The following is a 71,080-nucleotide window of genomic DNA, read 5'->3' as shown; positions in this document are numbered from 1 at the left end:
TCCCCAGCAATCTTACCCTTAGATTCATCAAACATGTTTGACAACTTTGCCTTAAACGAAATGGAAATGTCATTCCCGTCCCCTGCGTTAACCTCGTCGACACTCACAACCGAGGCAATAGTCCAAACCTGCCGTTCTGCTCCCAAGTCCAATGCTTCGTCGGGTACGGCATCGGTTAGGACAAAGATATCGCCGGGGGACAATGCGTGGGACGTCTTTCCGGCGATTGATCTCCAATAGTCAACGTTGACTTTGTATGTCTGAACTTCGTTGTAGGACAATCTCTGAAGAGAAGTGACACGGGCAAAAGGAGCTCTTGCCATGTCACGGAGATTCGCCGAAAGCAAGGCTCTTGTCTCTTCCAATAAAGGCCCCTTAAACGACTCAAAGTAGTGATCTTCGGAATGGAAGGATAATGGAATTCGTACCACCTATATTAAGAACCCTAATATATCAGTTCAAACGTTCCGGATGAAATAATCACATAATAAAAATTGTAATTTAGCAACATTCTCGTAATATCATTCTTAACGTATGCTCATCACTGAGATTATCAATCAAAAACTAAAATACGTTAGAAGACCTGCATGCATGGTTTGACTTGTTCTTCTGGAGAAGAAGAAAAAAAAAGTCCAACAGTCAAAGGTGAACTATTATATAGTCACTTGTTAGTCTGTAAAACGGCCATAGAAAGCAAGAATTAAAGTGGAAACAATATAAACAAAAACAATGAGAGAGAGAGAGAGAGAGAGACCTGGTGTTTGTATAGCTCTTCGTTGAGAATATCCTTCAGACTCCAAGAGAAGACAACAATATCTATCAGGCTGTTATTGAGTTTCAAAATTTCTCTAGACTTTCTTGAACATTCCCCAGCTTCCATTGTCATAACTCACAACCTTTGGCCAGCAATTCGGACATGCAGAAAACAAATTTTTTTTTCTCCTGATATATGTAATTTGATATGCTGCACACATCAAATGATGACACTGATGTGAATTCCAAGATATTTTATTTTGTATTTTTTCAAGGTTATCAGGGCTAGCCTATAGCTAGTACTACACACTAGTAGTACAAAAAGAAGTTGAAGAGACGGGTAAATCTTGGCAAACGAGCCTCGGGGAAACGGCCCCGTTTGGTTAAGTTTTCCATTCCTGTTTTCTGTTTTCTGATTCTAAATTCTAGAAAACAGTTTTAGAAAAACTGTTTGGTTATAAATTCAGAAAACAGATTTAGAATCATGTTTCTGTTTTCTTTGAAATTTGTTTAGAAAACAGAAAACAATGAAAAGTTGTTTTCTATTTTATCTCTATACAATTGAATGGAAAACATAACCAAACAACATTTGAAATATTCCGAAACGTAATTCTAAATCTGTTTTTTAAATTTAAAAATTAGAATCAGAAAACAGAATTTAAAAACAGAAAATGAGTTTAGAAAACTAAACCAAACGGCCCCTAGAGGTACAAATTTTTTATTTTATTTTATAAACCTAATATTGAGTGTTTTTTTTATTTTTTTTTTTTATCCTCTCTTATAAGTTATAACAGGTTAATTTTTTAATAAATAAAAGTGGATTACAAACCTAGAGCTATAGAACTAACAAAAAAAGTAAATTTGTTTTCAAACAATTTTGAATAGAAACATAGAAGAGTAAATATTAACAAAAATAACTTCAGATAAAAATTCACATCTAACCTAAAAGTTTGTGTAAAAAATTATTGAATAAATTATATAATTGCCCCCTGATTTATGTTCTCACTGCAAAATGCCCCCTATCTTTTTAAAACTATTTGTTAATCCCCTGCTATATAAAAAAGTAGCAGTTGGGTCTTTCCGTAAAAAAAGTGGCCCAATCGTCAGTTAAATAATCACGTGGAACGCACATGTTCTGGTAAATAAGGGTAATTTTGGTAGTCGGATGAGGGAGTGTATTTAATTTTTTGTTTATTCATTTAAATTAAGAATTCTTAAATTAAATAAGTTGATGTGTAAAAGTAAATTAAATAAAGAAAAAAACAGTAAGTAAATTAAAAAAAAAACAGTCGGATGTAAAAATCTCAAATTGCATCGAGTCTTAACAGTAAAACCCTAGAACTAAAAAACCAGTAATGGTGAAAGGTAAATCTCCCGGGAAGTCGTCACCGGCGTGAAGGTCTGTGGCATCTTCTCGCTCGAAGTCGAAATGGAAGGCAAGTGCGAATAAGAAATCGACCGCACCGCCCAAGAAATTGTCGGCTCGAAAACCAAAACAAAAGCAAAAATCGCATGTTCCGAAAACCAAACGAATGTACGGGTATGAACATTTTTGTGTCTTTTAAGTGTTTTTTAAAGTCGATAATATAGTTAGGGACCACAATGCTTTTGTCAAATGGGTCTAGGGTATGAAAAGAAGTATTTTATTTGTTTTTTTATGGTTTTAGTGTGTGCGATGGTTTTTGTCCCCTTTGAATATACAGTGGGTCCTTAGTGTCGGTAGATCAAATTTATGCTTAGTCTTGGTTGGTTGGTTGACTATATTTAATTGGAAGCCGGGTTTGTGTTGTTGTTCTTTTATGTGGTTTTGTTTTTCTATTCATGTACGAGATTTGTTAGTTCTTTGAAGCAGTGATATCCCTTTGCATTAATAACGGCTCTTTGTTCGACTTTCGTTATTTTTTTTTTTTTGCAGTTGAAACATTGAACTGCTTTGTATTGAACGTTCACCATGGAGGTACGCTCTTGTTTGCAACGGCTGATCGTGATTGGAGCTATGAAGGTAGAGCTGTAGAGTGCATCGAGAGTGTAGACATAGATAGGATTTCGATGGTTTGTTTGGACAAGCTATTGACGGTGTCGCTTCGATACACTACAGGGCCGCTATACTTCATGAAATCTACCTTGTGTGACAAACTGGAGTGCATATGCTCTGATGAGTTGCTCTTAGAACTATTGTTAAAGACTCTCAAAACGAAATGGGAAGTGCACATCTATTGTGATCACCCCGATGGTTCTCACCCAACTGGACCGGCAGCGGTGGAGCAGGACGATCAGCAAGTACAATCCGACCAGCTTGATGTTCAAGTTGATGCAGTGGACGTGATTCACATGGAGGAGCTGATCCAACTAGAGCAATATCACAATTACGATGTTGAAGTGAATCAAGTCAGTGAACCAGATCAAGATGGTGAGCCACATGAAGCTGCTGAGCCATATAAACTTGAAGAATTTGAAGGCTCTGACGACTTTGAAGATGCTGAGGGTGACGTTGAAGATGCCGAGGGTGACGTTGAAGATGCTGGTTTTGAAGCAAGCGAAGACGACGTAGAAGTTGATGGTGATGTTGTTGACCTTGGCCTGGCATACATAGGTATATGAATGAACGTTGTTGGTGATGAAGATGATGACTCGGAGGACAGTGACTTCTACATGGATGCGTACATCGGAATTGAAGATTCATCGTCTGAAGAGGAGGTCAGACCACTCGGTGAAAGCTCTAGTGCCCCGAGGAATTTCAAAAAGAAACTCCCCAACTTCGTGGATTTTAAAGAATCTGAATTAAAAAAACCCAGTCTTCAAGCTGGGTATGATATTCCAAACCGGTAAGCTCTTCAAGGAAGCCATAAGGAGTACTAAATATGCAATGGTAAAGCCATTTATTTTAAGAAGAACAACTACAACAGAGTCCGTGCAGAGTGTGAGCATCCGAGCTGTAATTGGACGTGTTTTGCTTCATTGTCGAGGCGAACAAGTATGTTCATAGTATGCTTGATAACAGGCCCGGAGGAAGTGGGGAAATTGCCCAAGGCCCCCCTCCAGACAAGGCCCATTATCCTGTTAATTCCTTTAATGCTTTAGCTATTTTCAAGGCCTGCTAATATAAAGACTCGATGCTTTCTTATGTTATTTTGAAAGAAACGGGCCAATTTCAATAATAAATAATCCAGATATACAAATGTCCTTGTATTTAAAATGCCCAAAAACTATATAATAATTAAAAATCTAGAATTATAAGCACTTCTACTTATTGCTTGCTCTCAGCAATAGCATTCGTACATTGGGCCCCATTGCTAAACAATACAGTCATACAGAATTACTATGTCTTACATGCTAAAATGAATTACCATGAGAATTTATTTTAAGAAAAGAAAAACAACAGCTTTTATGTCACAAATAAAACAGTAGTAATTAAATTTAGTTGTATTATAATAAGCTGCTATATTAATTTTTTATTTATCAAAACTATAGTAGTATACTATTTATAGTATAGTATTTGGATTTGGATTTGAAGAATGTTATTTAGTTAGTCGCTGACCTGCTGTTGGTTAAAACAGGTTTTTTTCCAAATCAAGACGTACAGGAGTGAACATACATGCCCACGGGACTACGGGGCAGAGTTAGTGGCTACAAATCCCGGTTCAACTGTCAAGTTTCAGACTGAAAATGGTGAGAACGATAAACCGGTATTTAAAAGGATGTACGTTGTTGTCAATGGTGCCCACAAGAAGAGTTGTAGTCTTTACTTTTGTACATTTGATGTTATAAATCTCATGAAGACTCTTGCTTGTAATTGCTTATTCATTAATAAAAAGTTGAAACGTTCATTCATTATTCCTTGTCTGAAGCTTTATGATAAAACTTTAGTCTTTAGTCCATAAACAAACCTAACAACACATGAAGAGACAAATGTAGATTTTCATGAACAAACTCTTCATGGTTTGCTTAAAACGATATATTCGCAATCTAAGGGTCAAAGGACTATTGACCTCAGTACGATTGTTAAGAGAATCTATGATGTCTGGTTATGGGACATTGAGAGTTGGAGACTCTATAGTTCTTCTAGGTATCTTCCGAAAGTACTGAATTGACCAGTGCACTTCTAGAGAAAAGATAAGAACAAACCATTTAACCTCTTATGTCTCGAAGTCACTACGTATGAATTGCATCATGCTTACCTTAATCCTGAAATGAGACATGCCATTTCACAGCTTACGTATTCTCATTTGAGAAAGTCAGAGTTCGGACTCACTATGTGATTCTAAACAGGACCTATTGGTGAAGTACTAAGTTGTGAAGATGTCATGAGTAACTTTGTGAAGTTCTCATAGATATGGAATTCATGTACAAGATTGCTGAAATGCAATATATATCACCTCATGCTTTGTTCCTTGGAATGTGATTAAATGAACTGGCCAGTGTCCAAATTGAGTCTTGACTCTTTTGGATGAAACAATGTGACTTGTTAGCTCCTCGTCAATACATTGTTTCTAACTTATTCACAAGCGACAAAGGAGTTGAGGAAATAACAACTAGAAGGGTAAAATGGTAATTTTGTAAATCCCGACTAGCTGATGATATTCATGAAGGGTAAACATAGATAATATTCAATGGATCCACTCATTACAATTAGGTTGAATTCTTGAGTAGAAAATAAATTCATTTGAACCGAGAGATTTTCAGTGTCAACTCTTTAGTGGAGTCAGTTGACATTAAGCTAAAATTGGAAAAAGGTTTGTGAACTTTTAAGTCCAAGTATTTAGCTCAAGTTTTGTTCATTTGGATCCATGAGGTCACTGTCACTAATCATATCGAGTAGGAATAGTTAAACTAGAAGCTAAGTCAAAACAAGAACGAGACAAGTTTTACGAAAATTGTCTAAAGGGTAATTTTATCTTTTTGGACATAGCATGAAATGAATGTCAATAAATTTTTTGACATGGTCATATGATGACCTAAATCACTCGACCATGATGTGTTCATTGGGCCTTGTGGATTAATTTCATTTCATAAGAGTTTTATTGAAAATTCTTAATGGGCTTTTCTCATGTTGTCATGAACAAATGAAGAAGCTTCTAGAAGCTCCTTCTAGAGAGCCTTGGCCGTCCAACACAAAGAAAAAAGAGAGATTGTTTTGTGCATTGATGTATCAAGATACTTGCCAAAAGAAAAAGAGGAAACAAATTTCCTTAAACAAGGAAGGGAGAATTCGGCCAAGTAGAGTCAAGGGAGAAGCTAAACAAAAGAGGAAACAAATCCAAGGCTTCTAGAAGCCCCTTCTTGGCCAAGTGGAATAAAGGGAAATAGAGAAAATTTTGTTCATGAATATGTGATATTCTATAGAAGAGGAAACTACCTCATAGAAGGTAAAACCTCTCCTATAAATAGAGCCCTCATTTCTTCACATTTGATTCATCCCAAGTTTTAGAGATTGAGAGCTTCTCTCTCTAGCTTGGTTGCCCCTTCCCTCTCTCTCTCTAAGTTTTCTTTCGTTTTTGTTTTGGCACCTAGGTCCTCATTTGACCTAGTAATTTTAGCTCCTCGACTTTGAGACTTGTTCTCGAGTCGTCGTGTTTAAAAGTGCCCACTCACTAATTCCTTTTCTCTCGAGTAATTATAGTGATAGAAACTTTCGTGATTGCTCGAGTTGCCGAGGAAAGAAGAGAGACGTGCTACGGAGGGAGACGAACGTTTTCAACCTTCCGAAGGCTCATCAACGTTCAAGCTTCTGAAAAGGTTTGTAAATTTTTTATGCTCATAATAGTTTTTGTTTACACGTACTTGCGCTTTGTCTAGGTTAGTAAAATCGTTTTACTCATTTAAAATAAAAATTTTAAATTACGCCGCTTGCTCGAAGCGTTAAACTTTTTCTTAACCCTAGATCAATTCCAACATACGTGTGTTTCAAAGGCTGCAAAGAGGATTTAAATATTGTAGGCCTGTTATTGAGTTTGATGGCTGCCACATAAAGGGTCATCATACCGGTCAACTGTTGACGGCCATCGGAATTGATGCAAACAACGGCATATTTCCGATCGCGTATGCTGTTGTCGAGTCTGAATGCAAATCTTCTTGGGACTGGTTCTTGGACTTTCTCAAAGATGACTTGCATATTGTGAATGACCACCAATGGACATTCATATCCGATAAGCAAAAAGGGTTACAAGAAGCTTTATCAGGGATGTGGGAAGAAGGCTCTGTTCAAGCGGAGCACAGACATTGTGCACGGCATTTGCAGAAAAACTTCACAAAGGTAATTTTCTTCTCTTTCTCGTACACATTTAAGTTCTAAGGCTGATATTATTAATAAACAATTAATGATTATTGAGTATATTTTGTTCACGAATTGAGTATCTTTGTTTAGTGGAAAACTTCTTGCATTTGTTGGTGTCATTTAAAGCAGCTGAAATCTAAGTATGAACAGTATGTGATTGAAATCAATGATTCAGATGCACGATAATTCAATGGTAATATCTGAATTGCATCTCATTCTCAGAAATTTTGAGTTGAAAACTCATTATTTTTGTTGTTGAAAAAAAAGTCGTATTTATTTAAGTATATCAAATACAAAATATTAGATATTTATGCTACTATTAACCCTTAGCTCAGTTTGAGTCTTGTAAAACCATTTTCAGTGTCATTGTAAAATCAAAGCAATCAATTTTAATTTGAACGTGAACTTAGAACCAATGAATTTTCTATTTGTATTTGAATACACTGAATGATTCAATTTCATCCTAGGTACATAAAGGGTTGTTTCAGAAAACAAAGATGATGCACGCGGCGTTGTCGTATTCCACGGCTCGTTTCGAAGCCAAAATGGGTGTAATCAAAGACAAGGAACCTGAGGCCTTTGAGTGGCTTATGAGCAAAGGAATTGACCACTGGCTAGAAGTCGTTTCAGAACCGGTCCTAAGTGCGAGATCGCACTCAACAACTTGTGTGAGAGTTTCAACGGCACGCGAGCAATTCTGTTGACTAGACAGAAGCCAATACTCTCTATGCTTGATTGCATTAGACTGTATATATTTCGCAGGTTCACCAAGCAACGACTTGCCGGTGAAAAGTGGAAGTCAGAGGTTGGACCACGCATTTTCAAGGTTATTGAAGCCAACAAGGTACTAAGTGAAGAAAATATTGCGCATTGGGCGGGTGATTTGGATTATCAAGTGTCTAACATGTATGGAAGCATGTATAAAGTGGATCTTGGTCACCAAACATGCTCGTGTAGACGTTGGGATTTATCTGGTACACTAATGTTGTAAACCCGGTCTTCCATTTATATTCCTACTATTTCCTTATCAAGCTTAACGAATGAATTTGCTGCAGGTATACCATGCTCACACGCCATTAGCTGCATATGGCAAAGGCATGAAGAACCATTGAATTATGTCTCTCATTGGTACAAAAAGGAGTGTTACCGAGAGACATACAAGCACAAGATTTTTCCAATCAATCCTCCAGAACAGTCGCCCAAAACAACATCCACACCCATGGAGATGCCAGAAGACAGGGTCAAACCAGGTAGACCCAAAAAATTGAGGAAGGTTGAGCACGATGAGGTTATTCCTCGCGGTGGAACAAAGATGAGAAGACGCTACGTCGCAACAGCATGCTCAAAATGTGGCAAAGACGGTCACAACGCACGTACGTGTTTCAGATGCCAACAAGAGGAACAGGTACATTCAATACTCTAATATTGAGTTGCAAAGATTGACTGCTACTTACTACCCACACTGTAAATTCAAAATAGAGACAAGCGTGGACCACTCGGAGAAGTCATGATGAAGGACAACCATCACAACCGACACAACCAACACGGAGTTAAGGCAGAAGAAACAATGATGACGGACCTCCACTACCATCTCAGCCGACACAATCAACACCCAGTCAACCAAGTCAAAGGATTGGCATCAGGGTAAGCAAATTAGGACCATTTCATTTCAATTGAAAATATGGTCAAATATTTATTTGGTGGCAAATTCTTCTAACTCATTGTTTTTGGATATTTCAGATGAGCCATCGACTTAGGAATCTCAGGACGGTGAACACCAACAATGAAGTTCAATGCGGGCGTAGAAGATTGTTCACTGAGTAATTTGTAGTGTGTATGAATATGTAAAGCCCTAACCCACTTTTGGAACATTTTAGAACTGTGTAAAATAGCTTTGTAAAGCTAAGTAAGGGTTCATATTTTGAAACATTGGAATTGATCTATAATTTACCTAGATGTTTCAGTTTGATGTATGTAAAAGCTGTAAAATGCTTCAAATCCACTCTTTTGTGACATTGAGACATTGTAATCCACTTTTTTGTGACATTACAAGTTATGTCTTTTTCTATATGTTATTTCCTTTTATCTCTTTTTTTATGTGATGTTAGTCTAATTAAATCCACTCAATTTAATTAGAACACATTTCATTAACACATATTCAAAATACATCTGCCATAGAATACTTGCATACGTATATCATTACACTGTAATTTACATAAGGTACCTAGTAAAAAATAGACCACATTTTACTTGAATAACAACAGACACAAAATCAATACAATTATACATAACAACAACTTGATTTGAAAAGCTTCACTAGCTAATTCGACCAAATTCTCTCTAGTATGAACGAAGGTAGTTGGACTCTCAGCTTCTGATTCTCCATTTTCATTCATTTTTTTCATCATTTCTGTAATTGTATCTGTCGATGAGGTACAACTCGGAGGGTCAATCCATCTAAAATATCCGCAAGCTGGATCATTTTTATGCTGAGAAACCAAACAATTCCCACACAATCAAACACACAAATTATCCACGTTACCCAAACACACAAATTTAAGAAGAAAAAAAACAACACTAACCTTTATACAGAGCACAACAAAAAAAATACTTGCTGGGTTACGACCTGTCCTTGACGTCCTCTCCACAGTCTTCAATTCGCAAGAAGATGTCGGCGGCTCGCGCGTGGACGTTTCGCCAACAACGACGTCGGATTTCTTGCGATTAGACATGCTACGGCTTCTCTCCATACCGACGACACCTAAATTAGACGTGCAGAAGTTTTGAATTTGAATGTGAATCGGAGAAGCTAACCCTAGCTCAATCGATTTGGGGCTCTATTCGATTTAGGGGTTCTCTCTTTTTCGAATGGTTTTATTCAATAAAAATGAGAACTGAAAATAAAATGAAAAATCAAAGCAATTCTTTTACTTGATACCTCGTCCAAGGACATTCTCGTAAATTTATTTATCTCTTGTACCATGTGACTACCACGTGGCCATTTAACTGACGGAGTGGGCTTATAATACACGGAAGGCCCATCAATTTTGTCGGTCGTGATATTGAGGTCCAGTAACCTCAACTTTATATCATAAGTCATCTTCTGTCAGTGAGACCATAAATCAGGGGGCAATTATACAATTTATTCAAAATTATTTTAGGTCTTGTTCGGTACAGGAGAAGAGGAGAATAGATGTGATATTTTTATTGATGTGATGTTTGTAATTATTTGGTAAGGAGAAGGGAAAGACAATAAAGAGAATTTGGAGGAATTGAAAGAGAAACTTAGAAATCAAGTTTAATGTTATTACCTCACATTTTAAAACCAAACTACATGTTGAACACTTTGAGAAACTTAACCTTTGTTTGATTTAGTTTTCCAAATTTGTTTTCTGTTTTCTAATATTAAATTGTACAAAAACACTTTTAGAAACATGTTTGGTTATTAATTTAGAAAATAAATTTAGAATTATGATTTTTTTTCTTTGAAATTTGTTTAGAAAACAGAAAACAATGAAAATGTGTTTTCTATTTTATCTCTCTTATATTTTAAATTAAACTCTAAAACAATTGAATGTAAAGCATAACCAAACAACATTATAAAATATTCTGAAACGTAATTCTAAATCTGTTTTTTAAATTTAAAATTAGAATCAGAAAAAAAAATTAAAAAAAAAATTAGAATACTAAACAAAACGGCCCCTTAAACGTCCAGAATACTCTTACTAAAAACATACGAAACGATTAGAAAGATAAATTTAAAATTTCGAAATCACTAAAAATAATGAAGGCAAAACTTCGAAGTCAATATAAAAATGGTCCATTAGAAAAATAGCCTATTTAAACGCTTGACATTGCTAAATAGTCAACGTTTCGTAAATCTTAGGTAAGTAGCTATAAAAATAACGTGGCCTTATCAGAAAATTTTAACGGCTTGCTATAATTGCGTTAAATAAAAATCTGAATTAATAATCAAAATTTAAATGAAAATTCGGAAATAAAAAGGAGGGACAAAACTGGAAAGCATAAAATTTTCTGATAAGACCACGTTATTTTTATAGCTATTTACCTAAGATTTACGAAATATTGACTATTTAGCGATGTCAAACGTTTAAGTTGGCCATTTTTCTAATGGACCATTTTTATATTGACTTCAAAGTTTTGCCTTCATTGTTTTTAGTGATTTCAAAGTTTTAGCTTTCATCTTTCTAATTGTTTCGAAGTTTTTTAACAAGGATATTTTCGACGTTTTTCCTACAAAAAAAAAAACTTCGTTTTCCTGAAGTGTTCAGCATGGAGCTTTATTTTCAAATGTGAAGTAACATTAAGCTTGGTTTCTCAAGTTTTTCATTGAAAATCTACCAGGCCCACCATTTTCAATCATTTCAAAATTGGAAGGATATAAAAACAGAAAACAAAAATGTTAATTTTTTTTACAAATATACACTCTAAGTAATTCATTCATCCAAAAAACTTTTTCCTCAACCAAACATATCTAAAAAATTATTTGATCATTTCTTTCTTTCCATTATTTTCTTTGTAAAAGAATTCATTCATTTGTCGTCAATCCTTCCTACCAAGCAAGACCTTATGTTAACTAGTACTTCACCATTACCCTAAACAATTTTCGCGAGTTCGTGCGTAAAAGCTTTTAGAAACAAAGAAATCTTGAGAGATTGTTGTTTGGAGACAGAAAGCTTTTTCTACCAATTTTTATGAAAGGAGGAAGATTTTTAAAAGTCTTCTCTGAGAACAACCACAATTCAAAATGGATAACAGGATAACAATTGAATATATATAGAACAACCAATGTTTTTTCATGATAATTCATTTGATTAACGGTAATAATCACCCATATCAAGTTACAAAAGTAACTTTCTAAGATATTATTAATATTAATTGATATATATTTAGAACACGTATTTTAAAAAATATTATATTGTAACACTAATAAGATTTTTTCACATATGTTGCATTTTCAAGAAAATCCTCAAAATATGAATGAACAACCATCTTGGAGATGAGTTATTTTATATGAAGTTATATAACTGAATAATTACTTTATGGATAAATTACAGTATTGTCCCATCAACTCTATGGTGTGTAACGATTTATCCCTTAATAAATGAAAACATGCATCAGAGGACTCGAAATCCTACAATTTAATTATTAGCTCCTTCTGTTAACCTGTATCGACGGAACACGTCTCTTGAAAAATATGTCATGGGTAGTTTTGTAATTTTACTGAATAATTAAGTAATAAGGATATAATAATGAAATAATACCCCCAAAAAGTTCTTCATTTTCTCGTAACAAAAATTCAAATAGTGGAGATGAAATCCCTGGCGAAGAAGAAAAACCAGAGGCCAAAAATCCAAGGCGAAAACGAAGCTTAAAACGGCGGCGAAGAAAATAGTTCAGAGCGCGCGGTCTGAACAGAATGAAAGGACAAAATCGACTATGGTAAGTATTTATATGTAATGGTGTCCCTTGCTTATTGCTTTGCCGATTTCGTATTTTATAATAGTTTGTGGTGGTCCCAAACTTTATGTTTTGTCTGGGTTTTGTCTGGGTTATGTTGGGTGGTGGTTGTGGTCCCGAGTTAGGGTTTTTTTGGTGGTGGTGGTGGTCCCCGGTCGTATTCAGTCCTTGTCTTATTAGAACAAAAAAAGCTGCTAAGCTAGCTATTCAAGGTACTTAGGAGCAGCAATACGCGGTTCTGTGGGATTATGGTGCAGAGATTAAAAGGTCAAACCCCGGATCCACACTAGAATTTGAGACAGAAGTTGACTCTGAAGGTAAATACTTGTTCAAGAGATTGTGTATATATGCTATGAGGCATGCAAAGCTGGTTTCAGATCGTGTAGACCTATCATTGATCTAGATGGGTGTCACATCAAAGGGCATCATACAGGCCAACTACTGAGTGCAGTAGGAGTTGATGCTAATAATGACATGTTCCCAATTGCATTCGCAGTTGTGGAATCCGAAGGGAAGGCAACATGGAGTTGGTTTTTAAACTGGCTAAAGATTGACCCGAGCATACAAAATGGGTACCACTGGACTTTTATTGCCAACAAGCAGAAAGGTCTAAAAGAGGCTTTGACTGGAATGTGGGAAGAGGGTTCAATAATGGCAGAACATCGACATTGTGCCAGACATCTCCAAAGTAACTTCATCAAGGTATACTAAATACTTTCATCTGATTTAAATACTTAATATTGTGTGTATGTGACATCTCCGATGATATATTTTGTTTATCATAGGTGTTCAATGGTCAATATTTGAAGACAAAGATGATGGCAGTGGCTATGACTTACTCAGTAGATATATTTAATGCCGAGATGGAGTTCATAAAAGTCGAGGATGTCAAGGCTTTTGACTGGCTGGTTGATAAATGTACAAGTCACTGGGCCAGAAGTGGTTTCAGAACAACACTTAAGTGTGACATGTTACTGAATAACATCTGTGAATGCTTTAATGGCACAAGGTCAGATTGAATTTATTGTCTTCGGTTACAATTTAGTTTCCGAGTCTGTTAATGAGTGACACTTTATTTTATGTGATTTAGGGCTATTCTGATTGCAAGACAAAAACCAATACTATCAATGCTCGAAATAATAAGAATGTATCTCCTACAACGATTCACAAAACAAAGACTGGCTGTGGCAAATTAGCATGGTTGTATAGTGAAGAAATCAGTTAGATTAGATTTTATTCTGTTATTTACTCGGTAGATTAGATATTATTTGATATTATCTAGTAGTTAATTAGTTTCTATTTATGCATATATTTAGGAATGAATACCGAGATTTATGTATTGTTTGTTATCAGTGTAATTTCTCTATTTAAGAGAAACTTTCAGCCATAATAAAATCATCCGATTATTTCCATAAGCTTTCATGGTATCAGAGCGATACTCTTATGGAAAAATCGACAACCCCCAAAACACCAAATACCTCTTCCTCTATTACTCAAATCAATAGTATGGAAACATCCCATTCACCAACAGTTCACTCGTCTATGCTCATAACTGGGCACAGACTAACAGGACAAAATTTCCTAGAATGGGCTCAGTCCATGAAGCTTGCGATTGACGGAAGAGGAAAGCTTGGCTTCTTGACGGGCAAAACCAAGCAACCAAAGGAAGGAGACGATGGATACGCCACCTGGAGGTCTGAAAACTCGCTGGTCATGGCATGGCTGCTCAACTCGATGGAAGCCTCAATTGCCAAGCCGCACATGTTCTTGAAGGCGGCCAAAGAAGTCTTGGACTCAATCAGAGAGATGTACTCTGATTGTGAGAACGCTTCGCAAGTCTTCGAGCTAAAGACAAAGATGTGGCAATCTAGGCAGGTTGGCCGAGATGTGACGACCTACTACAACGAGATGGTTGCGTTGTGGCAGGAATTAGACCAGTACAACGACGACACCTGGGAGAGTACAGCCGACTGTACCCGACAAAAGAAACGCGAGGAAAATGACCGTGTTTATGTGTTTTTAGCAGGTGTAAATCGTGACCTTGATGAAGTGAAGGGAAGAATTCTCGGGAGACGACCGATGCCCTCAATCCGAGAAGTCTTCTCAGAGTTCAGAATTGAGAGAACCGGCGAAAGATTATGCGTGGCACTGAAGAGACCGCCGATCGAGTGCCAGAGACATCAGCCTTGTTTACAAGAGGGAACGAGGAAAGGAAGAAGCCTTGGTATGATCACTGCAAGAGGTTTTGGCATACCAAAGAAACCTGCTGGAAGATACACGGCAAACCAGTCGGGTACAAGACCAAAAAAGAGAGAGCCCTCCAAGCAAACATGGCTGATACTTTTCAAGAGCAGTCAACCAACTCCGAGCAACCACCATTCACCAAGGCTCAAATAGATCAACTTCTAATGATGCTCCAACTCTCACAAAAAGCCCCTAACCCGGATATTCCTTCGTGTTCCTTCGCAGGTTCTTTGTCTACCCATTTATGCTCAAAAGAAAATAGTATTTGGGTCATTGACTTAGGTGCTACAGATCACATGACCGGAAACTCTCACCTTTTCTCATCATATAAACCTTGTGCAGGAAATAGGAAAGTCAAAATTGCAAATGACTCTTTCACCAATTGCAGGAATAGGAAATGTCAAGATATCTAATATTCGCTTATCAAAAGTCCTTCATGTTCCAAATTTAGCCTGTAACCTAGTGTCAGTAAGAAAAATTACCAAAGAGCTTAATTGTCGTGCCATTTTCTTACCTGATTATTGCCCCTTTCGGGAACTAACAACAGGAGGATGATTGGCAGTGCTGAGGAACGTAATGGTCTCTATTATCTTGAAGATGGATCGGACATGAATAAAATAGGTAAAAAGACTTCTTGTTTTCAGATTTTTTCTTTTCCGATGAACAATAAAGAAGTGTACTTACTGCACTTTAGACTAGGACACCCTAGTTTTTGTTATTTAAAAAAGTTGTACCCTACTCTTTTCATAAATAAAGATCCTTCTTCTTTTCACAGTGAAATTTGTGTTTTGGCTAAACACCACAAAAATCATTATCCTACACGGACTTATACTCCTACCTCTCCATTTACACTAATTCATAGTGATATCTGGGGACCATCTCGAGTATCTACATTAAATGGAAAGAGGTGGTTTATGACTATCATTGACGATCACACCAAAATAAGTTGGGTTTACTTGCTGAAAGAAAAAAATGAGGTTGAAACCATTTTTAGAACCTTTTTTAACATGGTACAAACTCAATATAGTGCACAGATTAAAATGTTAAGAAGTGATAATGGTCGAGAGTATTTTTCAAAAACTTTACAAAAAAAATTTGCTGAAAAAGGTGTCATTCATCAAAGTTCTTGTATTGACACCCTAGCTCAAAATGGCATAGCGGAAAGAAAAAATAGACATCTTCTCGAAGTAACGAGAGCTCTTATGTTTTCAACAAAAATACCAAAATATATTTGAGGATATGCTCTTCTTCATGCAACATATCTTATTAACCGCATGCCTTCAAAAGTTTTAGATTTTAAAACCCCAATTGACATTTTTTCAAAATACTTTCCTAACTCTCGTACCATTAACTCCTTGCCATTAAAAAATTTTGGATGCACGGTTTTCATAAAAAGGATATAAGTGCTTTGATCTTACAACTCAAAAAATGTTTATCACCATGGACGTTGCCTTTTTTGAAAATGAACCCTTTTTTAGTAGTCATCTTCAGGGGGATAACCAAGATGAAGACACTACTACAAACATTTTAGGATTGGATTTTTTGAAAATTAATGAAATTGGTGATAATGATGTTGGTATTATTCAATCTGAAACTACACCTAATCTAAGTATAGATGATCAGATCAAGGAACTAAATGCCGCCGAATTTCCAGGAATTTCGGCTGGAAATTCCATTTCGGTGGGTCAACGGCCGACGAAGAGCAAATATTTCGTTTCGTCGTCGTTTTTCGCCGAATATCGTCGTTTTTCGTTTTTATCGTTTTTTCGCCGAAATGTCGCTTAGTAAATAAGCAAAATTTGAGTGTCATCTGGGATTCGAACTCAGGAGCTTTGATGCATACGTCCAGACGTTTACCACCACACCAAACAACAACTTTGCTTATATTATGCATATTTAATATATAATATGTATCTATATATTAGAGATATACATACATATGTATATAAACATTTATATAATTATACATATGTATATAAACATTTATATAATTATATATATTGGTATAAAATATAAATACGTTGAAATTAATATTAATGAGAGTTTTTGATATTATGTTTGTGTAAAAATATTAAATATTAAAAATTATAATGTATAGTTAGTATAAATTTTAAAATTTGATACAACTATATATATTTGATATAAAATTAATTACAAATTATAGAGAGATATAAATATGTATATACATATTTATACAATTATATTTATATATGTATTTGATATAAATAATTAAATATAATTACGTTGAGATTGAATTTAATAAATGTATTTGACATTATATTTGTGCAAAATAAATTAAATATTAAATATTATAAAATATAGTTAAAAATTGAATATATATATATATATATATAACATATTATGCAACATTATTTCTGTTCGGTTTTTCGTCGGCACGTCGAATTTCCATGGAAATCGGCATTTGAAAACGGCATTTTACTTGCCCATTTCCACAATTTTTCCGTTGGAAATTCCATCGGCACGACGAATTTTCGTAAATCAGGAGGCTCGAAACGGCAACGAAAACGGCATTTTTTTCCTTGGATCAGATATTAAGTGATAGGTTTGAAGAAAGTGTGTCTATAGATAACAATATTAGTCAAGACAAACCACCTCACAGTCTCGGTGAACCAAAAAAGAAACTTTTAAGTCCGTATGACAAGTTTTATACAAAGATGATCCAGAATCAAGAAATAGAGACAATCACTACTCCTTCGGCCGACCATGAACCCGAACCAGAAGAAGTTGCTGAAAAAGGTAAGGAAATTCTAGAACCCGAACTCCTAGCCTTGAGAAAAGAAAAAAGGTCATGTACTATGCATCCTATGTATCCAATGTCCAACTATGTCTCTAACACCCGTCTATCCATGTCCTTCAATGCCTTTACCACAAATGTGTCCTCTATTGTCATCCCAAAAACCAAACAGGAAGCCCTATCTGAACCAGAATGGAAGGTGGCTGTTATGGAGGAGATGAATGCACTTGTGAAGAATCAAACGTAGAAGATTGAAGGGCTGCCTCAAGGAAAACCGATAGTAGGCTGCCGATGGGTGTTCACACCGAAGTTCAACGCTGATGGGAGTCTAGAACGCTACAAAGCGAGGCTGTTGTAAAAGGCTACACGCAAACCTACGGCATTGACTACATGGAGACATTTTCTCCGGTTGCAAAATTGAATACAGTAAGAATATTGCTCTCCATTGCTGCGAATCTGGATTGGTCTCTCAGACAACTTCACGTTAAGAATGCTTTTCTCAACGGGAAGCTAGAAGAAGAAGTCTATATGAGTCCACCTCCGGGGTTTGAAGATAAATTCGGTTCCAAAGTTTGCAAATTGGAGAAAGCCTTATACGGGCTGAAGCAATCCCCGAGAGCTTGGTTTGACAGATTCACCCAGTTCGTGAAGCGACAAAATTACAAACAATCTCAATCAGATCATACCCTCTTCATAAAGGAAGGAGTTCCGGTCAATACACAGCAATACCAACGCCTGGTAAGCAGGTTGATCTACCTGTCACACACGAGGCCTGACATTGCCTTCGTTGTAAGCATGATAAGTCAGTTTATGCACTGTCCTTTGAGGAGCATCTCGAAGCAGCCACTAGAATAATGCGCTACCTGAAGAGTTGCCCCGAAAAAGGTCTACTATTTAGAATATGAGAAGATAGAGGAGTAGAGGCCTTCACCGATGCTGACTACGCAGGGTCTGATGTGGATAGAAGATCTACGTCCGGATACTGCATGTACGTCTGGGGCAACTTAGTGACGTGGATGTTGTCAATGGTGCCCACAAGAAGAGTAGTAGTGTCTAATTATGTACATTTGATGTCATATAGTCTTACGAAGACTCTTGCTTGTAATTGCTTATTCATTAATAATAAAGTTGAAACGTTCATTCAATCTTCCTTGTCTGAAGCTTTATGATAAAACCTTAGTCTTTTAGTCCATAAACAAACTTAACAACTTACGAAGAGACAAATGTAGATTTTCATGAACAAACTCTTCGTAGTTTGCTTAAAACGATATATTCGCAATCTTAGGGTCAAAGGACTATTGACCTCAGTATGATTGCTAGAAGAATCTATGATGTCTGGTTATGAGGCATTGAGAGTTGGGGACTCTATAGTTCTTCTAGGTATCTTCCAAAGGTACTGAATTGACCAGTGCACTTCTAGAGACAATATAAGAACAAACCATTTAACCTCTTATGTCTCGAAGTCACTATGTATGAATTGCATCATGCTTACCTTAATCCTGAAATGAGACATGCCATTTCACACCTTAGTATTCTCATTTGAGAAAGTCAAAGTTCGGACTCACTATGTGATTCCGAACAAGGCCTATTGGTGAAGTACTAAGTTGTGAGTCTGTCATGAGTAACTTTGTTAAGTTCTCATAGATATGGAATTCATGTACAAGATTGCTGAAATGCAATGTATGTCACCTCATGCTTTGTTCCTTGGAGTGTGAATAAATGAACTGGCCAGTGTCCAAATTGAGTCCTGACTCTTTTGGATGAAACAATGTGACTTGTTAGCTCCTCGTCAATACATTGTTTCTAACTTATTCACAAGCGACAAAGGAGTTGAGGAAATAACAGCTAGAAGGGTAAAATGGTAATTTAGTAAATCCCGACTAGCTGATGACATTCATGAAGGGTAAACATAGATAATATTCAGTGGATCCGCTTATTATAATTAGGTGAATTCTTGAGTAGAAAATAAATTCATTTGAACCGAGAGATTTTCAGTGTCAGCTCTTTAGTGGAGTCAGTTGGCATTAAGCTAAACTTGGAAAAGGTTTGTGAACTTTTGAGTCCAAGTGTTTAGCTCAAGCTTTGTTCATTTGGGTCCATGAGGTCACTGTCACGAATCACATCGATAGGAATAGTTAAACTGGAAGCTAAGTCAAAACAAGAACGAAAATTATCAAAAGGGTAATTTTGTCTTTTTGGACATGGCATGAAATGAATGTCAATAAATATTTTTGACAATGTCATATGATGACATATTATATCACACGGCCATAACATGTTTATTGGGCCTTGTGAATTAATTTCATTTCATAGAATTTTAGTTGAAAATTCTTAATGGGCTTTTCTTATGTTGTCATGAACAATTAAAGAAAAACCTAGAAAGCCTTTTTAGAAGGCTTTTGGCCGTCCAACCCAAGTGAATGGGAGACCAAATTTCGTGCAGCCCTTAGTGTGAAAGAGAGATTATTTTGTGCATTAATGTATTTAGATACTTGCCAAAAGAAAAAGAGGAAACAAATTTCCTCTAAGAGGAATCAAGATGGGCGCCCAAGTAGAGTCAAAAGAGGAAACAAATATGAGGATATCTTGGATCCTCTTTGGCCGTGTGAAATAAGGAGAAGAAAAGGAAATTGGCTCATGAATATGTGATATTCTATAGAAGAGGAAACTACCTTATTGAAGGTGAGACCTCTCCTATAAATAGGAGCCTTATTCTTCACATTTCATTCATTCCAAGTTTTAGAGATTGAGAGCTTCTCTCTCTAGCTTGGCCGCCCCTCTCCTCTCTCTCTCTATTCAATTTCGATTTTTGTTTTGGCACCTAGGTCCTCATTTGACCTAGAGTTTAGCTCTGCGACTTCAAGACTCGTTCTTAAGTCGTAGTGTTTAAAAGTGCCCACTCACTGATTCCTTTATTTCGAGTGATTTAGTGATAGAAACTTTCGTGGTTGCTCGAGGTGCCGAGGAAAGAAAGAGAGACGTGCTGCGAGGAGAGACGAGCGTTGCGAACTTTCCAAAAGCTTCTTCAAAGTTCAAGCTTCAAGAAAGGTTAGTAAACTCTTAGCTCATATTGGTTTTTAATTACATGTACTTGCTTCTTTGTCTAGGTTAGTAAAAACTGTTTTTACTTGAAAAGAAATTTTTTAAAATTCCGCCGCTTCCCGAAGCGTTTAATCTTTTTCTTAAACCCTAGATCAATTCCAACAAATGGTATCAGAGCTATGGTCAAAGATTAGCATGTACATGTTTTTAAAATTATGAGCTTGAAAATCGTTTTCGAAAGTTTACTAATTTTGTGACAAGTTAGAATTGTAATCTTAGATTTTTTTTAATTTATTGCTCATGTCTTTAAATTAAAAAGCATGTTGATTTTCTATGAGTTTGGGATGTTTTTAAAACACATTAGAATCAGTTCTAAAAGTTTTTAATTTTTTATATTGAAAAACGTGTTTTAAAGGTTTGAGAAATTTCGGTAAATTTTGTGACTAGTTACTTTGTCTTTCTAGTTTCTTTTATTTACCGTATTCGTTTTATGCTTGTTGTTATCTCTTTTATTCTATGTTATTACCCTGCTAATAAAACACAAATAAAAGCTTTAAACAACATCTTAAAACGTTCCGTTACACTTGATTCTTTTTCGCACCTAAAAAGGACCAAAGTTTTAATTTATTTCTTTTTCTTCGAGCTGGAGTAAACCCGCATTAAAAGTGGCATAACTCTCTGCTCAGAAATCTAAATTTAATGATTCTTGAATCAAATTAAAGCTATGTTCTGTCCTCTGTCCAATGCCACCGGTTTCGGCTCAAAAGGACATCGGAGCCGCCAGATATGGCGATTTTACTCCGAGGTGCGCGGCTGTCTGAAACTCCAGTTTTTTAGAAATCCGGATTTTCAAACCCCACTACCATGAGTTATAGAACTCTAATGAGAAAATTTTCTTGAGCAAAAATGTTTTTCATATGATTATAAACATGATGTGTAAGATTAAAATGTTTTGATTTTTGGAAGTTTAATTGAAATTGAATTTTTACAAAACTAGTTTGAATTTTGAAAAACCGTTTTCACTTTCAAACTTGAAAATATTTTGTCATCCAAATCAAATAAATTTTCAAAATGTTTTCAAAACTATATCTATATCACATATGTTCAAAATCTATATGCTCTTGAAAAATAAAAAGATGTGTAATCTCAAACTTTCAAGTGTTCGAGTGAGTTGAAGTTCACACTTCCCTCACGCACTTTCCCGAAATAGAAAATAGGAAAAGATCGAGTATGTACCTTGTGCCTTTATGCACTAATACTGCTCTGAACATGTCGATCTAGGATTCTCTTCTAGTTGTCCGCTCCGTCACTCTCTAACTAGGAAATTTGTTTCCGAACTTATAAGAGTCGATGAACCATCTCCAAAAACTAAGTGGGAGGGTTATATTCGTTGTGTGTAACCCACGATCCCCAACACTAATGAAAGATGCAATAACGTGGGACTAAGAGCCGCTCTTGCGACCCTCACTTAAATGTGAGTACTCCAACGCGTTATTGCTTCGATCATTGCTCAATGATCTACGTCCGAGAGTGATGCAATGATGGCAAGGCCTCCCCTTGGGGGATTGTTTTTCAAAGCTGATCTTTTGGACTAAGTGGTTGGTTGCACACTTAGGCTCAATCCCTAGTATCCTCCCTTGAGGCTCTGCGAAAGGATGTGAGTGATCAAACCAATTTAAAAGGTGGCTAGTCTAAATAGATGTATTGACATCTTGGCTTAGCATTAATGATGTGTCATTTACTTATAAATGGAGATTTTTTGCGGCCTTCTCTTGAGGGAGTAAATTATCGTTTGGTTTATAACACCTTTGGATTTTACAAAAGTCTTAATAAAACTTAAATCCTAAACCAAAGACTAATCATAAACTTGTTTCAACTTTTATAGGCAATATGTCTCTCAACCCTCTCTCTACAATTCTTTCCTCGAATAAACTCGAAGGCGACAATTACGTCGACTGGAAACGTAACCTCGACATAGTCCTTACTGTCGACAAGCACAAATGGGTACTCACCACCCCCTGTCCTCAAACGAATGAAGATTCGACGCAAGAGGAGAAAGACGCCCTGGCGGCCTGGCTTCGATCCGATGAGATTACGAGATGCTATATTTTGGCATCGATGAACAATGTGTTGCAACAACAACATCGTGATTATGAAACTGCCACCGATATGCTCTGCAATCTCCATGAGATGTTTGGAGGGCAAGGACGTCAAGCTAGGCAACAAGCGGTCACAATTCATGAACTGTCGTATGAAGGCTGGAACTCCCGTTAGAGATCATATGATGCTGATCATTAGCTATCTCAACGAGATGGAGATTCTTGGATCTGAGATTGATGGGGAGACTAAAATAGATATGATCTTGGAAACTCTCCCCGAAACCTTTGATACCTTCAAGTTGAATTATTCCATGAACAAGCTAGAGTACACTGTTACCGAGCTCATGAAGGAACTTCAAACCGCTGAGGCACTCACTAAGAAAAAGAGGGCTCAAGGAGAAGTACATGCTACTGCCTCCACCTCTGGATCTAAGAAGAGACCTCGCAACGCCGAGAAGAAGAACCAACCTAAGGTTCACACGAAGAAGAAGGCGCCAAAGGCTTCAAAGGCGGACAAGTCTAACGACAAGTGCCACCACTGCAACGAGCCTGGTCACTGGCGTAGGAACTGTCCTGCCTACCTCAAAACCAAAGCAAAAGGTATTGTACTTGTTACTGAAGCCTGTTTAGTAGCTGATAATGTATCATCGTGGATTATTGACTCCGCTGCTACTAACCATATTTGCTGCTCCTTGACTGGTTTTAGGAAAAGCAAAAGCTTAGAGGATGGCGACTTCTGCTTCAAGTGGGGTGATGAGAGCGTGGTGTCTGCGAAGGCTGTGGGATCCGTGACGCTATCTTTTGAAGATCGAACTTTAAATTTGAATAATGTTTATTATGTTCCTTCCTTTGGGAAAAACCTAGTATCTGTTGCTCAACTTTTCGAGCAAGATTATTATTTAAAGTTTATAAAGAATGGAATTCGTATTTCTTTTTCTAATTCTTTCGTCACTGATGCATGTATGAAGAATGGTCTTTTTTACATCTATCCCACTCAACCTTCTCTTTTAGACACCGAAATATATAACGATTTAATTAGGGAGCCAAAGAGGATCAAACTTTCTGAATCCTCCGATCTAACAATATCAACATACCTCTGGCACTTAAGACTTGGTCATATCAGTCTAGATAGGATTAAGAGACTTGTGAGGGATGGTCCACTCCAAGCCTCTGCAATAGGTTCACTACCTACTTGTGAATCCTGCATAGAAGGAAAAATGACTAAGCGACCATTCTCCGATAAGGGTCGAAGAGCCACTGAGTTGCTGGAACTAATACATTCTGATGTATGTGGTCCGCTCAACCAACAGGCACGTGGAGGATACGAATACTTCGTTACCTTCACTGATGATTACTCAAGATATGAGTTTGTCTATTTGCTTAAACACAAATCCGAGACCTTTAACGTATTTAAGGTCTTTAGGGCTTTAGTGGAAAAGCAAACTGGCAAAGTGATCAAAACCCTTCGATCTGATCGAGGTGGTGAGTATATGTCTGGAGAGTTCGATGACTTTCTTAAAGAAGAAGGTATCGCTTCTCAGCTTACCGCACCTGGCACACCTCAACAAAACGGAGTGTCAGAGAGAAGAAACCGAACTCTTATGGAGATGGTTAGATCGATGATGAGTTACTCATCACTCCCGCTTTCCTTTTGGGGATATGCCCTCGAAACAGCCGCTTACATTCTGAACCAAGTTCCGTCTAAAACGGTTCCTGGTACTCCTTATGAACGATGGACTGGCCGTAAAGTGAATCTTGGCCGCATCCGAATTTGGGGTTGCCCTGCACACGTGCTGAGGCAAAAGACTAGCAAGTTGGCTAGTAGGTCAGAATTGTGCCTGTTTGTAGGATATCCGAAGGAAACCAAAGGTTTTACTTTCTATAGTCCTGAGGACGATAAGACTTTCGTTAGCACGAATGCTCGTTTCCTTGAGGAGGACTTTATGAAGGATGCGAAACCTAGAAGCAAAATTGTGCTTGAAGAAAAGTTGGGTGAGGAAGCTTCTACCTCATCTGTAAGAACTGTTCTTACCCCAACTGAAACACAACCTAACTCATCAGAATCTCGTCAAGTAGTACTTCGACGTAGTGGGAGGGCTACTCAAAAGCCTGACAGGTACATGTCTTATGGAGACTCTCTTGTAGCCGTCTCCGACATGGATGACCCTGTTTCCTATAGCCAAGCGATGGCTTGTTCTGAATCAAACCTTTGGCTTGACGCCATGAAAGTTGAAATGCACTCGATGTATGTCAACAAAGTCTGGAAACTTGTAGACCTTCCTGAAGGGATTAAACCCGTAGGGTGTAAGTGGATATACAAGAAGAAAAGGGGTCCTGATGGGAACGTTGAGACGTTCAAAGCACGACTTGTGGCGAAGGGTTATACCCAACAAGAAGGGATTGACTATGAAGAAACCTTCTCGCCAGTCGCGATGCTTAAATCCATCCGCATACTCCTATCCATAGCTGCAGCTCTCGACTATGAGATCTGGCAAATGGATGTCAAGACAGCCTTTCTGAACGGCAATCTTGACGAGCGCATTTACATGGCTCAACCAGACGGTTTCGTGGATAAAGGTCAAGAGACCACGGTTTGTGAGTTGCTTAAATCCATTTATGGACTAAAGCAAGCATCTAGGTCATGGAATATTAGATTCGATGAAACTGTAAAGAGCTTTAGCTTTGAACAGTCAATAGATGAGCCTTGTGTTTACAAGTTAATACACGAAGACAAAGTTGTGTTTCTGGTATTATATGTCGATGATATACTACTCATTGGTAATGACGTGGGTAAGTTATCTGAGGTTAAGGTCTGGCTGGCAAAGCAATTCGATATGAAGGATCTAGGAGAAGCCGCGTACATTCTGGGGATCCAAATCTTTCGAGATAGGAAAAACCGGACCCTATCGCTCTCTCAAGCATCTTATATTGATAAGGTGATGGATCGCTTCTCGATGCAAGACTCCAAGAAGGGTCAAACACCCTTTAGTCATGGAGTTTCACTCTCTAAGGACCAGTCTCCCAAGACTGCACAAGAGATTGAAGACATGAGGAAGATTCCTTACGCCTATGCCGTAGGAAGCCTCATGTATGCTATGCTTTGCACTAGACCTGACATCTGTTTTGCCGTTGGCGTAGTTAGCCGTTTCCAATCCAACCCTGGACCCGAGCACTGGATTGCTGTTAAGCATGTTCTTAAGTATCTTCGAAGAACTAGGAACTTGATGCTTACATACTCAGGTACTGACCTGACTATGAGGGATATACCGACTCCGATTTTCAAGCGGATAAGGATTCCAGGAAATCCACTTCGGGATCTGTGTTCATCCTTAATGGTGGAGCTGTTGTGTGGAGAAGTATTAAGCAATCTTGCATTGCTGACTCCACAATGGAAGCAGAATATGTGGCTGCTTGTGAAGCATCCAACGAGGCTGTATGGCTTAGAAAATTCCTTAAGTATTTGGAAGTTGTTCCAAACGTCGACGAGCCCATGACCCTTTATTGTGATAATAGTGGGGCTGTCGCTAACTCAAAGGAACCTAGAAGCCATAAGCACTCTAAGCATATTGAGAGGAAATACCATTTGATTCGAGAGATCGCGCAACGCGGAGACGTGGAGGTGAAGTAGATCTCTGGCAGATCCATTCATCAAGGCCCTAGCGAACATGGTCTTCGACCAACTTCGAAAGGGATTAGGCATGTAGGACTACTCACATCTTCTTTGAGTCAAGTGGGAGTTTGTTGTCAATGGTGCCCACAAGAAGAGTAGTAGTGTCTAATTATGTACATTTGATGTCATATAGTCTTACGAAGACTCTTGCTTGTAATTGCTTATTCATTAATAATAAAGTTGAAACGTTCATTCAATCTTCCTTGTCTGAAGCTTTATGATAAAAACCTTAGTCTTTTAGTCCATAAACAAACTTAACAACTTACGAAGAGACAAATGTAGATTTTCATGAACAAACTCTTCGTAGTTTGCTTAAAACGATATATTCGCAATCTTAGGGTCAAAGGACTATTGACCTCAGTATGATTGCTAGAAGAATCTATGATGTCTGGTTATGAGGCATTGAGAGTTGGGGACTCTATAGTTCTTCTAGGTATCTTCCGAAGGTACTGAATTGACCAGTGCACTTCTAGAGACAATATAAGAACAAACCATTTAACCTCTTATGTCTCGAAGTCACTATGTATGAATTGCATCATGCTTACCTTAATCCTGAAATGAGACATGCCATTTCACACCTTAGTATTCTCATTTGAGAAAGTCAAAGTTCGGACTCACTATGTGATTCCGAACAAGGCCTATTGGTGAAGTACTAAGTTGTGAGTCTGTCATGAGTAACTTTGTGAAGTTCTCATAGATATGGAATTCATGTACAAGATTGCTGAAATGCAATGTATGTCACCTCATGCTTTGTTCATTGGAGTGTGAATAAATGAACTGGCCAGTGTCCAAATTGAGTCCTGACTCTTTTGGATGAAACAATGTGACTTGTTAGCTCCTCGTCAATACATTGTTTCTAACTTATTCACAAGCGACAAAGGAGTTGAGGAAATAACAGCTAGAAGGGTAAAATGGTAATTTAGTAAATCCCGACTAGCTGATGACATTCATGAAGGGTAAACATAGATAATATTCAGTGGATCCGCTTATTATAATTAGGTGAATTCTTGAGTAGAAAATAAATTCATTTGAACCGAGAGATTTTCAGTGTCAGCTCTTTAGTGGAGTCAGTTGGCATTAAGCTAAACTTGGAAAAGGTTTGTGAACTTTTGAGTCCAAGTGTTTAGCTCAAGCTTTGTTCATTTGGGTCCATGAGGTCACTGTCACGAATCACATCGATAGGAATAGTTAAACTGGAAGCTAAGTCAAAACAAGAACGAAAATTATCAAAAGGGTAATTTTGTCTTTTTGGACATGGCATGAAATGAATGTCAATAAATATTTTTGACAATGTCATATGATGACATATTATATCACACGGCCATAACATGTTTATTGGGCCTTGTGAATTAATTTCATTTCATAGAATTTTAGTTGAAAATTCTTAATGGGCTTTTCTTATGTTGTCATGAACAATTAAAGAAAAACCTAGAAAGCCTTTTTAGAAGGCTTTTGGCCGTCCAACCCAAGTGAATGGGAGACCAAATTTCGTGCAGCCCTTAGTGTGAAAGAGAGATTATTTTGTGCATTAATGTATTTAGATACTTGCCAAAAGAAAAAGAGGAAACAAATTTCCTCTAAGAGGAATCAAGATGGGCGCCCAAGTAGAGTCAAAAGAGGAAACAAATATGAGGATATCTTGGATCCTCTTTGGCCGTGTGAAATAAGGAGAAGAAAAGGAAATTGGCTCATGAATATGTGATATTCTATAGAAGAGGAAACTACCTTATTGAAGGTGAGACCTCTCCTATAAATAGGAGCCTTATTCTTCACATTTCATTCATTCCAAGTTTTAGAGATTGAGAGCTTCTCTCTCTAGCTTGGCCGCCCCTCTCCTCTCTCTCTCTATTCAATTTCGATTTTTGTTTTGGCACCTAGGTCCTCATTTGACCTAGAGTTTAGCTCTGCGACTTCAAGACTCGTTCTTAAGTCGTAGTGTTTAAAAGTGCCCACTCACTGATTCCTTTATTTCGAGTGATTTAGTGATAGAAACTTTCGTGGTTGCTCGAGGTGCCGAGGAAAGAAAGAGAGACGTTCTGCGAGGGGAGACGAGCGTTGCGAACTTTCCAAAAGCTTCTTCAAAGTTCAAGCTTCAAGAAAGGTTAGTAAACTCTTAGCTCATATTGGTTTTTAATTACATGTACTTGCTTCTTTGTCTAGGTTAGTAAAAACTGTTTTTACTTGAAAAGAAATTTTTAAAATTTCGCCGCTTCCCGAAGCGTTTAATCTTTTTCTTAAACCCTAGATCAATTCCAACAGTGGAGAAGTAAAAAACAGAGCGTGGTGGCAAGAAGCAGTGCTGAGGCTGAATACCGATCGATGGCTAATGGTGTGTGTGAGCTACTGTGGATAAGAAGAGTTCTTGAAGAATTAAAGCTGAGTATTGACTTGCCGATGAAGTTATTCTGTGACAATAAAGCTGTAATAAGTATTGCACATAATCACGTTCAACATGATCGGACAAAGCATATTGAAGTGGATCGGCATTTTATAAAGGAGAATCTGGATGCCGGCATTATTTGCATTCCATTTGTGGGAACAACCGAGCAAACTGCAGACGTTCACACAAAAGGATTGTTTCGACCCGTCTTTGAGAAGATGATTTTCAAGTTAGGCATGTATGATATATACTTGCCAACTTGAGGGGGAGTGAAGAAATCGGTTAGATTATATTTTATTCTGTTATTTACTTGGTTAGATTAGATATTATTTGATATTATCTAGTAGTTAATTAGTTTTTATTTATGCATATATTTAGAATGAATACCGAGATTTATGTATTGTTTGTAATCAGTGTAATTTCTCTATTTTAGAGAAACTTTCAGCCATAATAAAATCATCCGATTATTTCCATAAGCTTTCATATAGGTTCCAGAATTTCTAAAATTTTTGAAAAAAATAAAGACATTTCATGTTTATACATTCTACAATGGTCCGGTGGACATGACTACCAAGTTAAAAACATGTATGGTGGGTTGCACGCGGTTAACTTGAGAAACAAGACTTGTTCTTGTAAACGGTGGGATCTATCAGGTATTTGATCATTTACTTGTAAACAAGAGTTCACGTATATGTTCGTGTATTTGTTCATGTGTGTAATGTGTCATACAGGTATACCATGCCGCCATGCAATTGCTTGCATATGGCATAAGCACGAGGACCCTGTTGACTACGTTGCAGAATGTTACAAGAAGGAGACGTATGTGGCCACCTACAAGTGCAAAATATTTGCAATGAATCCAATAGAGCAATGGCCAAAAACAGGTAAAGCACCCTTGTCAAGACCACCTGACAGAGCCGAGCCAGGAAGGCCAAAAAAGTTGAGGCGTGTGGAACATTATGAGGTTATCCTACGTGGTGCAACTAGGATTTCCAGAAAATACGTGACAACGACATGCTCACAGTGCGGCAAGGAGGGACATAATACCTTAACTTGTTTCAGAAGAAAACAGGAAGAACTGGTGAGATTTATACTTTGAGTGTTTAATAAATGGTCCCTAATCCAGATGTTTATTAAATGTTTTCACAGAGACGTCAAAGGATTCAATCAAACCACCCAAGCCAAAGTCGGAGTCAACCACACCACTCAAGCCAAAGTCAGAGTCAACCACACCACCCAAGCCAAAGTCAGGGTCAACCCACACAGGCTCCAAGTCAACCGAGTCAGCCCTCCCAAACCCTTAGGGTAAGTTAACATTAACTGTTTCTGGACCATATTATTATGTGATGATTTGTATACATTGTGTTTGTGCAAAGGAGCCCGAAGATTTCACATGACAATGGGGCCAAGAAAAAGATCAGGACTGTTGTGAAGAGTCTTGTTCTAAAAGGCTGTTTTGGTGTGTTATTTTGATGACTATTACGTGGTCTATTACACTTTTGATGACTATTTTGTGGTCTACTACACTTGTCTATTTTGATGATTGATAGACCTCTTGAATATGTCTAAAAGGCTGTTATGTTGATTTTGGTACATTTAATGTCAATGTTTTCTCTATTTTGATCTTGTAATTGTCATTTCAATATATTTTCACTGGCTGATATCTTATTATCCATTTCAGTATTTTTTTTTCCAACAAACAGACCTATTATGTCTGTAAACATACCTCTTACTTGCCATTTCCGCAAAATAGTGCTTCAAATTGCCATTTCTGATTCATTCAGCACCAAAAACAAAAAAACCATACAATACAAAACAGTTGTACAAATCTTAGGGGCAACATAGCCTTACTTAGAGAGAATGACATACAACAGTAGTGCAACTATGATGAGTAGAATAACTTTCATGTTCTTGACTTCGGCTTCTATTTTGCCCCAATTCGCCATTGATTCGCCCACATTGTTAAGTCCATCAACAAGATCAAATTTTTTCCCATGCCCGAGTTCCTGCTCTAATTTGTTTCTCTTCCTCAGTAATCCTGGTATCACTTGAACCGATCTCTTACACATCCGAGGATCGATCCACTCTAAAAACCCACACCCATTACATATCCCTTTCTGTGAAATTAAAACACTCAAAACACCAGTCCATGAATTGAGAAGATAAACACATTCATTCAACACAAATAACATACCTTATATCGAGAACACCCAAAAAATCGACGCCCATGATTCTCATCGGTCCACGAAGTGCGTTGGATGCTTGGCAGTCCGTACGGACAACTAGGTCGTCGACGATCTTCGCCAGAGGACTGAGTTTCATCGTTTGTACCGGGCTGAGAATTATTCAACGTTTCGCTGCTCCAAGACTGACTCTCATCCATTTTCCTCGATTGAAATCGCGCCTCTTGTTTGATTGATTTTGGGAACCCTAGCACGCGAATTTATTTCTTCTCTTGTTTCCCCAATTTTATCATTCGAATAAGGGTATTCTAATAAATTCACACATCACGTGCTTAAAACGCGAGAAAGGTAACGAGTTCCGTCGATACAAGTTAACAGAAGGAGCAAATCGTTACGTTGTAGGATTTCAAGTCCTCTGATGCACGTTTTCATTTATTAGAGGGTAAATCGTTACACACCATAGAGTTGATGGGGAAATAATGTAATTTATCCTTAGTTTATTTGAAAGACAATCATCTTGGAAATATGTAAATCATTTAAATTACAAATAACAAATCGAACAACCGAAAACAACTACAAATTAGTTGTTCAATGTTTTTTATAGTGGTTCCCGACTACAATAACAATGACAGCTCTAATAAAATTTGTTATTTAAAAAAAAATTGCTTATATGCCCGAACTAAAACTCTTTAACTTCACTTTACCAAGATCTTAAAGCATTGTCTTTGTAAAAACTGACATTTTCTTCATTTACCCTTAAAACCCACTTTCGGTCGAGCCCTGGCCCGCGGAAACAAAAAAGGTCATTCTGAAGAATAAAGAGAAGGACGATGAAACATAAGAAGCGAGTCAGAGTGAGACTTTGAGATTTAAAAAAATAGGAATGGAATAGGGAGTTACATAAGAGAAATTTTATTAATTGGGTTTAATAAGCCATTAAATATCAAGATTAGACCCTAATGTTTAAAAATATCTAAATATGGACTTTTGGACACATTTTGGACCAAAATATCTCTGATTCAAAAAACAACCGAAAATTCTAATCCTAGCGCAACCAATTCGAAGATGAAAAGAATTGTGATGAAAATGATTTGAAAATGAGAAAAAAAAAATATGGGTTTTTTGAATCAGGGGTATTTTGGTTCAAAATGTGTCCAAAAGTTCATATTTAGATATTTTTAAACATTAGGGTCTAATCTTGATATTTAGTGGCTAATTAAGTCCAATTAATAAAATTTCTCTTACATAAAGATAAGGAAGAAGACTCTTCTCTCATTAAAATTTTAAAAGTATAATTAAAATAAAACATAGAATCATATTAAGAATTTGTTTTCTTTTTTATTTATTTTTCGAACTAAAAAGTCAATTTGAAAATAAAAGTTTGTCAACGGTCATTTACCTAATAAAAATATCACAAATGGTCATCTTGCAAAAACCAGCTCTCCCTTCTCATTTTTTTTTTTAAATAAGTACAGAATCCTGATAATGGTTTACTTTGCAGTTTGCATGATCCTTTAAAAAACACATTGAGTCCGTAAAATGCTTGTGTACATATTTTCATGTAGATAATATATCAGCATATGAATAAACTGCAAAATCATAAACTTCAAGGTGTCAAACGGCCATCAAAAGAAAACCAGAAAACCGACTACAGAATAAGTTAGATAACTACTCGTGTATATTCTAAAAACGGGCGGGAACCTGAATTTTTATTTAACTTTTCATATAGACATAAATTAATTATTTTATTTTACTTTTTTCGTGTAGGTATAAAAAGGCACGACTAATTTGTCAAATTATTATTATTATATATATATATATATATAAGGGAGAGAGGAATGATCCCCTTTCACAAAACATTTTTCAATGAACAGTGTTTTGTTTTTTGTTTTTTTTTTTTAAAAGAGATTAAATCATAAATACAAGTAGTATTCATTCGTATTTTTTTATCAGAAATATAAAAATGTCTCAAAAAAACTTTAAATATATTTTTTTTCAAAACTAAATATTTATGAACATGTCTCTATATATTTCTTCTTTCATACTAAATATTAATTATTCTACAGCAACGCGAAGACATACTGCTTGTTTAATATAAATTGTGTACACATATTTCGTTGAATTAAATTTTATATCTCTTAGTGAGTAAATTTTATATATGTATGTGTAAATTTTATGAACACACGCACACACACATATGTAATATACACACTAAGAAATATATAAATTTACATACGTGTATAAAAAAGATCTAAGCATTTTATAAAAGAAAAGTAACATCTATAATTTTGATACAAATGTTAGTTTATGATATATGATCATTAATTAGTATTATTATTAAGCCATTTTGTTATCATTGGCATATTATAAGTTCATCTAAAAATGGTTAAAATGTTAATAAAACTACGTTACTGCTGTCTTACATACATAAATATATAATAACAATAGAATTTTTTTTTTTTAATGAACTTACCATGTTATATAGAGGTCGAAATAGTTCTTTTTATGACTTACAAAAATTGAAATAGTTTTACCATTTTGAAAATAAAAAAACATATGTATTTATATAAGACATACACGAAATTCGGCTCATAAAAATATTGTGTAAAAAAAGAAGGAAAGTCCAATTGCAGGAAACATAAACATTATATTAAAAAAATAGTCAAAAAAATACTTACCATTTAATGAAATACGTAAAACTAAGTTGAAATCATATTAAAATTGTGAAAATGCATAATATTTTTTGAGATACAATTGCATATAACATACATTAAATTTGGCTAGGCATGAAACACTAAACAATATTATAAAAATATTTATGTTATAAGATAAATAAATAAATAAAATATATTGGAAGCATAAAAATTATTTAATATTTTATTTCATTCTCTTAGTCTAGTTCAAACCAATGTTTAAAATATCGATACCGATACCGATACCGAGGTTCTGATTTTATGGATATATCGGGTATCGACGGATATATCGACGAATATTCTATAACAATTTTAATACCGACTACCGATTATATCGGTGATATATCGATGATATATCGATTACCGACGGATATATCGATAAAAATCTTATAACAAAATATAATAAAAATATGTACCACTATTTATATTTTTAAATTTCTAATGAAACAATCAAATTTAAAATATACCTATAACTTTTTTCTTATAGATATACATTATTAATATATACATTACTTTCTCAATATTAAAAAATGTAATAAAACAACCTTCTTATCTTAATATGTACTCAAATAACATTATTATATAATTTACATAAAAGTAATTATTGATGTAATTTATAATTTTTAAAAAATTATTACAAATTAAAATTATGTTAACTTATGCTTATATATATTCAAAAGTTTGATTTTTTTTCTTTTACAAAATGTATATAATTTAATTGTAATGAATAAAAATATATAAATAGATATTGTAAATATGATGTGGAAAAATGTATATATATATATATATATATATAATTTATAATACATATATATTTATAAAAAAAATAAATTGTATACAAGTGGATTATATATATATATATATATATATATATATATATATATAGATTATTACAAGTGGATTTTATAATCTAATATTAATATGTCACATATGTCACTACATTACGTGTAAGGAAAGAAAGAAAAAGGAATAGTGCAAAAGAGAAAAGTCCCACATCGAAATTGAAACTAAGTAATAGAAGGAATCACACTTATATATAGCTATAGAATACAATCACTTCAAATAATCAATTGGGCCCCAATTTTCGTTGGCCTCATTTTATGTTGGGCCCGAAAAATTCATTTAAAGTTTAAATTTTTTAAAGTTTTATAATAAATATGGGCGATTTTTTTAAAATATCGTTCGATATTTGGGGTTTTATAACCTTCAAAATATCGCGATATTTTGAAGATTTAGTCGATATATCTCGATATTAAAACGAGATTTTATAAAACGAAACGATATATACCCATTTTTATATCGAGCTTGCCCTGGTATGGATATATCGGCGATATATCGTGAGATATCGCCGATATTTTAAACCTTGGTTCAAACCTTGAACAAACATTATTATTATATACATATGCCCGTTTTCACTATTCACCTAGAAAGGTACTGTTTCTTCTACGGTAAACAAAAATACTCATTGTATTACATAATCTTACGACTAACTTCCCGATTGACTTTTCGTGTCTCGATTCTCAAATATTTTTGAAAGGTTTTTTAAAATGCCATCCCTTAATTCTTCCAAGAGTATTATTTCGAGCATTCAACACTCTTGAAGTTTTCTCTTGAGATCTCTAGAAGGAATGATCTAGATATTTGTGGAATTATTTTCTTCCCTAAAATGTGCTATATATAGAACCAAGCTTCCCCTGCATTTCTTTCACCGTGTTTCTTGCATTCGAACCTCTTCAAACCTTCTTACATTCGTCTTCATTTTAATATCTGCAAAACAGGTAATTAGTTTGACCCCACTATTAGTATCCTATCTAAAAATGTTTAATTTTGTTCTTCAAAAAAAAAAAAAAATCCATGTTTACTTTATAACGTAGGACACTGCTCTTAAGAGACCACATAATCAATTTAACAATGAATCAAGTAATAAACACATGGCTCCAAGAAGTAACAAAGGCTCATATCTAGAAGAAAAAAAATGAAAAACCAAAGGCTAAACATGCGACACATAGCTTTCATTCGAAAAAACCTTTGATGAAAAACTCAAAGACCGAAAATTACCCACATTATAGCATGTGAAACCGATTTAATCAACAAAATTGTGAGCGTGAGATGAACTAAGAATACAAATTCAAGTCAAAGGCAAATCTCTTAAAGATGATTTACAATTGAAACTTACATCAACATTCGAAATGGATTTTTTTTTCCTTTTCAGAAACAATCTCGCTCTCAAGTATTTTGTCTTAATTGAACCTTGACGTCCTATGGACTACCACCGTCCCTTGATTTGTGGACACCGAGATTCATGAACTCTAGCCACTCCTAAAACACAAATATCTCACAACTATCAATCAGAGAGAGAGAGAGGAAAAAAACAGCCTAAAGAGGAAGTTAAAAAGGCTGACGTTGACAGATATCAAGATCCATAGGTCAGGTAGAGAAATATATAAAACAACGAACCTCCTCTTTTCTTCTTCGTTAGTTGGGTTATGAATGATTTTCTCTTAAATGTGTTTAGTTATGTTTATCACCTAGAAATTCTTAACGACATAAAAAGAAAGTCATTTTTCTTTGTCTTTTGATATGGTCTGAGGGCCGTGGGCATGTGCCACAGTAAATTATGTTGGATATTCAATTTGTTTTTAAATGTGGGATTAAAAAAAAATGAGAATAAAGAGCGCGACGTTGTGACTTGTGACACAGAGGGGATAAATAAATTAGAAAAATGTATACGCCTATAGTTTTAGTTGCTGAAAAAATTATATAGTTCTATTCATGACTTCAAACAATTTCAAGTTAACTATCAAAAGAAAAAAAAAATTCTTACCATCTTTACAAAAAATAAAGTTTATTACAATTTTTAGTTATTAAAATTCATAATTTTCCGCCGCAATGCCTGGCAAAACCGCTTGTAAACTATAAAGTAATTGAAAGAAAGGCTATAAACATACTAAAAGAAAAAAAAAATGCTTTAATTAGAAAGCGTCAGTTACTTACCGTGTAAAAAAAAGAGAAAAAAAAATTAAAAAAAAATGCTTCAAAGTAGTTAAGAAAGTATTAGCTACGCCGTGGTAAAAAAAGAGTCAAGTAAGACAGTTAAAAAAATGAGAAAATATCAACGGTCCCTTCAGTTTAATCGAAATACACGATTTATACTCCCAGTTTTTAGAAATATCAAACATATCATTTCAGTTTAATATAAATAACATATATCTCCCCTAAAAAATATGTTATATTTCAAATACCACCATTTTCGTTTATTTTTTTACAAAAAATAATTTGAATTCTCCAAAATACCTCTAATAGAATAAATATTTATTTACTATTTTATTAAAAAAAAAATTAAAACTTCTCTTATAAATAAAAATCCTTAACTTTATATAAAGAAAGTTTTTTATTTACATTTTTTTATATATAATATAGATAATAAAAAATTATTTCATTAAGGCTATTTTGGAGAATTCAAATTACTTTTGTAAAAAAAATAAACGAAAAAGGTGGTATTTGAAATATAACATAGTTTTAGGGGAGAAATATATCATTTATATTAAACTGAAATTGTATATCTGATATTTCTACAAACTGAGAGTATAAATCGCGCATTTCGATTAAACTGAAGGGATACTATTGATATTTTCAAAAAAAAAATTAAACACCAATACAAAAGTTGGTGTGTTAATTTGTGGCCAATGCCTTTTTACTTTATTTTTTATTTTGCTTGGATGAGTTTATAAGCTGACGTATACAGCCACATGGATTTACATGTACACATGTATATATGTGAGAGAGAGAGTACAATAAACAAGAGAAATTTCATTAATTAGACCTAAAACTTGATTAAATATTAAGATCCTAATTTTTAAAAATATCCAAATATGGACTTTTGGACCAAAAACAGAATGTCATTCTGTTCATATAAACCTCTCCCACTCTAAAAAAATTATTTCATTTTAACTCTTCAATCTTCTCTCTATCTCTCAAATCCTCTCTACTTAAGTAGATTTCGTGAAATCATGGGTAAGAATATTTACTTAGTCATTATAAATAACTTTTAATTGAATATGATAGAATGTAGGGATAAATACCGATCAGATCTGAAGTACATAGCCAAAAATCTGGGTTTTAACTTTTTTGTATGATGGTATACGATATAATAGGATGAGATTTAACTTTTTTGTACAATAAAATTTAACGAAATTCTTTATTCGTACGATGTTGTACAATTCTGTACGATGCATTGTTGTACGATGATGTGTGGTGATGTACGATATGGTATGATGTTGTACTGTAAAAGTTTTCACAAAGTCATCATATTCTTTCGTATTAGCGAATTCTTCAAATTCTTCACCTCTAACATTGTTATCTCTATCATCGCCGTCATTATTGTCTTCATCACCTTTGCCACTATTGCGTTCATCACCTTCGTCACTATTGTGTTGATCACATGCGTCACTGTTGTGGTAATCATCTCTATCACGCCTGTACACTTCGTCTTTGGCACCCTTGTACACGTTATACTAGTCATCATCACAGCCATTGTGTTCGTTTTCGATTATAGGATCATTTTGTCGGTGCTCGATAATAAGAGTATTCTGTCTCTTCTTCGGTTCATTGCGAGACACCTCTCCAACTACCACATCTTTCCATTTACATACTCCTCGATACGCAATTGGCGCCATGATCTATTTCGTTACCAAACTTACACAAAGTAAAAATCTCTTACGATTTATGCGCTTCATATAATACGAAACGTCACCATCGTCCTTCAAAATAGCAGGAGCCATAAGAATCGTACTAATTGCGTATGTGACTTCGAGTTTTAAGTATGACGTGAATCTGTCTACATCGATCTTCTGGTATATCAAATACATTAACTCTGTGTACGTTATCTCTTTCGAAACTGCGAAAGCATGTGTAACTGCATTGGTGAACATCCATAAGTGTTCTTCCTTCTCGGGTAACTGTCAACCGTCGCGTGAGCCTCCGATAATCGGATCACCAATCGTGCATTATTCATGGAAAGCGCCCGAGTTCACAGGCGATGATGTTGTGAAGGAAGAATCGAGTCATTATCCAAGTCATTCTTCTACAGGTAATATAGATCTCAAGTGGATATAAATTTTCATGTGAAGTATGTTAAGTTAATAATTGTTTAACTAACCATTGAAAGTAACAAGTAGCTCAGAAGAAATATACATTGGGCAATAGTTTGAGAGCAGCAAGAATTGAAGAAACGTATCCACTTGTACGCTTTGAAACATAATTTCAAATTTAGAGTGAAAACTTATTCGAAAAAGAGATGGTAAGTTCTATGCAAAGATGATAAATGCGCATGGAGGCTGAGGGGTGTCGTGTAGTGGTCTGATATGTGGGAGATTACGTCGTACGAGAGTAAACACTCATGTTCGTGTGTCGTTTAAAGATAAGTACTCCATTAGCTCTTTAGCGGAGTATTCGGCGCATAATGTCAGGGAAGAAGTCAAGACAAGATGGAATGTGAACATATCGTATCTGAAAACTTGGATATCCAAAGAGAAAGCTCTTAGGTACGTGCGGGGTACACCGGAACAATCCTATAAGAAGTTACCGGCTTGGCTATACATGTTGTAGCAAAAGAATCCTGCGACGTTAACCTACTTTGTGCGAGATGGTGACAAGTGGCCGAGGAAAAGGTGCAGGGCGAGCACCCGGACTGGGATGACAAAGATGTGGAGTGTCTGACACATGTTCTTCGAGGACATCGGCTTCCTCCCGACAGTCGCTTCTTCTCCCTCGACGTCTATCGGATATAGACATTTGCTTGTATGCATCTCGAGCAGAGTGAAAAACTCTTTTTCTCTGCTGCCTTTGGTCTCGGCATCTGAAAAACGCCCACTTACAAAACCAAAAAAAATTATTCATATTCCAAAGTTAGTGACATAAACTTTGTTCAAATTAAAAGAAAAGAAGTTACTTTTTTTTTTATTAAACACGGCCTCGAAGTCTTTGCCCGTGATGAAAACGTTGCTGGACCATGAATGCATCCTGGGCACTCGAATACCGTGTCTTGAACCGAATCTCATCTCGACTTCTGGGATAGCATTGTATGCCCGGTAATGAAGGGTTTGCAAATGACACGTCAACATGAACTTCGCCTCTTTTTGAGCCACGTCCAGCTTTTCCTTCAACTTCTTCTGCAACGCCTCGTGATAGTGCTTCAAGTTCACCGAGAGGCTGGAATATGTCTCCGAACAACTGATATTTCCCCACGGCATCTTAAAGAAGAACGGCAGGTCTTTAACGATGTACATAAATTTCTGCCACCTTTCTTCGATCACTTTGTTGACCGCCTGCCCAAGTAGATAGCCCAACACAAACAGACAGAGACCGACTTGAATGCATCGTCCAGACCCTGACATATGTTGAACGTCGTTACCAATGCACTCAACTTGCAACCGGCAACTCTATTTAGGTGCTCAGTTTTCAACCTGTCGCTCGTGCGCTGGTCTTGTTCGTTCTTAGACGAACCGTCTTCGTAACTCAACCCACAGATAATAGAGTATTCGAGGCGTCCGAATCTCACTCGTTTACTGCCTATTCCAAATTGAATCTCTTCGCGTGTCGTTACCTCGATTTTACGCTGAAGAAGAGTACGAACACTGGAGAGAAATCGAGTTCGTTCTCAGTAAAAAAAACTCCTCGAATGGAGTGCCGACTACTCGATCTTTTATCTCAAGATCATCAAATCTCCTTCTTATGATCTTCAAGATACCGGTCCCACTGTACATGATACAACCCGGGATAGGCACATTGTAGATATACTTCAAAGTGTCCTAAAAAAATATCAGTCAAAATTATAGAGCATCGTATGGTATCGTACAACATCGTACGATAAAAAAAAATTAAAAACATCGTACAGCATCGTATGGTATCGTATGACATCGTACAACTGTATGAATTTCATCGTACCACATCGTACAGAATCGTACGACATCGTACGTTACATTAAGTTCATCGTATTTCAACCCCAATTTCAAACCCTAACTTTCTAAATCCAAATAAACTCAAATTAACACAAATCAGATAAATACTAAGTCCTAATACCTATTCTAACTATTTCCAGTGAGATTTAACATGAAATTCGATGAAAAATTACCTTTTTCATTGTTTTGAGATATCGGGATTTTTGGGCTCCACCACCGCCGGAATTTGAAGTTTGTCCATCTTACACCATTGTATCAGCTCGTATTTTGTCGTACAGTATCATATCACGTCGTACAATAAAAGGAATCAATTTTTTTGGTCGTGAGAGTGACAGAGAGTGTATGATGGTGAGAGAGAAGAGAAATGCAGGGAGTTAAAATTTTAAAAAATTGGTCAAAGGGACATATATGTCCATTTTTTGTCCAAAAGTCCATTTTTTTGATATTTTAATAATTGAGATGTAATCTTGATATTTAATTAATTTTTAAGTCTAATTAATGAAATTTCTCATAAACAATCATCCCAATCCATAAGGAAATGAACAAAGAAACCATTTTTGAAAACATACATATTTGTTAAATAGCAAGGGTAGAATAGTAATTCAAGTTTGCAAACTCCTCTCTAGTGTTATATATATATATATATATATATATATATATATATATATATATATATATATATAATATGCTTGTAAGCTTCTTTTTTTTTTTGGTACAATTACAGTAATAAGAATGTTATTATATAAAAAATCCCCTCTAATTATACAGCAATGCTGCCATCTTAAAACCAAAAAAAGTGCTAAGATGGGTGTATTGTAACAATAATTTTAATAATAATGATATAACAATCAAACAGGCAATGACTACACAATTTCTTACAATGTTATGTACATTGAATCAGGTGACCAAAAATAAAACAAAAAAATCCCAAACGAGAATCACGCTAGAGGATAGGATATCAAAATATAAGTGAAGAGTGGTCAAGCTCTTCTTCTATGTTGGGTTCAAATCTCTTGAAACTTGGCCTTGCCATCTGCAACACATTTATTTATTTTATCTTAAATTAAATTATACAAAAACAAAAAGGGGCAAATAATTTCGTTTATAAGAAAATCTGCAAGCTTGTGTTGTTTATAAAATTGCAAGTATTTTGTTAGCCACTTTTCTCAATGCGTGCTCCAAAAATTTCTATCATAAAGGTTATCACTATTTGTATTTTATTTTCTTTCATTATTCACACTGATCGACATACCAAACTAGATACCTCAAAAGAGGAGACATGTTTTTCCTATATAACCCAAAAGCAGAACAAAATGAAAATTAATAAAGTGGTGTTTAAGTTAAACCAACCTTGAAAGCAAAAATCTTGCAAGCGAGCTCAAATTCGCATTCGAATGAAGTTCTTTGTTCTGCTGCTTTTTCTTGTTCTCGGCTTCTGCGTTCACAGTTTGGACTTCTTCGGAAACTATCTTACCCTTCACAAATAGGTGAGTCGCTAGATCGTGCAGATCTTTCAACTGCGGTTCCTTCGAACTGCGAGGTATATCGTTTTCTTTTTACATTAGTACTCTCGAGAACATATACAATATAAAGCTCTAACTGATATATGATATGTCTAAATTAGTACTCTGGAGAACATATACAATATAAAGCTTTAACTGATGTGTGATATGACATTAGTATAAGAGCTATCCGAACCTTGCCAACCCATTAAGTAATCTGCTAATAAAAACTTCACAAGATCCTGGCTTTAGGCGTTCCATGTTGATGAGACAATTCGCAACTGCACTCACTATGGGACCTTCTGAGTCATCCCCGGTGGCCTAAATTGTACCGGACGGATGTTCAGACAATGTAAATGATCTAAATATTGGGAAGAAAAAAAAGTCAAAATAAAGAAATAAAGCTTATGAATTACCTCTTTCAAAGATGGGATGATCAAGGTTGATAATGGGACAGAGGACGAAACTACTCTTGCATTTTCTTCTTCGTCACTTGATTCCCGGGTTCTTGGAACTCCTTTGGGTGCATCAAAAAAACCGTGGGAGCTTCTGTTTAAGTCGGAAATGGTCCGAATTATAATGAATAGATAAATTAATACGCACTAGACATTGGGATACTGATACGACCCTGGGGTAGCTCAGAACAAATTACTATTACTAATTAACTTGATTCACAATTTGAGAGTTGATGCAATCTGTCCAATGAAACTACTCTACAACTAAATAAAATAACCAACTCAACTAAATCTTATCATAACTCTGATGACTTATTATACAACGATATAATTGAATAGTCAAATTACTATTTTACCCTTTGATGTCTAAACAGAGGCTAGCACCATATATGGATGGTGTGATTACCTAGAAGAATCGGAGCTATTAGTAATGTGGTCTCTTCTGTTTTCCAAGGCTTCATTGCTAAACTTGGTCAAGGCAGACTTTTCCTTTGCATTACTTTTCCTGTGATCTCCTTGCATTGCTGCCTTTGCCTGCATTATACATATTGTCAGCTCAAAATCCAATGGCCAAAATAAAGCTCTTCCTTCTTTTCCTCGAAGACAATTTTAATTTTTCCAGATTTAGTTTCATAAGAAAAATGATATCCCCAAGGCAGTACAGACAATATGTACTAGCAGATTTTCCTCGTGTACTAGAAAGTATACCAATTACTGAATTCATCAACTGCAATTGAAATTCGTTGTGCATGCAGGGATATGCTTTTTACGGGGGGGCATAATTTTTTCAATCACTACTATATGCCACCCTTGAATCTATGAGCGAAGCAAAGAAGAAAAAGTACCTCAGCCAAGTTTGCGGCGCTATCTTCAAAAGAGGCGCTAGAATTTCTGTCTTGAAGCCCGAGTCTGGATTTAGGAGTTCGCGGGGAATCAGAGTCATCGTGCTGAGAGCGGAAGACAACAGTTCCGCTTGGCGAAGCGTCTTCAAAAGACGCATACGTGCTTCCAGACTGAACAGTACACACATACAGCTTATTCAACAAAGGCGAGCAACACGAAAGAATATTGGAAATCGTATTCAGTGCATCAAAGTCGCACCATCGACGTTTGGTGAAACTGCGTAGATGAAGCAGACCCTTTTGGCGTTCGTACCACAACAGTTCCGGTCCCACTCAGATACATATCATCCTGAAAACATAATACCTCATTTGTTGAAAAGAGTAGTGTTTGCAATTCAATAACCAGGTTGTGGTGGCATTACACAAAATCTTAGCTCAAGCCTTGTTATTTTCTGAAGATAATACTACGAACAATGTTAAATATAAGGTGGCTAATATACGTGAAACCAAGGGCATATAACTATATTTGATTTTGCGAAGCAGATATATTACTTTATGGTGTAAGTAAATTTAGGTTTTTTAAGGTAGCGGGATGGACAGACTGATACAACATGGGGTGCTCCACACACAACTTACTAATATTATTCATAAATTGAATTCACAAGTCGAGAGGTGAACCAATCTCTCCACTAAAGAATATATAATGAATTGTATTAACAAATGTAACTAAATAAATAGATATGAAATTGAATAAATAAGTAGCTAATTTACCCTTCCGGGTCTAACACAGGCTTACATCATCATCTTTGGTTTCAAGTGCTCCAGCGTCTTTACCAAAAGAATCTCCCAGAGCGTTTCTACTTTCTGATAGTCTTCCGGAGCTAGCCTGGCTATAAAGAGCATCTAGCTTTCTTTCTCTAAACTGAGGTGGTTTTACAACATTTCTAACTGTACCCGTTGTTTGTGACCCGGTTGTACCAAAATCCCATCCAGCATTTTTCAAGGTTTTACCCTGGTCGCTGCAGATTTCAATTAGTCGGTGTTATTTACGCCTAATAGTTAACTATAAAGCCCACAATGATACGGTGAGTACAGAAACCAGTAAACACACCTAGCTCGAATAGTTTCATCCACTAAACTTTTGGTAATCTTTACAGTATCGGATGTCTCATTGGGACCATTGCTTGAGTCATCTGGATCGTCTTTAACTTGGTACTTAGGGCGCTCTCTGTAGATATAGAACGAGGAATCAATAATGTGCTCATGAAGAGACACTGGTTCTCAAATCATATCATATTTTTTTTTAGCTTCTTTATATTTTATAGCGTATACCTTCGCCATTTAGAAGATGCAGTCCAAGAGAATAATTTATAAAAATATGAACATAGGACATATGAGAGCACCTTATTCTTTCTAGAAGTCTTTGACTCTTCCTTGCATTCCTAATAAAACGGTGTTTCAATAGTTCCTTGGCACTCGATCGCTGAAATTATAGTGGAATAAGGTGGAATCAGATTGTAATACAGTCCATATACATGTCCATATCACAAGCGCAGAAAACAAAGCATTTTTCGTTTCATCTTCAATGAGAACCCAATTATTGAGAAAGTAGAAGCATGCCCTTTCAATCTTCAACCAAAAAACATTCGGTTGGCAGTGTGGTACTCTGGGACATAGAATCTCACCTCAGTAGGTACCTTCTTCAAACAAAGTGAAACAAACTCTTTCATAGGGCGGGAAAAATGCTCATCCAACTGCAAAACACGAATCCCCAACTGGTTAGAAATTCTGTAGTCATTATGAATAATTCAACGCAAGATCATAGGAAGTGAGATGAATTTGTGTAAATACCTGAGGTGGATTTTCTCGAGGAATAATAAAAAGAACGCGCATAGGGTGAAGATCAGCGTGTGGTGGTTCTCCTTTCGCCATCTCTATAGCAGTGATTCCCAGAGACCATATATCTGCCTGCCAAGCACGAGGTCGACAGTGGAGATGGAGAGGGAATTGAGTTGAGGCACTGGCAACAAAATCAAAGCATATTCCGAAGATACCTTTTCATTGTATCCTTCTGAATTCTGAATGACCTCTGGTGCCATCCAGAATGGTGTTCCCACGAACGTCTGGCATTTTGACAAATGAGCCATTCTCATTATGAATATATACACACATAATGAGCCATCACATTATCTAATGTAAGCACTTCAAAATTACTTATGGAAAAAACAGCTCCATAGACCACAATTTGAAACCAGTATGTTGAACCATACGATAAATCATCACATTTGAGAACGTTTGATACCACCTTAAGAATCTAGCTTAAGAAATCGGCATTGATGCACAACATTCGACACTTGATAAATACACCAGATAAAATATTGTAACGTGCCAGTATAACAATATATGTGCAGGCCATAACATCAATATAAAGCAAAAGTTGACAAGTGTCATAAAAAAAAAAAAAAAAAAAAAAAAAAAAAAAAAGGGTACCTTCCTCCTCGATATTGTCCTCGTTAATTGTGCGGAAACACCAAAATCTGCAACCTGTTGCAAGTCAAAGATGTAACGACACAATATCTGAACATATTTGACTGCATCTTCACTGTGTATAATACTCTTAAAAGGGTTCATACAAATTTGAAATTAGATGGACATGAAGGTGTACCTTGACATCACCATTCTCAGACAATAAAATATTTGCCGCTGCAAGAATTATAGACAAACAAATGTTACCTTCAATCTGTAAGCAACTGGGGGCAAGGAAACATGCAATCAAAGCTCAGAGGATATCAAATATTTTAATTCAGCTCTTCCAGAGGAACTAATACTGAATTTTTAACACATACGCACACCCATAAAAATAAAAAATAAAAAAAATAAAAAAAAAAAAGAGCAAAGAACAAACCTTTGATATCTCTGTGAATTTTCCCTTCATTGTGCAAATACTCAATAGCATGCAACAAGTCACGGAGAATACAACCAATCGCCATTTCATCCAGAGGTGGACCGGTTTGAAGCTGCAAGGAAGAAAATATTCAATCAGCTTCATAGCATAGGACATGAAAAAAGAATACTTCCATAGAATAACAACTGCCAGTAATATAAAGTAACACACTACAGAAGAAGTAAATAAGAAGTATCATACTAAGTCGGCAACAGAACCACCGGCCATGTATTCCATTATTATCCATAGTTTGGTCTGGTTGAGATAGGAACCATAATACTCTGTAATATAAGGAGATCGACATTGTGACAACACAGAAATTTCCTGGCACAGAATTCAGAGAAGTTAACAACTGGCTATCATACAGTTTCCATACAAAGAAGTTACCAGTTGACGAAGAATACAAGGTAGTACCTTCTGAATGTCCTCAATCTCATCCTCTCTGAAATAGGCAAAGTAAACATTAGAATTAGACGAAGGCTCTCTTATAATAACATATGTTGAAGACGTGAAGAACATCTATCCATAAGTTCATACGGAAAGCAATAAAATGAAAGCGGTAATGTGACAAATTCAAATTCAAAATAGAATATCGACTCAAAGACCTTTGACACCAAAAAAGAACAAGATAAGCATTGAGCTCTGAAATGGACGTGCGCATTCGGGAAGATGAAAAACAATACAGAACTGCACTCTAATATTCAATGAGTGGATAGAATATATACCTCCAAAATGACCTTGCTTTACAACTATAAACTACCTGAGGATTTATTCGTGTAGAAGTAATGTTCTCATTTTTCCTTTTCTTTTGTTCCTACAAAGGCTTGGGTATGGTACAACTTAGGAATCGCTATTTAACTATGTTAAATTCCTCTATTAACCTAATATTAACAACCCATACCTAAAAACAAGCAAAAGAAGGCTCAATACTTACGATTCTTCCAAGTCAATCACTTTTATAGCAACTTCTTTGTTAAGCTCCTTGTCAAACCTGCAAACGCGAAAACACATCTATAAACAGACAATACGAAGAGGTAGCTCAATGTGGACTGAAATTTTAGCTTATGTTTTCCTCCTATGACTATGTCACCTTCTATTACATGAATAGATTTCCAATACTTAAAAAAAATATATAACCTCGCTAGTGTATATGACTTCTATAACTGAATTATATTCTTCAATGACCACAGCTCACGAGAAACCTTGCGCTTATGTATTATTCTCCATAAATAAACTGCCTCATATCTCAAAGGCTATGAAGGAATATACGTTGATCCTATTAAAGAAAATTGCTCCGCCCACATTAAAATTCCTAACAACTTTCATTGAGAGCCAACACAAACCACTGTAAAAGCCTACTTAGATCGCCCATATGCAACGAGAGCAACATTCCTAACCGTCTTTTCCGGCTGAAAATTTCCCCAAAAATTAATCATACACGGTTGCTTTAATTAACAAAAAGGAAAATGAAAACAAAAATCAGATAGTTCGTACAACGCTAAACAATAACAGTAAGAAAAAACATACCCTTTGTACACATCGCCAAATGACCCTCTTCCGATCAGCTCCAACGAACTGAATCTGGTTCCGGCAGCCTCCATCAGACCCGCCGCGTCAGCCATTTTCACACAAACCTTGAACTCCGGGATCGAAGTAGAGTCTCAGATCTTTCGTCGTTTTCTCTCTAAGCCTCGTTGTGTAGAGAGGCTTTGGGAGCTTCAAAAGGGATCGAAGAGAAAAGTGTTGGTTTTTTTTTTTTTTTTTTTTTTTGTATTTGGAACAATCGGAAGCAACTCTCTGTATATTTTCCTTCAATGTATTTATTATTAATTATTTATCGGAAGAATTCTTAATTTCTCTGAACCGAACCGGTTTCAAAGCTGGACCGGTCAAACTTTAAATTAAAGCTTCAATAAACCCTTTAAAGAAAATGTCAACTTTTTTGGATATTGGAGGATAAAGTAAACTCTTTACTTATGATGGCATGGCAAAAATTTCACTGGGATTATATCACAACATTTCGAGACGTGACAGGTGAAGAATATAATTTCAATTAGAATATGCTTCATGACTTTCAGTGTTGGATTGGAATTAAAGCTGGCAAGGAATTTACACATTGTCCCTCTACAAGACACTCCAAGTCAAGGGAAACAAAAACTATTGCATATTAGGAAGGGAATTGATTTTCGGCCCGATTCACGATTCCAAACGATCCACTCACGTGTTGACACGTGCCAACAAACTGCCACGTGTCAACATGTGAGTGGATCGTTTGGAATCGTGAATCGGGCCGTATAGCATTGCTCTATTAGGAACATTACAAGTAGGCTTAAATGCAAGATCTATGAGCAAATATAAATCACTATGCACATTGAACTATACTTTCGAGAGAAAAAAATTCACAATGTGGTGTTCTAAGACACAAACCAAATCAGCAAAACAGCTTAAACCTTTCACTACAACACTAAACCCTAGGTCAACTTTCTTCATCAAAATCCGGGTTAGGCTTCAATTCCGCGCCGAGGGTAATCTCATGAGAGGTTCAAATAGAAGATAAAAATCCGGTTTTGTTTTGACGTTGACTTTTGAATCCCCTACTTGCGTTTCCCTCGAATCTGCTGCTTTGTAGGAGCTAGCTTTCGAAACGCCGCGTGCACGACCGTGACTGTAAAATAGTACAACGATTTTAACCGATGTAAAATAGTACAAGTGAATATGTGTGTGAAGGTATATATATTACCTGCGTAGCTAACGGCGACTGCGCAGAAGAGAGCCATTTGAACATTCGACATCATCAAAATCACGATCCCGGCTGCAAAGCAAAATTAAATGCTTATTGAAAATACAGCTCCAAAGTCACTAACTTAAGACGGAAGTAATATTAGAGAACTGTGATAATTAGTAGATAAGTACGGTGTTAATATAGAATACTCATAAGTTAAATTAGCCTCTTTTTTTTTTTTTGAGAGATACAAAATATATCAGTTTTCAATCGGGATACTTTTATGTTTCCCTCCCTCATCCCTATTAACAGACAATTCATGTCAATCATCGGTCGTATCGTAATATATAAAAAGTGAGAAAAGAAAAACACACGAACCGAGTTGGGCGAGACAAAGTAAACACTTTCGAGCAAAAGGGTATTGGTCCAAACCCCATTTATCGCTGCAAAATTTGAAGAAATCCCATATAGCCAAGCACGCTATTAATCCGAAGAGCGCCATTGGCATCTTGTACCTGCAATCACAGTCACAGCAGAGACAAAGATAAACCAAGTAGTTATAAGAGAGGATATATAGATTAAAGCCAAACAAACAGGCATGAATGTGTGTTCTAGCAGAAAAGAGATATTCAGTGAACTTCACTCCGGATGAGACGAACAATTAGTGACTGTTCTAATTGCTCTTGAAGTTCGAACATAAGATTTCACTCCCAAAACAAGAATCTGAGATCAATTTTTTTTTTTTTCAGTTATTGAAAAGCATGTATATAACAAATTCCACCAAGATTTTTCTTTGCAATTCAATAAAAAACCAAAATTAGTTTATCTTCCTCGTCGAGAAAAGAAAAGGACTTTTGTAAATCAAACTTTCCGAATATCACTACCAATCCCCTAACCCTATAAAAATATCCTCAAATGCTCAAGAGAAATTTATTGATTTTGTTCCACACAAAAACGCAAATTCACAGAAAAATCACAAAATACGATAGAGAGAAAGAGAGTCAATACTACTCTAACTTACAGAGTGGAAGCGAAGACGATGATAAAGAGCGTAGCGTAATTACGAGCATATCGCTTAACATTCTCGTGAACCCTGAGCCGAGCTTGCGACGGCGAAGAAGGGAACGAGTACGAGTCCAGAGAGCCGAGGAACACGGCAGTCCACGGCGGGGTCTGGGCGGCGGAGAAGTCGTTGGCGGAGAGCTTGGCGACGGGATTGAGAGTCAGAAAAGAGAGAAAGGTAACGAAACGGCCGGTAATCGTGGCGGCGGCGGCGGAGGCGGTCTTCGACGCGGCGACGGAGGACGAAGACGACGGCGACGACGGAGAAGGGGATGATCGGAGGCGATGGAGATCGGAGGTTCGCTGGTCGAGGACGTCGATGTAGCCGCTGTCGCGGAGCCACGACTCGAACGCCGCCTCGGGAACGCTCAGAGACAATGGGTTGGACGAGAACGCCATTGACGAATTTATTAGCTTTCTTTTTTATCTCTCGCTCTCTCCCTAATCTATAGAGACACGCCTAGCCTACTTTTTGTTCTTTCTCATTTGCGAGCCTGAACCTGAATGTTTTGTGTATTTCTAGTTGATCTGTTAAAGCTATAAAGCTTAACAGTTTAGCCCTCTAATGTTATGTATCCACCGTCCACTAAAATCTTATACCAAACTACTCTATTTTTTTAAGAGCCTTGTTAGAAACAAAATTCACAACCTATCTAACCTTGCTGCTTTCTCACTCCAGCTTTTTCCTTTCTAACCGAGGGTTTTCTTCTCCACCCTAGGCTGAGAGTAACATCGACAACTCGTGTTTGCGACCGAGCCTTAATCTAAAGAGAGACGGGATGCATTTAAAAGTTTGGTTCTCGTGTGACAATGGACGTCGAGTGAGGTAGTGAGTCAACGTATCTTTTCTCCGAGCTAGATTTACGGTAGCAACTGAAGCAAAAAGAAGTTTTTCACTCGAGTCACGAGTGTTGGAATGGGTCTGATCAAGAACGAAAGCCAAGAATCTAGATTAGGGGGTTAATTTGAAAAAAAAAACAAATTAGAGGGCTGATTTATAAATTTTGAGGATAAAAAAAAATAAAAAAATGGGCAAAAAAAAATTTGAAAATGGGCTATAGCCCACCTTAAATTGGTACAGGCTTCGTGCCTAAGTCTGATGATTTAGGATTTGCAGGTGTTTGAACATCAATGCTAAAGGTGAACTAACGGTACGTAACTTAATGGAAGAAGCACTCCCATTTGCTTTTTTGTGCCTCACAGAAGTATCATTTATGTAGCTAACGGTATCGGAATGAACTCTTCCAATAGCATTTTTGAAGTAGAAGAAGGTTATCGGCAGGGCAATCCCTGACCTAAGGCGGGCAAGGCTTGTGCCTTGGGCCCCCAATTGGGTTGAACCCCCAAAAAAATTATTTTACACTTTTTTCTTATTTTTAAGAAAATTTACATTTTTTATCCTAAAAATTTACACTTTTGGTCCATTTTCTAAAAAATTTACATTTTTTACCCTAAAAATTTAAATTTTTATTAGTATTATAGGGCCCCAAAATATTGAATCGCCTAGAGTCCCCGGTGAGTTTGGGCCGGCCATGGTTATCGGAGGGCACTCCTTCTGTTAACTTCCATTAGTCATTTGTATTTGTATTTTTTAATTAAAAAAAGAATTAATTACTGGAATGCCCCCTGAACTGTGACCCGAGTCCATAATTGCTCCCTCATAAAGAAAAGTGATCGTCTGTTTACCTTTCATTCTTATTTTGTGTCGAAAATACTCCTTCCGTCTACTTTTATGTCATTCTGTTATGTTTTAGCTCGATTTTTTTTGCCACGTGAGCTTATTTTTGGTGTAATGTCTAAAATGTCCTTAATGAACTTATCTCCAGCTCACGAGCGACCAGACAGAAGACGGCGAAGATTGCCGTGGCCCGCCAGCTCACGAGCGCCTCCGCTCTCTCCCCCTGCGCCGCCACGTCAGCGAGCAAAGTCTTAGCTCTTCCCACCAAAGCCCTGAGCCGGTCGTACCTCGCTCTCCTCGTCCAGCTCACGGTCTCCGCCTCCCTCGAAGACGGCATCCCGTCGAACTCCTCGTCCAGCTCTCTGTGGATGCGCGCGCCTCGGCCGAGATGAAAAACGCAGCGAGCTCACACCGGCCGCCGACCGAGCAAGAGCGCCGGAGAACCAAAGAAGGAGTGCCGAGGAGTCTGAATTCATGGAAAATTTGGTAAGAAATCAAACCTGAAATGAATTTATGAATCTAGGGTTTATTCATGAAAATTTGGGGATTTTTATTTCAATGAGAACTTTCGAGAAATTGTTGGCTTTGGATGATTGTTTGAGCTTGTTTGTGATGATTATTGGAATGAATTTGGCCGTGAGTTTTTGTCTTGGCCGTGAGTATTGTTTTTGGCTGTGTGATGTTTTTTGGCTGGAATCCATTGGCGAGCGTGGACTCAAAGTCAGTTCTAACAACTACACGAAGTTGGGTCAGTCTTGCGCGGACTTGAACTGCGTCGAGATGGGTCGCAGATTCCACGGTCGGCTGAGTGTTGTAGAGACCAAGCTGGTCAGCGTGTTGGCGAAGTGTGGGTGTCTCGGCGATGCACGCAAGGTGTTTGATGGAATGCCTGAGAGAAACTTGTTCACCTGGTCGGTTATGATCGGGGGCCGTGAACAGGTGGTCATCCCCGTGAGCAGCTGGACTTGCTCCGCCTCATGCTGAAGAGGTGCGCGTCGAAGTCGAGGAGGTAGTGAACCACCTCGTGGCCCAAGGCGGGCTCGGACCTCGCCAACCTGGCGGCGCTGATCCTGGCGATGTGTCTCAGCACGTAATGAAAATAAAATAAAGAAATGAAATCTATACATTTACTATATTACCCTCAAAACATAACAGAATGACAAAAAAGTAGACGGAAGGACTATTTTCGACACAAAATAAGAATGAAAGGTAAACAGACGATCACTTTTCTTTATGAGGGGGCAATTATGGACTCGAGTCACAGTTCAGGGGGCATTCTAGTAATTAATTCTTAAAAAAATTATGAACCGTTAATAATTATACATCTAATGGCTCGTATTATTTGTCTCTTATTAATTATTATTTTTAATTAAAAATCGAAAATTACCTCTTCCATTAAACCAAAAAAATTGTCTAACGGAAATACCACTTCCGTTAATCTCCGGAAGGTAAAAAATTGTCTAACGAAAGTGCCACTTCCGTTAAACAATGGAAGGCACACTAACGGAAGTGATATTTCCACTTCTTTCGAAGGTCCGGGATGAAATTCGAGGCAGCCTACCTCGCATACTTATCAAGCCCTTTGCCTTCATGGTAATTATTGTCAATGGTGCCCACAAGAAGAGTAGTAGTGTCTATTTATGTACATTTGATGTCATATAGTCTTACGAAGACTCTTGCTTGTAATTGCTTATTCATTCATTAATAAAGTTGAAACGTTCATTCAATCTTCCTTGTCTGAAGCTTTATGATAAAACCATAGTCTTTTAGTCAATAAACAAACTTAACAACTTACGAAGAGACAAATGTAGATTTGCATGAACAAACTCTTCGTAGTTTGCTTAAAACGATATATTCGCAATCTTAGGGTCAAAGGACTATTGACCTCAGTATGATTGTTAGAAGAATCTATGATGTCTGGTTATGAGGCATTGAGAGTTAGGAACTCTATGGTAGTGTTTGGTAAGCATCTTGAAAACACTTTTTGACTTTTCAAGTCATGAAGATAGAAAACAAAATAGAAAAAACGTGTTTGGTACCAGTTTTGCAAAATATAATCTAAAAACTATTGAAGTTGTTTTTTAAATATGCAAAGGAAATTGAAAACAAAAAAAAGCTGTTTTCAGAATTTTTCACTCTAATTTTCCCTTTCTCTCTGCCGAGTCCCGACCTCTCTCTGACGACATGGAAGCAGCGGCGATGGAGTTGCAGAAGAAGAAGAACAGCGCGGAGGATCTGGAGGAGGAGGCAATGGTGGGCCCAGCGCCGCCGCGGAGAAGTCCTCGCGCGACATCTCTCCGGCGACATGGAAGCAGCGGCGATAGTGGGCCCGGCGCCGCCGCGGAGAAGCCCTCGCGAGACGAAATGCGGCGAGTCGGCCGGATTCGATCGCCGCCGACGAGAGGTTGTTGAACTCGATTTGTATTGGCGCGGGAACCGATTCCCCCATTCTTCGAAACCCCAATTCTTCTCCCCAAACCGCCGTTGTCATCGGGCTCCCCGTCGCCTCCGCCGATCCCGATCTCTCCCGACGCTTCCTCTCCGTGGTTCCAGCGGCGTCATCTTCGTCGCCATCGTCCTCGTCCGAGTGTACCTCGGCTGGGCTTACGTCGGCAATCGGCTGCTCAGCGCCACCGTCGAGTGTCAGTCTTTCTTTAACTCTCCTCTGTTTGGCTGCCGAGAATATCCATAGTAATGATTGAGATCGAAATTAACCTAGAATTGTTTCAATTCCAGATGAAGAGACAGGTTGGTACGATGGCCAGGTAAGTAAGTACTCCAGAATTGTTCAACCTTGCAGAGTTTCAATTTAGGCTATTTCACTTTAAATCAAATCAAATTTATTGGCAGATGTGGGTTAAGACCGCCGAAGTATTGACTCGTGATCGTCTCCTTGGATCGTTCTCTGTGAGTTACTAATGTGATCTTTTTTTTTCATTGTTGATGATATTTTAGTGCTTGGATCATCAAGTCAAGTGTTTGCTTTGTGATTATGATGATTAGGTGAAGCCGGTGCTGAGCAAATTGAAGAACACGCTTGTGACTCTGGGAGTGTCATTGCTGGTTTCGTGAAGAGACAAATCGTTGTTTCTCATTGTTGTTTGTTTTCTCTGCCTTTATTCATACTATGTTTGTCTAAGGTAATTCATAAATTATTCTATTCATACTCATTTTCTTCAGTATTTGGTGGTGATTGTTTGTTGCTGTAATTCATTAATCATTCAACTATGTTGTTGTACTTGAATGATTGTTTAGAGAAGAAGGTGGATGTGTATGTGGGTCAAAAGCTGGTGAATTTAAATTTTATATGCTCAAAAGCTTCACAAATTGATCTTACGTGGGTCATCTTTTTTTGACAAACTAGCCTTAAATTGTCACTTTTTTTACACTCATGAGTATAATATAATGACATTATGTTTATTTAAAAAATTAGAATTAAGTTATTTTCTTAAATTATTCGCATGGAGATTTATCTACAGTCATTAAACTTTGTCTAACTTACTATTTTATTGGCAATATCAATTTTTTTTTCTAATGCAAGTAATCAGATTTATCTCCAGTTTTCATTTTTTCATTTAAAAAAAAAATGAAAAGTGTACCAAACAGTTTTTCCAGTTTTTTCAATTTCTCAAAAACAAAAATGAAAACTGTACCAAACAGTTTTTTGAAAACAACTACAAAACAGTTTTTCAGTACAACTACAAAAATTAGAAAACAGAAAACAAAAAACAATTTGAGTTAACTACCAAACACAACCTATAGTTCTTCTAGGTATCTTCCGAAGGTACTGAATTGACCAGTGCACTTCTAGAGACAAGATAAGAACAAACCATTTAACCTCTTCGTAGTTTGCTTAAAACGATATATTCGCAATCTTAGGGTCAAAGGACTATTGACCTCAGTATGATTGTTAGAAGAATCTATGATGTCTGGTTATGAGGCATTGAGAGTTAGGAACTCTATAGTTCTTCTAGGTATCTTCCGAAGGTACTGAATTGACCAGTGCACTTCTAGAGACAAGATAAGAACAAACCATTTAACCTCTTATGTCTCGAAGTCACTATGTATGAATTGCATCATGCTTACCTTAATCCTGAAATGAGACATGCCATTTCACACCTTAGTATTCTCATTTGAGAAAGTCAAAGTTCGGACTCACTATGTGATTCCGAACAAGGCCTATTGGTGAAGTACTAAGTTGTGAGTCTGTCATGAGTAACTTTGTGAAGTTCTCATAGATATGGAATTCATGTACAAGATTGCTGAAATGCAATGTATGTCACCTCATGCTTTGTTCCTTGGAGTGTGAATAAATGAACTGGCCAGTGTCCAAATTGAGTCTTGACTCTTTTGGATGAAACAATGTGACTTGTTAGCTCCTCGTCAATACATTGTTTCTAACTTATTCACAAGCGACAAAGGAGTTGAGGAAATAACAGCTAGAAGGGTAAAATGGTAATTTAGTAAATCCCGACTAGCTGATGACATTCATGAAGGGTAAACATAGATAATATTCAGTGGATCCGCTCATTATAATTAGGTCGAATTCTTGAGTAGAAAACAAATTCATTTGAACCGAGAGATTTTCAGTGTCAGCTCTTTAGTGGAGTCAGCTGGCATTAAGCTAAACTTGGAAAAGGTTTGTGAACTTTTGAGTCCAAGTGTTTAGCTAAAGCTTTGTTCATTTGGGTCCATGAGGTCACTGTCACGAATCACATCGATAGGAATAGTTAAACTGGAAGCTAAGTCAAAACAAGAACGAAAATAGTGAAAAGGGTATTTTTGTCTTTTGAGACAAACGATGAAATGAATGTCAATAAATTTTTGACAAGGTCATTTTATGACATGTTTCACTCGGCCATGACTTGATCATTGGGCCTTGTGAATTAATTTCATTTCATAAGAATTTTATTGAAAATTCTAAATGGGCTTTTTCTTATGTTGTCATGAACAAGTGAAGAAAATTCTAGAAGCCTTTTCTAGAAGCCATAGGCGCCCAACACTACCCAAAGAGAAAGGGAAATTATTTTGTGCATAAATGTATTTAGATACTTGCCAAAAGAAAAAGAGGAAACAAATTTGCATATTAGATGCACAAGGGAATCGGCCAAGAGAGTAATAGGCAAACCAAGGAACAAAAAAGGAAACAAATCCTAGCCTTCTAGAAGGCTGCCTTGGGCGCCCAAAAGGAATGAGAAATAAGGGTTATTTTGCTCATGAATATGTGATATTCTATAGAAGAGGAAACTACCTTCTTGAAGGTGAGACCTCTCCTATAAATAGGAGCCTCATTCCTCACTTTTCATTCATGCAAAGTTTTAGAGATTGAGAGCTTCTCTCTCTAGACTTGGCTGCCCCTTCCTCTCTCTCTCTCTAGTTTATATTTTCGAGTTTTCTTGTCTTGGCACCTAGGTCCTCACTCGACCTAGTGTTTAGCTCTGCGACTTCGAGACTCGTTCTTAAGTCGTAGTGTTTAAAAGTGCCCACTCACTGATTCCTTCTTTTCGAGTGATTTAGTGATAGAAACTTTCGTGGTTGCTCGAGGTGCCGAGGAAAGAAAGAGAGACGTGCTGCGAGGGGAGACGAGCGTTGCAACTTTCCAAAAGCTTCTACAAGGTTCAAGCTTCAAGAAACGTTAGTAACTTTAATAGCTCATATTAGTTTTATTTACATGTACATGCTCTTGTCTAGGTTAGTAAAAACTAGTTTTACTTAAAAAGAAAATTTTTAAAATTCCGCCGCTTAACGAAGCGTTAAAGTTTTTCTTAAACCCTAGATCGATTCCAACAAATGGTATCAGAGCTATGGTCAAAGGAATGCATGTGCATGTTTTTAAATTATGAGCTTGAAAATCGTTTTCGAAAGTTTACTAATTTTGTGACAAGTTAGAATTGTAATCTTAGATTTTTTTTAATTTATTGCTCATGCCTTTAAATTAAAAACCATGTTGTTTTTCTATGAGTTTGGGATGATGTTAAAACACATTAGAATCAGTTCTAAAAGTTTTTAATTTTTTATATTGAAAAACGTGTTTTAAAGGTTTGAGATTTTTCGAGTAAATTTTGTGACTAGTTTTATTTTCTTGCTAGTTTCGTTTATTTACTTGAAATCGTTTTATGCATGTTGTTATTTCTTTTATTCTATGTTATTACCCTGCTAATAAAACACAAATAAAAGCTTTAAACAATATCTTAAAACGTTCCGTTACACTCGATTCTTTTTCGCACCTAAAAGGACAAAGCTTTAATTTATTTCTTTTTCTTCGAGCTGGAATGTAAACCCGCATTAAAAGCGGCATAACTCTCTGCTCAGAAATCGAAATTTAATGATTCTTGAATCAAATTAAAGCTCTGTCTGTCCTCTGTCCAATGCCACCGGTTTCGGCTCAAAAGGACATCGGAGCCGCTAGTTATGGCGATTTTACTCCGAGGTGCGCGGCTGTCTGAAACTCCAGTTTTTTAGAAATCCGGATTTTCAAACCCCACTACCATGAGTTATAGAACTCTAATGAGAAAACTTTCTTGAGCAAAAATGTTTTTCATATGATTATAAACATGATGTGTAAGATTAAAATGTTTTGATTTTTGAAAGTTTAATTGAAATTGAATTTTTACAAAACTAGTTTGAATTTTGAAAAACCGTTTTCACTTTCAAACTTGAAAATATTTTGTCATCCAAATCAAATAAGTTTTCAAAATGTTTTCAAAACTATATCTATATCACATATGTTCAAAATCTATATGCTCTTGAAATTTTGAGTGGGAGGTCTCCTTGTAGACAAGCCGAAAAATAAAAAGATGTGTAATCTCAAACTTTCAAGTGTTCGAGTGAGTTGAAGTTCACACTTCCCTCACGCACTTTCCCGAAATAGAAAATAGGAAAAGATTGAGTATGTCCCTTGTGCCTTTATGCACTAATACTGCTCTGAACATGTCGATCTAGGATTCTCTTCTAGTTGTCCGCTCTGTCGCTCTCTAACTAGGAAATTTGTTTCCGAACTTATAAGAGTCGATGAACCAACTCCAAAAACTAAGTGGGAGGGTTATATTCGTTGTTTGTAACCCGCGATCCCCAACACTAGTGAAAGATGCAATAACGTGGGACTAAGAGCCGCTCTTGCGACCCTCACTTAAATGTGAGTACTCCAAGGCGTTATTGCTTCGATCATTGCTCAATGAGCTACGTCCGAGAGTGATGCAATGATGGCAAGGCCTCCCCTTGGGGGATTGTTTTTCAAAGCTGATCTTTTGGACTAAGTGGTTGGTTGCACACTTAGGCTCAATCCCTAGTATCCTTCCATAAGGCTCTGCGAAAGGATGTGAGTGATCAAACCAATTTACAAGGTGGCTAGTCAAAATAGATGTATTGACATCTTGGCTTAGCATTAATGATGTGTCATTTACTTATAAATGGAGATTTTTTGCGGCCTTCTCTTGAGGGAGTAAATTATCGTTTGGTTTATAACACCTTTGAGTTTTACAAAAGTCTTAATGAAACTTAAATCCTAAACCAAAGACTAATCATAAACTTGTTTCAACTTATATAGGCAATATGTCTCTCAACCATCTCTCTATCTTTCTTTCCTCGATCAAACTCGAAAACGAAAACTACGTAGATTCGAAACGTAACCTCGACATAATACCTACCGTTAACAAGCACAAATGGGTACTCACCACCCCGTGTCCTCCTCTGACGAATGATTCAACTCAAGAGGACAATGACGCCTTAGCGGCCTGGCTTCGATCCGATGAGATTGTGAGGTGCTATATCTTGGCATCTATGAACAATATGCTGAAAGAGCAACATCGTGACTTCGAGACTGCCGCTGACATGCTCTACAATCTCCTTGAGATGTTTGGAGGGCAAAGGCGTCAAGCAAGGCAACAAGCAGTCCGACAGTTTATGAACTGTCATATGAAGGCTAGGACTCCTATTAGAGACTTTATGATACTGATCATTAGTTTTCTAAATAAGATGGAAATCCTAGGATCTGAGAATGATGGGAAGAATTTCATAGATATGATCTTAGAAACTCTCCCCGCATCTCTTGATACCTCTAAGATGAACTGCTCCATTAACAAGCTAGAGTACACTGTTACCAAGCTTATGGAGGAACTTCACACTGCTGTAAGTCTCACTAAGAGAAAGAGGAATCAAGGAGAGGCACATGCTACTGAGCAAAAAGCCTCCGCCTCTGGAACTGTGAAGAGACCTTACAAGGCCGATAAAAAGAACTGTCCCGCCTATCTCAAAGCAAAGGAACATAGTATTGTACTAGTTACCGAAGCATGCTTAGTAGCTGATAATGTATCATCGTGGATTATTGACTCCGCTGCTACTAACCATATTTGTTGTTCCTTGAATGGTTTCAAGAAAACCAAAAGCTTAGAGGAAGGCGAGTTCTGTTTCAAATGGGGTGATGAGAGCGTGGTGTCTGCGAAGGCTGTGGGATCCGTGACGCTATCTTTTGAAGATCAAACTTTAAATTTGAATAATGTTTATTATGTTCCTTCCTTTGGGAAAAACCTAGTATCTGTTGCTCAACTTTTCGAGCAAGATTATTATTTAAAGTTTATAAAGAATGGAATTCGTATTTCTTTTTCTAATTCTTTCGTCACTGATGCATGTATGAAGAATGGTCTTTTTTACATCTATCCCACTCAACCTTCTCTCTTAGACACCGAAATAGATAACGATCTAATTAGGGAGCCAAAGAGGATCAAACTTTCTGAATCCTCCGATCTAACAAAATCAACATACCTCTGACACTTAAGACTTGGTCATATCAGTCTAGATAGGATTAAGAGACTTGTGAGGGATGGTCCACTCCAAGCCTCTGCAATAGGTTCACTACCTACTTGTGAATCCTGCATAGAAGGAAAAATGACTAAGCGCCCTTTCTCCGATAAGGGTCGAAGAGCCACTGAGTTGCTGGAACTAATACATTCTGATGTATGTGGTCCGCTCAACCAACAGGCACGTGGAGGATACGAATACTTCGTTACCTTCACTGATGATTACTCAAGATATGGGTTTGTCTATTTGCTTAAACACAAATCCGAGACCTTTAACGTATTTAAGGTCTTTAGGGCTTTAGTGGAAAAGCAAACTGGCAAAGTGATCAAAACCCTTCGATCTGATCGAGGTGGTGAGTATATGTCTGGAGAGTTCGATGACTTTCTTAAAGAAGAAGGTATCGCTTCTCAGCTAACCGCACCTGGCACACCTCAACAAAACGGAGTGTCAGAGAGAAGGAACCGAACTCTTATGGAGATGGTTAGATCAATGATGAGTTACTCATCACTCCCGCTTTCCTTTTGGGGATATGCCCTCGAAACAGCCGCCTACATTCTGAACCAAGTTCCGTCCAAGACGGTTCCTGGTACTCCTTATGAACGATGGACTGACCGTAAAGTGAATCTTGGCCGCATCCGAATTTGGGGTTGCCCTGCACACGTGCTGAGGCAAAAGACTAGCAAGTTGGCTAGTAGGTCAGAATTGTGCCTGTTTGTAGGATATCCGAAGGAAACCAAAGGTTTTACTTTCTATAGTCCCGAGGACGATAAGACTTTCGTTAGCACGAATGCTCGTTTCCTTGAGGAGGACTTTATGAAGGATGCAAAACCTAGAAGCAAAATTGTGCTTGAAGAAAAGTTGGGTGAGGAAGCTTCTACCTCGTCTGTAAGAACTGTTCTTACCCCAACTGAAACACAACCTAACTCATCAGAATCTCGTCAAGTAGTACTTCGACGTAGTGGGAGGGCTACTCAAAAGCCTGACAGGTACATGTCTTATGGAGACTCTCTTGTAGCCGTCTCCGACATGGATGACCCTGTTTCCTATAGCCAAGCAATGGCTTGTTCTGAATCAAACCTTTGGCTTGACGCCATGAAAGTTGAGATGCACTCGATGTATGTCAACAAAGTCTGGAAACTTGTAGACCTTCCTGAAGGGATTAAACCCGTAGGGTGTAAGTGGATATACAAGAAGAAAAGGGGTCCTGATGGGAACGTTGAGACGTTCAAAGCACGACTTATGGCGAAGGGTTATACCCAACAAGAAGGGATTGACTATGAAGAAACCTTCTCGCCAGTCGCGATGCTTAAATCCATCCGCATACTCCTATCCATAGCTGCAGCTCTCGACTATGAGATCTGGCAAATGGATGTCAAGACAGCCTTTCTGAATGGCAATCTTGACGAGCGCATTTACATGGCTCAACCAGACGGTTTCGTGGATAAAGGTCAAGAGACCAAGGTTTTTGAGTTGCTTAAATCCATTTATGGACTAAAGCAAGCATCTAGGTCATGGAATATTAGATTCGATGGAACTGTAAAGAGCTTCGGCTTTGAACATTCTGGGGATCCAAGTCTTTCGAGATAGGAAAAACCGGACCCTGTCGCTCTCTCAAGCATCTTATATTGATAAGGTGATGGATCGCTTCTCGATGCAAGACTGCAAGAGGGGTCAAACACCCTTTAGGCATGGAGTTTCACTCTCTAAGGACCAGTCTCCCAAGACTGCACAAGAGATTGAAGACATGAGGAAAATTCCTTACGCCTCTGCCGTAGGAAGCCTTATGTATGCTATGCTTTGCACTAGACCTGACATCTGTTTCGCCGTTGGCGTAGTTAGCCGTTTCCAATCCAACCCTGGACCCGAGCACTGGATTGCTGTTAAGCATGTTCTTAAGTATCTTCGAAGAACTAGGAACTTGATGCTTACATACTCAGGTACTGACCTGACTATGACGGGATATACCGACTCCGATTTTCAAGCGGATAAGGATTCCAGGAAATCCACTTCGGGATCTGTGTTCATCCTTAATGGTGAAGCTGTTGTGTGGAGAAGTATTAAGCAATCTTGAATTGCTGACTCCACAATGGAAGCAGAATATGTGGCTGCTTGTGAAGCATCCAAAGAGGCTGTATGGCTTAGAAAGTTCCTTAAGTATTTGGAAATTGTTCCAAACGTCGACGAGCCCATGACCCTTTATTGTGATAATAGTGGGGCTGTCGCTAACTCAAAGGAACCTAGAAGCCATAAGCGCTCTAAACATATTGAGAGGAAATACCATTTGATTCGAGAGATCGCGCAACGCGGAGACGTGGAGGTGAAGTAGATCTCTGGCAGATCCATTCACCAAGGCCCTAGCGAACATGGTCTTCGACCAACTTCTAGAGGGATTAGGCATGTAGGACTACTCACATCTTCTTTGAGTCAAGTGGGAGTTTGTTGTCAATGGTGCCCACAAGAAGAGTAGTAGTGTCTATTTATGTACATTTGATGTCATATAGTCTTACGAAGACTCTTGCTTGTAATTGCTTATTCATTCATTAATAAAGTTGAAACGTTCATTCAATCTTCCTTGTCTGAAGCTTTATGATAAAACCATAGTCTTTTAGTCCATAAACAAACTTAACAACTTACGAAGAGACAAATGTAGATTTGCATGAACAAACTCTTCGTAGTTTGCTTAAAACGATATATTCGCAATCTTAGGGTCAAAGGACTATTGACCTCAGTATGATTGTTAGAAGAATCTATGATGTCTGGTTATGAGGCATTGAGAGTTAGGAACTCTATAGTTCTTCTAGGTATCTTCCGAAGGTACTGAATTGACCAGTGCACTTCTAGAGACAAGATAAGAACAAACCATTTAACCTCTTATGTCTCGAAGTCACTATGTATGAATTGCATCATGCTTACCTTAATCCTGAAATGAGACATGCCATTTCACACCTTAGTATTCTCATTTGAGAAAGTCAAAGTTCGGACTCACTATGTGATTCCGAACAAGGCCTATTGGTGAAGTACTAAGTTGTGAGTCTGTCATGAGTAACTTTGTGAAGTTCTCATAGATATGGAATTCATGTACAAGATTGCTGAAATGCAATGTATGTCACCTCATGCTTTGTTCCTTGGAGTGTGAATAAATGAACTGGCCAGTGTCCAAATTGAGTCTTGACTCTTTTGGATGAAACAATGTGACTTGTTAGCTCCTCGTCAATACATTGTTTCTAACTTATTCACAAGCGACAAAGGAGTTGAGGAAATAACAGCTAGAAGGGTAAAATGGTAATTTAGTAAATCCCGACTAGCTGATGACATTCATGAAGGGTAAACATAGATAATATTCAGTGGATCCGCTCATTATAATTAGGTCGAATTCTTGAGTAGAAAACAAATTCATTTGAACCGAGAGATTTTCAGTGTCAGCTCTTTAGTGGAGTCAGCTGGCATTAAGCTAAACTTGGAAAAGGTTTGTGAACTTTTGAGTCCAAGTGTTTAGCTAAAGCTTTGTTCATTTGGGTCCATGAGGTCACTGTCACGAATCACATCGATAGGAATAGTTAAACTGGAAGCTAAGTCAAAACAAGAACGAAAATAGTGAAAAGGGTATTTTTGTCTTTTGAGACAAACGATGAAATGAATGTCAATAAATTTTTGACAAGGTCATTTTATGACATGTTTCACTCGGCCATGACTTGATCATTGGGCCTTGTGAATTAATTTCATTTCATAAGAATTTTATTGAAAATTCTAAATGGGCTTTTTCTTATGTTGTCATGAACAAGTGCAGAAAATTCTAGAAGCCTTTTCTAGAAGCCATAGGCGCCCAACACTACCCAAAGAGAAAGGGAAATTATTTTGTGCATAAATGTATTTAGATACTTGCCAAAAGAAAAAGAGGAAACAAATTTGCATATTAGATGCACAAGGGAATCGGCCAAGAGAGTAATAGGCAAGCCAAGGAACAAAAAAGGAAACAAATCCTAGCCTTCTAGAAGGCTGCCTTGGGCGCCCAAAAGGAATGAGAAATAAGGGTTATTTTGCTCATGAATATGTGATATTCTATAGAAGAGGAAACTACCTTCTTGAAGGTGAGACCTCTCCTATAAATAGGAGCCTCATTCCTCACTTTTCATTCATGCAAAGTTTTAGAGATTGAGAGCTTCTCTCTCTAGACTTGGCCGCCCCTTCCTCTCTCTCTCTCTAGTTTATATTTTCGATTTTTCTTGTCTTGGCACCTAGGTCCTCACTCGACCTAGTGTTTAGCTCTGCGACTTCGAGACTCGTTCTTAAGTCGTAGTGTTTAAAAGTGCCCACTCACTGATTCCTTCTTTTCGAGTGATTTAGTGATAGAAACTTTCGTGGTTGCTCGAGGTGCCGAGGAAAGAAAGAGAGACGTGCTGCGAGGGGAGACGAGCGTTGCAACTTTCCAAAAGCTTCTACAAGGTTCAAGCTTCAAGAAAGGTTAGTAACTTTAATAGCTCATATTAGTTTTATTTACATGTACATGCTCTTGTCTAGGTTAGTAAAAACTAGTTTTACTTAAAAAGAAAATTTTTAAAATTCCGCCGCTTAACGAAGCGTTAAAGTTTTTCTTAAACCCTAGATCGATTCCAACAGTAATTTGTCATACTCATGTTGACATCCGATTTTACTATCAATTTTTAATCTTCTTGTTGAATTATGTTCGTTATGATCAATGAAAAACATTGTGTGTTCATGGCAAAATAATTCTTGTTGAATTAGTATCGTGGTTGATTTATAATTAAATAAATTATTATTATATTATTAAAATCTCAGTTTAAAATAGAGTGTAATGAATAGTGAAATTTATTTATTTTTTTACTTTATATAATGAAGTTCCATTGGAGTTAAGCAACTTCATTTTGTACGTTGGAGATGCTCTATATACTACCCGTATTAATACTTCGTGCGAATGTCATTTTTTGTTGGCTTATGAGAGTCTTATCAAATTACTAAATGAATGGTTAAACATTGCCACACTCATGCGATTTATTAAATCGTATTAAAAATGACAAAGTAATACTAGAAAAATTACAAAGACCCACAATTACAAAATTAAAGGTTGTTTTGATATTTACGATAAGACAAATGTAATATACGAGTGCACCAGGATAAACCATAACCATTATGATATCCAAACCAACTATTATTACTGTGAAATGTCTACGAGTACTTTCTTCAAACACTTGTCGTGCACTCTAAAAGCCTCTCGATTTCGATGCTTCAACAAGCTCACAGCCGGTGATTCAGGCGTCGGAGCCACCACTTCATTCCACCGGAGTTTCATCGCCACCACCGCCACAACAAGCCAGAAAGGCGGAGAGATGATGAGGAAACCCAGACACATTACTCTCTTCTCCGCATGGGCTTCCCAAACTCATCAGTCTCCTTATCTCTCAGTCAGCGTTCTGTGTCCCAAACATCTCGTGGTAATCATTCATTCATATCTTCTCTTCTCTTCTCAACTGAGCTTTTATCTTGAGCTGTGATTGACTGGCCAGGATTCGCTCTCAGAAGCTCTTTTCTGCTTTGGCGCGAGTTCTACGACAGTTGATGAGAGCGAGGACGACAAGCGTAAAGAGGTTTGCATTAAGGCCATATTCACGGAAGGCCATGATGTGAAGTTGAGTATTTCTCAAGCCGCTGATTCGATCGGATTAAAGCAAGTGCCGAGTTTCAAAATCAGCGTGGGCGATCAGTACGACTGGGTATCCAAATCGCAGGTTAGTAATAGTCTTGAATAACCACAACATATCTATCTTCTGCTAATTCTCTTCGCTCGAGAAACTAATGTTCCAAATATTCTTCACAGGAATCGTTCAATCCAGTCCGAGTCACACAAGGACTTTGGATCGTCCCTGAGTGGAAAGACCCTCCCGTACGTCTTCTTTTGTGTCTATGTGTGTTCTTGGTAATGCTTTTGGGGTATAGGATTAAAGAAGGCAATTTTAGGTTAACCCTTTGACTGAATTTTTTTATTTTTTTTTAAATAAAAAAGGCCAAAAAAATATTGGTTAAAAAAAATTGCTTAAAATTAATTTAAAATTAGCCTTTTTTTTCCAAAAATATATAAATATATATAATTTGTTCACTGAAGTTTCATGGTTTATATAGGACATTGGAGCAACTAATGTGATACTAAACCCGGGACTAGCTTTCGGAACCGGCGAACACCAAACAACAAAACTGTGTCTTTTGCTGCTTCACGCTTCCATCAAAGGAGGCGAGGCCTTCTTCGACTACGGCACCGGCTCTGGAGTTCTCGCAATAGCAGCCATTAAGGTTTAATATATAAATCAATACCGAATGCGAAAAACCAAAACTTAGTATCGACTTTTGCGTGAAAAACCAGCTCGGATGTTCCGTATCAGTCGGAGTAGACATAGACCCCCAAGCGATTACGTCCGCGACACAAAACGCCGCTCTGAACAACATGGGACCCGAGAAACTACAGCTTCACATTATCCCGGAAAAGCCAAGCTCGGTCGGAGCTTCGGAGAAGTACGACTTGGTCGTCGCAAATATACTTTTAAATCCTTTGCTTGATTTGGCAGAAGATATTGTCTCTCGTGCCAAGCCCGGAGCGATCGTCGGCCTCTCCGGTATCCTGACCGAGCAGGTACATCTTTGACTTTTTACTTTGACTTAACTAAAAAAATAACGAGCCAGAAAATATGAATGAGTTGTGTTTTTATTTTCCCGTAGGTTCCGTATATTATGGGGCGATATTCGTCGTTTTTGGACGACATGTCTGTGACGGAGATGGACGAATGGGCGTGCGTGCACGGCACCAAGAAAAGAAACCCTTCCGTTTAGAAAATTTCATATTTCGGTTTCTATTTTACTTTCAATTACTAGAGTTTTTTGGGGTTTCCGAAATGAAAACATTCATGGAAATATAAGCATGTCAATGAAAAAAAAAGCCTGTAACAGTAAAAGCGTGGTTCAAACAAATGTATCTGACCAAGCAAAAATCGCCGGTTATTCAATTATCACCTCTTCAATTTTCTCCTCGCCAATGCAGGAGCGTTCTTTGGAATGTAGACTTTGTAGCTCACCTGCAAAAAAAAAAATATAAATGTACATATATATTATGAAACATAATAAAGAGTGAACACAAAAGGCAAAATTCACAAAAAGTTGCTAATATCAGTCTCACCTGAACCATTTCTCCGCCGCGCATCACGGACATTGTCTTCTTTTCAAACTCAGAGGCTTCGCTAGTCTCTCTCGGTTCTGGTTTGCCCAAAGAAGGTTCGTTTGGAGGGTTGGCGTCGTTATTTGGGCTCGTTGTAGGGGCAATTTTGGAATCAGCCCTATCTAAACTTTCGGGTTCTTTTGATGCTTCCTTCGGAGCGGGATTAGTTTCCGACGGTTTATGCACAAAAACCGGTCTCACTAACTTTGGTTTCGCAGCAGAAAATCTAGCCGTGATGGATTCATTGCCATCAGTTTTCACTTCCTCTGTGTTTTTCTCAACCCGGGAATGAAAGTTTGTACCTTTTGCCGACTGGGTTTGTGTTGAAACGATCACTTTGGGCCTCTCTGAAATTTTCCGAACCAACTCGTCAACCACTATGGGCTCCTCCAAAACAGGGCGTTTCCGAACCGACTCGTTGACCACATTGGGCGTCGCCGAAACAGCGCTTTTCCGAAGCAACTCGTCACCATCGTTTTTAGCTTTCGGATTAGTAACAGCAGCTCCGCGAAATCTTCTCAGATTTTCCAAAGCCTTTTGCCTCAGAACCGTCTCTATGTCGTCAGAGCTTGCTTTCTCAAATTCGTTATCGGAAACATAGCCGCTGTTTTCGTTCTTTGGGTTCCTCAAATCCGATACGACAGTGACATCGTTGTTCTTCTCTTGCACTTCCCTCTTGTTGTTCCCTGAATCATTGCTCTCAGTTCTTCCATCAGAAGGGTAATCGTGATCATCGTGAACATACACAGCCTCTCCGTCCTCGTTCCGACTCGTCTCAACGTCTCTCTCCTCTATCTCCGTAACCCTAACGATAATCGATCTCAAACGTCTCGGATTTTCGCCGACCAAGACACTCTCCTCAGTTTTGACCTTCTTCTTCTTCGAAACTCTCTCTTCTTTCCCTAGACCTTTTTGGTGCCTATCGAAATTGACTCCGTGGCTGCTAACACTATCGTCCTCTCGGGCCGAACCGCTCAAAGACTCGACGCTAACTTCTCTCTTACGCCTCTTCTTCGAGGATCTAATATTACTACCCTTATCGCGTTTCCTCTTAGACCCTGATCTCTTCCTCAGACGAGGAGACTCGTCGCTGCTCTCACTAGTGTACGAGTGCCTAGACTTCTTTTTCTTAACGACGACGCGCTTTTTGATTCGGACCCGAGACTTTTTGCTTCTGTGTTTGGTATCCTCAGAAGAGCTCGAAGAGTAATCTGAACCCGACATCGATGAGCTTCTAGAAACATCTTCATCTTCGCCGGATGAAGGAGAAGAATAAGAATAACGGTGACGAAGCTTCTTGGAATCAGTTTTCCTGGTTCTGATCTTACTCCGTTTCTTTTCCCGTGCCTAAACACGGACATATATATACATACACACATTCACATTCGCATTCTACACTATCAAAATTCATGTTCAGAAGATAAAAATTGTCTTGAGATTTTGCAACCCTAACATAAATACCCAAATCTCCCAATCTGAATCTTATATGCATAAAGCCTTAAGATTCAAAAAAAAAAAAAAAAAAACCCTTTTAATCTGTTATTTCGTTACAGAAAAGGTAAATAATGGGTTCGAATTAAAACTCCACATGAAATCTTGCACAATAATTCGACTAGATTCTCCACTTTCATTCTTAAGTTTAGATATACTGTTTAAAATTAAAATAATAATAATAACAATAAAACGAGACGAGATAAAGAACCTGAGAGGAAATTTTGGAGCGCTTTTTCTTGCGAGAAGAAGAAGAAGAAGTGGGTCGTCCCATGGATTTTACCTGCGAAAGTTCTTAACAACACGAGAAAACGACACACAGCCCTAACAAAGTGAAAACAAATAAGAACAGAGCACAATCTTTTCACATATAAGAACAGAGCACAATCTAATTTCAACTTCCAATGATGAAGAGGAAAAAAAAAAAAAAACATACAAGAACAGCGTTGTTGGGGTTTCCCTTTAATTAGCGATGCCTAGACTAGACTAATCTTCTCAGTACTCATAAGAAAGAATCACTTGTTTCTTTGCATTTGTTTTTTATTTTGTGATTTTTTATATACACTGTTAGTTGTCGACATTACTAAACGACATGTCGTTTATTTTTCTGACTCCATAATTTTTTTTTTATTATTATTTTTTTTTTTTGTAAAAATGGTCTGCTTCTATGTCAAATTTATGTTTTTCTCTTAAAAATGTCTCATATTTACATACAAATTTAGACTGAAAAGGGCATTAATTTGAAAACAAAATAAATAAATGCCTATTGCTAAAAAATGAGAAACCCTTGTCCATTTCTCACAAAAAATGGCACATCTTCCCAAAGATTCAAATTCCAGGGAATATCGGTGAAATGATGACGAAATTGTGAGGTTTGAAGAAGTCCGACAAAAATATTATTATTTGTCATTTCGCCAAAATAGGTCGTCGAAATGGAGTGGAAATGTCGTTCAATTATGTTTCGTTGATGGTTTTCGGTTTTTTTTTTTTTTTTACTATAAAAGCAATATCAATCGGATCAGTATATTTGTGTTTATTTTTGTTAATGTCTTACGTAAATCGGCGTTAATGCGTATGTGTATCGATATGTGTTAATGTATATGAAGCTTACTATTATTTTCATGTTTATTTATGTTAATATCGATATGTGTATGTACATTTATGATAATTTTGGTATATTTGTGTTAATGTCGAAAAATTTGTTACAAAAATAAAGCCTGAATAACCCTAGGAGAATGCGATGCAACTTTCGAGTGGCACAGCAAAGAGTAAAAATTGGAGCAGAGAGACAAACTCATTGTTAATGGAGAGAGAGTGATAATTAAGGAATGAAGGATCATTAAACGTGTCTATGATCAACTCATTTAATGACTCGTTTTTTTTTTAATTTGTAACTTACAAGGTCATTCCAAACATCACGTTTTGGATATAGTCAACGCTTGAAAACTTATTAAAAAATAGCTAAACAGATGAAGTGACACTTGAATAACTCATTTAAATTTTCCATTTTATCATTCTTTTAAAAAAGTAGCATTTTTTGCTACAGTTAATCGCTCTTTCTCTCTCTCTCATACAGTTTTTTTTTTCTCATCAACACTTCAAAAATCCATATTTTCCTCATATGAACTCGAAATTGAGTAATTCCAAATCCTACGGATTCGTGACGAAGAGAACTTCAAAAATAAACTCACACTACTACAAAATTGATTTTCTGATGCGCAAGACTATCAGATGCGACTAGTCGCAACTAAAAGTCGCATCTAAATAACTTTTAGATGCAACTAGTCGCATCTGATAATCAATCAGAAGCCGAGAAAATTCGCTCAAATTGTCTTT

At 37.0% G+C, this 71,080-nt stretch overlaps 5 protein-coding genes and 1 pseudogene across 7 annotated transcripts; 2 read left to right on the top strand and 4 right to left on the bottom strand.

The window, feature by feature from the left end:
* Nucleotides 1-880, bottom strand: part of LOC149401125 (uncharacterized) — an 8,965-nt pseudogene extending 8,085 nt beyond the window's left edge.
* A 40,371-nt stretch (nt 881-41,251) lies between these two features.
* Nucleotides 41,252-48,075, bottom strand: LOC149401124 (uncharacterized). Its single transcript, XM_089612355.1, has 20 exons — nt 47,804-48,075; nt 47,211-47,267; nt 46,691-46,718; nt 46,478-46,600; nt 46,238-46,349; nt 45,998-46,035; nt 45,823-45,876; nt 45,387-45,455; nt 45,184-45,300; nt 45,018-45,086; nt 44,736-44,815; nt 44,444-44,560; nt 44,129-44,351; nt 43,592-43,681; nt 43,336-43,503; nt 42,897-43,024; nt 42,452-42,584; nt 42,232-42,356; nt 41,884-42,066; nt 41,252-41,566 (listed from the first exon to the last, which is right to left on the bottom strand). The coding sequence occupies exons 1-20, from the start codon at nt 47,896-47,898 to the stop codon at nt 41,527-41,529; spliced, it is 2,049 nt and encodes a 682-aa protein (XP_089468481.1). The 5' UTR covers nt 47,899-48,075; the 3' UTR covers nt 41,252-41,526.
* Nucleotides 48,076-48,311: 236 nt separating this feature from the next.
* PRA1.H (prenylated RAB acceptor 1.H) lies at nt 48,312-50,589 on the bottom strand. Its single transcript, XM_089611106.1, has 4 exons — nt 50,020-50,589; nt 49,377-49,513; nt 49,017-49,088; nt 48,312-48,941 (listed from the first exon to the last, which is right to left on the bottom strand). Exons 1-4 carry the CDS (start codon nt 50,457-50,459, stop codon nt 48,871-48,873), a joined length of 720 nt encoding a protein of 239 aa, XP_089467232.1. The 5' UTR covers nt 50,460-50,589; the 3' UTR covers nt 48,312-48,870.
* A 3,191-nt stretch (nt 50,590-53,780) lies between these two features.
* LOC149401122 (protein CONSERVED IN THE GREEN LINEAGE AND DIATOMS 27, chloroplastic-like) lies at nt 53,781-55,099 on the top strand. The gene is made up of 4 exons (XM_089612812.1): nt 53,781-54,380; nt 54,475-54,503; nt 54,589-54,645; nt 54,742-55,099. The coding sequence occupies exons 1-4, from the start codon at nt 54,044-54,046 to the stop codon at nt 54,808-54,810; spliced, it is 492 nt and encodes a 163-aa protein (XP_089468938.1). The 5' UTR covers nt 53,781-54,043; the 3' UTR covers nt 54,811-55,099.
* A 10,561-nt stretch (nt 55,100-65,660) lies between these two features.
* Nucleotides 65,661-67,421, top strand: LOC149401121 (ribosomal protein L11 methyltransferase-like protein). Of its 2 annotated transcripts, none has more exons than XM_089611945.1 (6): nt 65,661-65,984; nt 66,057-66,278; nt 66,368-66,433; nt 66,670-66,837; nt 66,908-67,174; nt 67,261-67,421. In XM_089611945.1, the coding sequence occupies exons 1-6, from the start codon at nt 65,715-65,717 to the stop codon at nt 67,369-67,371; spliced, it is 1,104 nt and encodes a 367-aa protein (XP_089468071.1). In that variant the 5' UTR covers nt 65,661-65,714; the 3' UTR covers nt 67,372-67,421. The 2 variants fall into 2 exon arrangements, with proteins under 2 accessions (XP_089468071.1, XP_089468070.1); XM_089611944.1 differs by having other exon boundaries at nt 66,368-66,466.
* LOC149401120 (transcriptional regulator ATRX-like protein) lies at nt 67,367-69,775 on the bottom strand. Of its 2 annotated transcripts, none has more exons than XM_089611942.1 (4): nt 69,681-69,775; nt 69,456-69,568; nt 67,715-69,100; nt 67,367-67,613 (listed from the first exon to the last, which is right to left on the bottom strand). In XM_089611942.1, the coding sequence occupies exons 2-4, from the start codon at nt 69,516-69,518 to the stop codon at nt 67,548-67,550; spliced, it is 1,515 nt and encodes a 504-aa protein (XP_089468068.1). In that variant the 5' UTR covers nt 69,519-69,568; nt 69,681-69,775; the 3' UTR covers nt 67,367-67,547. The 2 variants fall into 2 exon arrangements, with proteins under 2 accessions (XP_089468068.1, XP_089468069.1); XM_089611943.1 differs by having other exon boundaries at nt 69,456-69,538; nt 69,681-69,769.
* Between the last annotated feature and the right edge of the window lie 1,305 nt (nt 69,776-71,080).

The sequence above is a fragment of the Urtica dioica genome, chromosome 4 (genome assembly GCF_054948205.1).
Source record: "Urtica dioica subsp. dioica isolate 48M chromosome 4, U.dioica_male_clone48M_v1_H2, whole genome shotgun sequence".
Taxonomy (NCBI): domain Eukaryota; kingdom Viridiplantae; phylum Streptophyta; class Magnoliopsida; order Rosales; family Urticaceae; genus Urtica; species Urtica dioica.
This window is presented reverse-complemented; position numbering and strand designations above follow the sequence as displayed.

What these genes read in the sequence shown, in the direction of transcription:
- LOC149401124 (XM_089612355.1), bottom strand. Translation starts at nt 47,898, where the DNA reads ATGGCTGACGCGGCGGGTCTGATGGAGGCTGCCGGAACCAGATTCAGT. An exon ending in TTGAAACCAAAGATGATGAT is followed by an intron (nt 43,682 to 44,128) that starts GTAAGCCTGTGT and finishes TTATGTTTTCAG; the next exon opens with GATGATATGTATCTGAGTGG. An exon ending in GCAAGATTTTTGCTTTCAAG is followed by an intron (nt 41,567 to 41,883) that starts GTTGGTTTAACT and finishes AATGTGTTGCAG; the next exon opens with ATGGCAAGGCCAAGTTTCAA.
- PRA1.H (XM_089611106.1), bottom strand. Translation starts at nt 50,459, where the DNA reads ATGGCGTTCTCGTCCAACCCATTGTCTCTGAGCGTTCCCGAGGCGGCG. An exon ending in ACTTTGTCTCGCCCAACTCG is followed by an intron (nt 49,089 to 49,376) that starts GTTCGTGTGTTT and finishes TTTGCTTTGCAG; the next exon opens with CCGGGATCGTGATTTTGATG. An exon ending in AGTCGCCGTTAGCTACGCAG is followed by an intron (nt 48,942 to 49,016) that starts GTAATATATATA and finishes ACTATTTTACAG; the next exon opens with TCACGGTCGTGCACGCGGCG.
- LOC149401122 (XM_089612812.1), top strand. Translation starts at nt 54,044, where the DNA reads ATGGAAGCAGCGGCGATAGTGGGCCCGGCGCCGCCGCGGAGAAGCCCT. An exon ending in GCTCAGCGCCACCGTCGAGT is followed by an intron (nt 54,381 to 54,474) that starts GTCAGTCTTTCT and finishes TTTCAATTCCAG; the next exon opens with ATGAAGAGACAGGTTGGTAC. An exon ending in GTCTCCTTGGATCGTTCTCT is followed by an intron (nt 54,646 to 54,741) that starts GTGAGTTACTAA and finishes TATGATGATTAG; the next exon opens with GTGAAGCCGGTGCTGAGCAA.
- LOC149401121 (XM_089611944.1), top strand. Translation starts at nt 65,715, where the DNA reads ATGTCTACGAGTACTTTCTTCAAACACTTGTCGTGCACTCTAAAAGCC. An exon ending in ACTGGGTATCCAAATCGCAG is followed by an intron (nt 66,279 to 66,367) that starts GTTAGTAATAGT and finishes TATTCTTCACAG; the next exon opens with GAATCGTTCAATCCAGTCCG. An exon ending in CCGGTATCCTGACCGAGCAG is followed by an intron (nt 67,175 to 67,260) that starts GTACATCTTTGA and finishes ATTTTCCCGTAG; the next exon opens with GTTCCGTATATTATGGGGCG.
- LOC149401120 (XM_089611942.1), bottom strand. Translation starts at nt 69,518, where the DNA reads ATGGGACGACCCACTTCTTCTTCTTCTTCTCGCAAGAAAAAGCGCTCC. An exon ending in GCTCCAAAATTTCCTCTCAG is followed by an intron (nt 69,101 to 69,455) that starts GTTCTTTATCTC and finishes GTCCGTGTTTAG; the next exon opens with GCACGGGAAAAGAAACGGAG. An exon ending in GCGGCGGAGAAATGGTTCAG is followed by an intron (nt 67,614 to 67,714) that starts GTGAGACTGATA and finishes TTTTTTTTGCAG; the next exon opens with GTGAGCTACAAAGTCTACAT.